The sequence below is a fragment of the Caretta caretta genome, chromosome 5 (genome assembly GCF_965140235.1).
Source record: "Caretta caretta isolate rCarCar2 chromosome 5, rCarCar1.hap1, whole genome shotgun sequence".
Taxonomy (NCBI): Eukaryota; Metazoa; Chordata; order Testudines; family Cheloniidae; genus Caretta; species Caretta caretta.
In genome coordinates, this window is record NC_134210.1 from 49,768,215 (window position 1) to 49,828,229 (window position 60,015).

The 60,015-nt window shown below is 43.3% G+C and overlaps 2 protein-coding genes and 1 long non-coding RNA gene across 3 annotated transcripts; 2 read left to right on the forward strand and 1 right to left on the reverse strand.

The window, feature by feature from the left end:
• Positions 1–15,583: 15,583 nt before the first annotated feature.
• On the reverse strand, positions 15,584–25,618 carry BTF3 (basic transcription factor 3). Its single transcript, XM_048849348.2, has 6 exons — positions 25,467–25,618; positions 24,896–24,964; positions 20,809–20,922; positions 20,397–20,598; positions 16,736–16,792; positions 15,584–15,975 (listed from the first exon to the last, which is right to left on the reverse strand). Exons 2-6 carry the CDS (start codon positions 24,962–24,964, stop codon positions 15,929–15,931), a joined length of 489 nt encoding a protein of 162 aa, XP_048705305.1. The 5' UTR covers positions 25,467–25,618; the 3' UTR covers positions 15,584–15,928.
• Positions 25,619–25,635: 17 nt separating this feature from the next.
• Positions 25,636–40,316, forward strand: LOC142072134 (uncharacterized). Its single transcript, XR_012668452.1, has 2 exons — positions 25,636–25,746; positions 39,145–40,316. It is a non-coding gene; the product is annotated as an uncharacterized LOC142072134 (long non-coding RNA).
• A 3,554-nt stretch (positions 40,317–43,870) lies between these two features.
• FOXD1 (forkhead box D1) lies at positions 43,871–46,210 on the forward strand. Its single transcript, XM_048849336.2, has one exon. It carries the CDS (start codon positions 44,735–44,737, stop codon positions 45,893–45,895), a length of 1,161 nt encoding a protein of 386 aa, XP_048705293.1. The 5' UTR covers positions 43,871–44,734; the 3' UTR covers positions 45,896–46,210.
• The last annotated feature ends 13,805 nt before the right edge of the window (positions 46,211–60,015 follow it).

Sequence of the window (60,015 nt, forward strand, 5' to 3'; positions counted from 1 at the left end):
GTCTTGCCAAGCTAGAACTTCAGTGTGGTGTGTAGGTGACAGCAATAAACACTCCTGCTTTAAACATACTTCTCACAAGGGCATCAAATCTAGCAACAGGAAATGTAAATATCATTATGTAAAGTGAAAAGGAGTACTTGTGGCACCTTAGAGACTAACGAATTTATTTGAGCATAAGCTTTCGTGAGCTACCGCTCACTTCATCGGATGCATGCAGTGGAAAATACAGTGGGGAGATTTATATACACAGAGTACATGAAACAATGGGTGTTACCATACACACTGTAATGAGAGTGATCACTTAAGGTGAGCTATTACCAGCAGGAGAGCGGGGGGGAGGGGGAACCTTTTGTAGTGATAATCAAGGTGGGCCATTTCCAACAGTTGACAAGAACGTCTGAGGAACAGTGGGGGGTGGGGGGTGTTTGTCTCTGTCTATTTCACATTTGGGGTCAATGTATACCTTCAAATCAGCGGCACTGCTATGGGTACCCGCATGGCACCACGGTATGCCAACATTTTTACGGCTGACTTAGAACAACGCTTCCTCAGCTCTCGTCCCCTAATGCCCCTACTCTACTTGCGCTACATTGATGACATCGTCATCATCTGGACCCATGGAAAAGAAGCCCTTGAGGAATTCCACCATGATTTCAACAATTTCCATCCCACCATCAATCTCAGCCTGGACCAGTCCACACAAGAGATCCACTTCCTGGACACTACGGTGCTAATAAGTGATGGTCACATAAACACACACATAAACACCTATACTGGAAACCTACTGACGGCTATTCCTACCTACATACCTCCAGCTTTCATCCAGACCACACCACACGATCCATTGTCTACAGCCAAGCTCTACGATACAACCTCATTTGCTCCAACCCCTCAGACAGAGACAAACACCTACAAGATCTCTATCAAACATTCTTACAACTACAATATCCACCTGCTGAAGTGAGGAAACAGATTGACAGAGCCAGAAGAGTACCCAGAAGTCACCTACTACAGGACAGGCCCAACAAAGAAAGTAACATAACGCCACTAGCCATCACCTTCAGCCCCCAACTAAAACCTCTCCAACGCATCATCAAGGATCTACAACCTATCCTGAAGGACGACCCATCACTCTCACAGATCTTGGGAGACAGGCCAGTCCTTGCTTGCAGACAGCCCCCCAACCTGAAGCAAATACTCACCAGCAACCACACACCACACAACAGAACCACTAACCCAGGAACCTATCCTTGCAACAAAGCCCGTTGCCAACTGTGCCCACATATCTATTCAGGGGACACCATCATAGGGCCTAATCACATCAGCTACACTATCAGAGGCTCGTTCACCTGCATATCTACCAATGTGATATATGCCATCATGTGCCAGCAATGCCCCTCTGCCATGTACACTGGCCAAACTGGACAGTCTCTACGTAAAAGAATAAATGGACGCAAATCAGACATCAAGAATTATAACATTCAAAAGCCAGTCGGAGAATACTTCAATCTCTTTGGTCACTCGATTACAGACCTAAAAGTTGCAATTCTTCAACAGAAACACTTCAAAAACAGACTCCAAGGAGAAACTGCTGAATTGGAATTAATTTGCAAACTGGATACAATTAACTTAGGCTTGAATAGAGACTGCAGCAGCTCTCCTGCTGGTAATAGCTCACCTTAAGTGATCACTCTCATTACAGTGTGTATGGTAACACCCATTGTTTCATGTTCTCTATGTATATAGGTTTCAGAGTAACAGCCGTGTTAGTCTGTATTCGCAAAAAGAAAAGGAGTACTTGTAGCACCTTAGAGACTAACCAATTCATTTGAGCATGAGCTTTCGTGAGCTACAGCTCACTTCATCAGATGTATACCGTGGAAACTGCAGCAGACTTTATATACACACAGAGATCATGAAACAATACCTCCTCCCACCCCACTGTCCTGCTGGTAATAGCTTATCTAAAGTGATCATCAGGTGGGCCATTTCCAGCACAAATCCAGGTTTTCTCACCCTCCACCCCCCCACACAAATTCACTCTCCTGCTGGTGCTAGCCCATCCAAAGTGTCACTTTGGATGGGCTAGCACCAGCAGGAGAGTGAATTTGTGTGGGGGGGTGGAGGGTGAGAAAACCTGGATTTGTGCTGGAAATGGCCCACCTGATGATCACTTTAGATAAGCTATTACCAGCAGGACAGTGGGGTGGGAGGAGGTATTGTTTCATGATCTCTGTGTGTATATAAAGTCTGCTGCAGTTTCCACGGTATACATCTGATGAAGTGAGCTGTAGCTCACGAAAGCTCATGCTCAAATGAATTGGTTAGTCTCTAAGGTGCTACAAGTACTCCTTTTCTATGTATATAAATCTCCCCACTGTATTTTCCACTGCATGCATCCGATGAAGTGAGCTGTAGCTCACAAAAGCTTATGCTCAAATAAATTTGTTAGTCTCTAAGATGCCACAAGTACTCCTTTCTTACCAAACTGTGCTATAACCCAGTAATATCTGAATTAAGTGGGCACTCTAATATATTAATTTTCACAGTGTAGAGGGCAACAAATTTATTTGAGCATAAGCTTTCGTGAGCTACAGCTCAAAGCTTATGCTCAAATAAATTTGTTAGTCTCTAAGGTGCCACAAATACTCCTTTTCTTTTTGCGAATACAGACTAACACGGCTGCTACTCTGAAACCTGTCATTATGTAAATGTTTTCTTTCTGCTGGGCACCATCATTCCCTAATGGTAAGCCATTTATGAAAAGTAATTACAGAAGAAGAGTGACTATTATGACAATAGAAAAGTCAAAAGGACCTGTTCTGCTCTGCTAAGTGCTTCAGCCTAAGGGCTCTTTAACCCATAAACTACTGCTTAAAATCAGATTTTAGTACACAAAAGAATCAGGGTAAATAAAGTCCTGTTCAGTACCACAGCTACAAAATTAGCTCCTTCTTTTCAGTTTCTCTAAAACTATCCAAGTTGATTCACAAAGATCAATATTTTTTCACTGTATGTACAGTATCACTCAGATTACATGGGTAGAGAGTTTTACTTTCAGTTCCTTCTCCATAGAAAGATTTCATTAGAACTTTCAAATCCCATTAAGTGCTTTAAGTACCTGATCTAATGCTCACTGACTTCCCTAAGTCAGGGATGTATAACAGGTATAAAGAACAGTCTAGAAAAGTAGACAACCCTGTTCCATGCATTTATGCAAACACAAGATGTGCGCAACATTTGCATCAATGAGAGTCTTTAAATTACAATAATATTGCACAGGTTTTAAAAAGCCCTCTCTCTTCCTTTGATGAGTTTTTCAGTATAAGTGAATGATCTAGCACGGGATTACTGAGACACATATTGCAACCACAATATATGCAATATTTAGGGACCACAGTGTATTAAGGTTTCAGAGGAACAGCCGTGTTAGTCTGTATTCGCAAAAAGAAAAGGAGTACTTGTGGCACCTTAGAGACTAACCAATTTATTTGAGCATGAGCTTTCGTGAGCTACAGCTCACTTCATCATCTGAGTGAGCTGTAGCTCACGAAAGCTCATGCTCAAATAAATTGGTTAGTCTCTAAGGTGCCACAAGTACTCCTTTTCTTTTAGTGTATTAAGGGTATGAATGGTTTATGTATCACTGTGAGCCAGAGACTGAATGCAGCTCCAGAGTGGGAGGGTTGCCACAGCTTTGCCAGGAACTAAAAACAGTGCAGGGTGTTGCAGAGCAGTGGCTCCCTGGCTCCTTCCCCAGCATACATTTCTGACATCCATCTATCCATCAGAATGTATACATACCTCATCACTGTAGCAGTAGGTATCTGTGCACCTCATTTTAAAATCTCAGGATACCCCAAATCCTCAGTTGGGACAGCTGCTTTGGTAGCTTTCCTCTCCCTTTTTACTTTAATTTCCTCCTCTCCTCACCATAAGTGGAAAAGGAGCCCAAAACCCACAGTCCCTTACTCAGGCAAAACTCCCACTAGCTTCCAGACCAGGCCCATAATAATGGGAGTATTTGGTTTTAAATGACAAACACAAATTCATGAATCATCAAATGATGGTGAGCAGTTGTGACATACAGTGAATTTTTTTGTTAGTTTTGTTTAAACTATGCGTGGACAACAGCCACATTTACTAATGGTGCCGATACACACCACAATAAAATACAGTAGCACAACTACCCAAGAAAGCGCTTTATTGTTGACCTGCAACCTCCTTCATTACAAGCCTCCCTCGCAATAGAAAATATTTCCAGTCTAACTTATATTGTTTCTTTGCTCACTGAACATGTAACTGGAAATCCTATTTTTTAAATCCACTACGCCTTTATTGTGTGAAAACATCTACATCATAAGCAGCAATTTAATTAGAAATCCTATCCTTTTCTACTTTTCATGCTAGATTAGAGGTCATGCTTCTATCTAGGAGATAGGTCCCTATTACCTGTTGTGACAAAGTCAGAGCGGATGGCTGCAGGAGGGTCTGTGAAAACAGGTATGTTAGCCCTAGAATGCTAAAGGCTCTTTTTTCTACAAGCTGGGAAGGGGTTACTTCGAATTTAGCAGCATTAAATTGATTTAACCCTGCACCTGTCCACACAATGAAGCCCTTTTTTTCAACTTAAAGGGCTCTTAAAATCGATTTCCTTACTCCATCCCCGACAAGGGGATTAGTGCTGAAATCGGCCTTGCTGGGTCGAATTTGGGTCACTGTGGATGCAATTAGACGGTATTGGCCTCCGGGAGCTATCCCAGAATGCTCCATTGTGACCGCTCTGGACTGCACTCTCAACTCAGATGCACTGGCCAGCTAGACAGGAAAAGGCCTGCGAACTTTTCAATTTCAATTTCCTGTTTGGCCAGTGTGGCAAGCTGCAGGTGACCATGCAGAGCTCATCAGCAGAGGTGACCATGATGGAGTCCCAGAATCGCAAAAGAGCTGCAGCATGGACCGAACAGGAGGTACGGGATCTGACCGCTGTATGGGGAGAGGAATCTGTGCTATCAGAACTCCGTTCCAGTTTTCGAAATGCCAAAACATTTGTCAAAATCTCCCAGGGCATGAAGGACAGAGGTCATAACAGAAACCCAAAGCAGTGCCGCGTGAAACTTAAGGAGCTGAGGCAAGCCTCCCAGAAAACCAGAGAGGCGAACGGCCGCTCCAGGTCAGAGCCCTAAACATGCCGCTTCTATGATGAGCTGCATGCCTTTTTAGGGGTTTCAGCCGCCACTACCCCAGCTGTGTTGTTTGACTCCTTCAATGGAGATGGTGGCAACACGGAATCAGGTTTTGGGGATGAGGAAGATGATGATGATGAAGAAGTTGTAGATAGCTCACAGCAAGCAAGTGGAGAAACCAGTTTTCCCAACAGCCAGGAACTGTTTCCCACCCTGGACCTGGAGCCAGTACCCCGCAAACCCACCCAAGGCTGCCTCCCGGACCCGCCAGGCAGAGAAGGGACCTCTGGTGAGTGTACCTTTTAAAATACTATACATGGTTTAAAAGCAAGCATGTTTAATGATTAATTTGCCCTGGCATTTTCAGCTCTCCTGGATGTACTCCCAAAGCCTTTGCAAAAGGTTTCTGGGGAGGGCAGCCTTATTCCGTCCACCATGGTAGGACACTTTACCACACCAGGCCAGTAGCACGTACTCGGGAATCATTGTAGAACAAAGCATTGCAGTGTATGTTTGCTGGCATTCGAACAACATCCGTTCTTTATCTCTCTGTGTTATCCTCAGGAGAGTGATATCATTCATAGTCACCTGGTTGAAATAGGGTGCTTTTCTTAAGCGGACATTCAGAGGTGCCTGTTCCTGCTGGGCTGTTTGCCTGTGGCTGAACAGAAATGTTCCCCGCTGTGAGCCACGGGGAGGGGGGAGGGGCTAGCCACATGGTGGGGGGAGGCAAAATGCGACCTTGGAACGAAAACACATGTGCTAGGTATGTAAAGTTAACAGCAAGGTTTACCCTGAAAGAGCGTACCCATTGTTCTATAAAATGTGTCTTTTTAAATACCACTGTCCTTTTTTTTTTTTCTCCACCAGCTGCATGTGTTTCAAGGATCACAGGATCTTCTCCTTCCCAGAGGCTAGTGAAGATTAGAAGGCGAAAAAAATGCACTCGTGATGAAATGTTCTCTGAGATCATGCTGTCCTCCCACACTGACAGAGCACAGACAAATGCGTGGAGGAAGACACTGTCAGAGTGCAGGAAAGCACAAAATGACCAGGAGGAGAGGTGGCGGGCTGAGGAGAGTAAGTGGCGCGCTGAAGAGAGGGCTGAAGCTGAAAGGTGGTGGCAGCGAGATGAGAGGAGGCAGGATTCAATGCTGAGGCTGCTGGAGGATCAAACTAATATGCTCCAGCATATGGATGAGCTGCAGAAAAAGCAGCAGGAGCACAGACTGCCGCTACAGCCCCTGGGTAACCAACCGCCCTCCTCCCCAAGTTCCATAGTCTCCTCACCAAGACGCCCAAGAATGCAGTGGGGGGGCCTCCGGCCACCCAGCCACTCCACCCCAGAGGATTGCCCAAGCAACAGAAGGCTGGCATTCAATAAATTCTAAAGTTTTAAACTTTTAAAGTGCTGTGTGGCCTTGTCCTTCCCTCCTCCACCACCACCCCTCCCAGTGCTTCTCTCCTCCACCACCCCTCCTGGGCTACCTTGGCAGTTATTCCCCTATTTGTGTGATGAATTAATAAAGAATGCATGAATGTGAAGCAACAATGACTTTATTGCCTCAGCAAGCGGTGATCGAAGGGAGGAGGGGAGGGTGGTTAGCTTATAGGGAAGCAGAGTGAACCAAGGGGCGGGGGGTTTAATCAAGGAGAAACAAACAGAACTTCCACACCGTAGCCTGGCCAGTCATGAAACTGGTTTTCAAAGCTTCTCTGATGCGCACTGCGCCCTCCTGTGCTCTTCTAACCGCCCTGGTGTCTGGCTCTGTGTAACCAGTGGCCAGGCAATTTGCCTCAACCTCCCACCCCGCCATAAACGTCTCCCCCTTACTCTCACACATATTGTGGAGCACACAGCAAGCAGCAATAAGAATTGGAATATTGGTTTCGCTAGGGTCTAACCGAGTCAGTAAACTGCACCAGCACGCTTTAAACATCCAAATGCAAATTCTACCACCATTCTGCACTTGCTCAGCCTGTAGTTAAACAGCTCCTGACTACTGTTCAGGCTGCCTGTGTCCGGCTTCATGAGCCATGGCATTAAGGGGTAGGCTGGGTCCCCAAGGATAACTGTAGGCATTTCAACATCCCCAATGGTTATTTTCTGGTCTGGAAATAAAGTCCCTTCCTGCCGCTTTTGAAACAGACCAGAGTTCCTGAAGATGTGAGTGTCATGTACCTTTCCTGGCCATCCCACGTTGATGTTGGTGAAACGTCCCTTGTGATCCACCAGTGCTTGCAGCACTATTGAAAAGTACCCCTTGCGGTTTATGTACTCTCCGGCTTGGTGCTCCGGTGCCAAGATAGTGATATGGGTTCCATCTATCGCCCCACCACAGTTAGGGAGTCTCATTGCAGCAAAGCCATCCACTATGACCTGCACATATCCCAGGGTCACCACCCTTGATATCAGCAGATTTTTGATTGCGTTGGCTACTTGCATCACAGCAGCCCCCACAGTAGATTTGCCCACTCCAAATTGATTCCCGACTGACCGGTAGCTGTCTGGTGATGCAAGCTTCCACAGGGCTATTGCCACTTGCTTCTCAACTGTGAGGGGTGCTCTCATCTTGGTATTCTTGCACTTCAGGGCAGGGGAAAGCAAGTCACAAAGTTCCATGAAAGTGCCCTTACGCATGCGAAAGTTTTGCAGCCACTGGGAATCGTCCCAGACCTGCAACACTATGTGGCCCCACCAGTCTGTACTTGTTTCCCGGGCCCAGAATCGGCATTCCACGGAACGAACCTGCCCCATTAGCACCATGATGCCCGCATTACCAGGACCCATGCTTTGAGAGAAGTCTGTGTCCATGTCCTCATCACTCTCGTCACCGTGCTGATGTCACCTATTCGCCTGGTTTCGCTTTGCCCGGTTCTGGTGCTGCATATACTGTTGGATAATGTGCGTGGTGTTTAATGTCCTACTAATTGCCAAAGTGATCTGAGCGGGCTCCATGCTTGCCATGGCATGGCATCTTCACAGAAAAAAGGCGCGGAACGATTGTCTGCCATTGCTCTGACGGAGGGAGGGGCGACTGACGACATGGCTTACAGGGAATTAAAATCAACAAAGGGGGTGGCTTTACATCAAGGAGAAACAAAAACACCTGTCACACAGAATGGCCCCCTCATGGATTGAACTCAAAACCCTGGGTTTAATGCTCAACCCACTAAGCTATCTCTCCCTCTGGTATTTCAGGCAGGACTTCACAGACGGAGGGAGGAGGAAGCAAATGAATACAAAACAAATCTGGTCTATTTCTTGTTTTGATCCACTCCATCTATCTTTTACATCTTTGGCTGGCAACAGACGGTGCAGAAGGACTGCTAGCCATCCTCATCTCCTGCCTGCCCGGCAGAAGATGGTACAATAGGACTGTGAGCATCCACATCTCCTGCCTGCTCACCATAAGATGGTGCAATAGGACTGCCTGCAGGACTAAAAAGAATGACCTGGTCGAGTCACTCTAGTCCCTGCACCCATATCTGCCCAGGCGCTCCTGACCGACCTTACCGAGGCAGCCAGGAGCACCTCGGACGAGATGAGGATGGTTTTCAGGCCTATTGTACCATCTGCTGCCACAAAGCAATGGGTTGCTGCTGTTGTGTAGCAATGCAGTACCGCGTCTGCCAGCACCCGGGAGACATATGGTGACAGTGAGCTGAGCGGGCTCCATGCTTGCCATGGTAAGGCGTCTGCACAGGTAACTCAGGAAAAAGGTGCGAAACGATTATCTGCCGTTGCTTTCACAGAGGGAGTGAGGGCCTGATGACATGTACCCAGAACCACCCGCGACAATGTTTTTTGCCCCATCAGGCATTGGGATCTCAACCCAGAATTCCAATGGGCAGCGGCAACTGCGCGATAGCTACCCACAGTGCGACACTCCAGAAGTCGACACTAGCCTCGGTACTGTGGAAGCACCCCGCCAAGTTAATGCACTTAAAGCATTTTGTGTGGGGACACACAAAATCGACTATATAAAACCGATTTCTAAAAAACCGACTTCTATAAATTCAACCTAATTTCATAGTGTAGACATACCCCCAAGTCAATTAGGACACCTGAGTCCAATTAAGGGCTGCCTGAAACCTGTCAAAATCTCTCTCCTGGTGAAGCAGGGAGAGACAAACTGCTGCAAGGCTGGAGGCAGCAGGGAGATTGGCTTTTCCAGTGTTAGAGACTGTGCTCCTCCCTATAGGCAAGATACCCAAAACCCAGTGCCTGTTTAGGGACAGGACTGACACCCTGGGCCAGCAACAGGACAACACCTGTCCCAGTGAGGAGGCCAGGGAAAGGTATTCCCTTTTTGTTTTGGTGCTTTATAGAGTTGTTCCCCTTTGTTTGGCAGAGGAGCACTCCTCAGGCCTGCCCACAGACCTACCGGGAAGGCTCTGAGAAAAAACCCCAGAGGGAACACAGACACATTCCAGAGTGGGGGCTGATTTACCCCTGTCCCTGCCAGAGGAGGGAGCGCTAAGCCCAGCAAGGCCGAAGGAGTGCCCTTGCCACACAGTATAATAGTTGCTGCTAGCAGCCTAGGAATTAATTTTGGAATACCAGGGCAACCATCAAGTACGCAGCTCGTCTGTGAACTCTTAACAGTCTGTATCTTACATGTGAAGTTATTGAAACAAGCAGCTATTACTATATTGAAATGTATCTAGAGAAGTATTGTGTGAGAGAAGAGGGAATTAATAATTCCTTTGTATACAGCCTTGGTAAGACTTGTACCATAAAACAACACTAAAAGGATTCACATATGACTCAGAACAATTAACGTGGCCGGGGGGGGGGGGGGGGGGAAGACGCAACTGAGGACAGATACATCTGTTTTATGAAGCAACAGTAATTGCTGGATAGTTACAGTTGCAACTGAGTTGTCATTCTAAGCACTATTTCGAGCCCTTCTCAAAAATCCACAAAGTAACATAATAGACTCAAAATTTTGATAATTAGATCTAAGGTAGAGACAATTGTTTTACAAAATTTGAAGAAAACTGGATAGGGTGTTTGTTCTTCATGACCACACCCTAACTACAGGGATGGTTCAAAGTTAAAGAAGTCTTGTAACATTTTATGCTACTTTGTCACAAAAGCTCCCAAAACAAAAATGCCCCCAGGAGAGAAATGTCTTAGTTTAGTAAACTCCCCCAGTGATCTAATGCCCATAGCCAACATGTCATTGATTAAACATAAGAATGGCCATACTGGTCAGACCCAAGGTCCATCCAGCCCAGTATACTGTCTGCTAACAGGGGCCAGTGCCAGGTGCCCCATAGGGAGTGAACCTAACAGGTAATGATCAAGTGATCTCTCTCCTGCCATCCATCTCCACCCTCTGACAAACAGAGGCTAGGGACACCATTCCTTACCCATCCTGGCTAATAGCCATTAATGGACTTAACCTCCATGAATTTATCTAGTTCGCTTTTAAACCCTGTTATAGTCCGAGCCTTCACAACCTCCTCAGGCAAGGAGTTCCACAGCTTGACTGTGTACTGAGTGAAGAAGAATTTCCTTTTATTTGTTTTAAACCTGCTGCCCATTAAAGTTTAATTTCAAAAAGGTTTTAACTTTTAAATCAGTAATATTGTTATGGAACATCAGTTCTCGGAAGCTTAGCATAATATGTAAAAAAGGTGATGGAAACCTAAAGTTTTAGCTTTTAAAAAGTAATAAAGCTAGTCCTTTTCCTTGCAGAGAAAGAGACCTCAAGATATACCTCAAATTCTAGTGAGTCATCTTGTGGGGTTGGGGAAGGAGAGAGGAATTTTCCCCCTGAAGTTCTTGCAGAGGGGCTGACTAGGACTCCCTTGTGGGTTTAGCCTATTGAACCTATGCTTTATTAGAGCAAAGGTGAGGTTGCCTTATCACCATGGCCAGCATTGATTGCCCATTTGTCGAGTTTTCCAACAACCACCTTCTTACTTTTTCCCATATCCTCTCTTTATGCATGGAAGGAGTTCCCTGGACAATACCACTACATTATCTTCCCTTAATAGTTCACTTAAACTGTGTGCATTTCAGCACATTTTTGTCAGAAATCGCAAGCAGAAATACTTCAATAAAAAAAAGCTACAGAGTATTTCTAGTCCAGATGAAACCAGGTCGGACTAGCAATCTTGGAAGAAACTGCTTTCTTGTAAGATCTCCACCTTAATGTCCAATAAAAGAGCTCTACCTATGCATGAAAGTGTTTGGATCTTCTCAAGTTGAACAGCTGAAATGTCTGAGGTGTCATAGCAATAAGCCTGATCCAAAGCCATTTGAAATCTGTAGAAAAACTCCACTGACTTCAATGGACTTTGAATCAGATCCAACATGCATGAAGATAAAGGCATGCTGTAGTGGTCTCAGCACAGGGCTGGGATCTAGGAACTCTTAAATACGGCCCCCTGGCTCTGCTACAAACTACTTCTTTGACCTTGGGCATGTCACATTGCAGCACAGAGAGGCTGTTTCCCCATCTGTAAAAAGGAGGTAATATTCCTACCTTGCAAGGGGAACTGGGAGAATGAAGTAATTTGTAAAGCCTTTTGAAGATGAAAGTCATTGTATATGAGTGGTAAATATCTATAGTAAGAAGTTATATTTTAATTCTCATCTGAACAGGTAATCTACTGAGCAGGCTTCCACAACACTTGATATTTAAGTGCCCTAACAAGACCACCTGGCTCTCCAAACAGTTTGAGACATAAAGAAAGGGCTGCAGAGACTGTCCAGGTAAGATCTCAGAGAAGCAAACTTCTGATGCTTGTTTTCCATAAATTCTTGTATAACATGGACTCTTACCACACATGGATTGCAGAGTTAAAAATGCTCTATCCAAACAAGATAAAAGATAGTCATTCAGCCAGCAGTTTACCTCAATCAGAACCACAACAGCATCTGGAAATAGCAGCTTTGGCAGCGAAGGTGTGGGCTCAGACAATAAGAGAGTCCCTATTTGAGAAGGGGAGTCACTTCAGTGATGGAGAGAGCTACAGTGGAAGGTTATATCTGGACCAGGGATAGAGGGGGAAAAAGCTGCCAAGGAAGGAGAAAACATTTTGGGACTGCTCAAAGAGAAGGCAGCAGATAGGAGCCATTAGTGGCTGGCTGAAGGGAGATAGCATCAACAGAAAGGTCAGAGGACCAATGAATAGCAGCAGAAAATGTTGAGACAGAAGGGCAAGAGGGTGTCTGGACATGGATCAGTGACTTGGGTCCATAGGCAATTTTTAAAATTACAGAGCGATAAATTTTCTCAAGGTCTTAGTGCCTTGAGTCCAGTTCAAGGTTTGTCATCAAAGCCTCTTGACAGAACGATGGTACCCAAATTCAAAGGTGCCTCATATTTCCTAGGTACCCTTGCTAAGTTTGTTAGATCTCAAGTATAAAATACAAATTCACTTGTACTCTTTGATAAGCCAAATTTCTTAAATGTCCATGTTTTTCAACCTCCCATCTTAGGAAAAGGATCAACAGCTTAGACCCTAAAAATAAATTATATCCCCCAAATGATCTAAACATTTTAAAAGAGAAATTAATAGGCAAAAGGTGAAAAGATGTTAGATTAAATACCCAGTGCCATGGAGATACAGGAAGCTATTCTAGCTGAAGCATGAATCTATAGGATTTTCTATAGAGGCTGTATTTAGGCAAGTAAAAGTTTTGTTTACCAAAAGGTACAGAGTACCTACAACCTCCACTGAAACATTTGTTTAGATTTTTAAGAATTGATTTTGGGGTATCTAATGTTAGGCACAAGCCTGAAAATTTTGGCACTCACATTCAAGTGATCTGTCCTAATGCCATTAGCAAAGTCACTGAAGCTAAAACTCCCATAAACTGGAAAGGCAACCTGAGGGCTCTCTCAACTTTGGAGCTTATGCCCCCTGTTCCACAATGGCCTGAAATGTTTTGATCCTTAGAATATGCTGCAAAGAGTAACTTTTGGCATATGTATTTAGGGACATGCTGAGGTCTGTGCATCAGGAGTATTGAGAAGGTTCTTTCAAGCAGTTGTGAAAAGGAGAGATTGTTTGGTAGTTTTGCTGACTTGCTGTTGTCCAGTGCAAGGGCTCTGCAGCTGCTTTGGTTTTTATTATGGACTTTATTTTTTAATTGACAGCAGGACAGCTACAGTTTGGGATAGGTAGCAAGTTTAAAAATAAACTAGGTTAGACCTCAAACTGTGACCCTAAAAACTGGTAAAGAATGCTCTTTCAGCACTGAACTACTATACTAGAATCCAGGTGTTATAAGGTTTAACATGTACAGGGAAGTTAGGTCAAAGGTTTAATGTTTTGCATAGGCCTTTGTTTTAAATGGAAATGTGAACATGTTTGCATTGTGTTGTCCAAGCTGTTCAGAGTAGAGACATGAAGTTTTCTTTGCTGACTGACTATACCTAGTCTTGTAATAGTTGTAATCAACATGGCACAGACTGGAGTGATGAAAGTACTTAAAAAAATCAGCTCATAACTTCCAGAAACTGGAAATATTTAGTGACAACCTCTAAATGTTTAGGGCAATCAATATGTTAACTTCAAGAGGTAGAGACAACAGAACATGGAATCAGACTGAGTACATACAGAAAAAATTAGAATCTGCTAGAGTCAATTACCATGAACCACAACAAGTGTGCCCCCTCTCACTTTTAGGATCTACTGTAGTCATGGTTTGATAGATATTTGGATAGTCAGTTGACTAATTTAGGACTATCTTATGAAATGTAAGTATTTCCTGACAAATGCCGTGTGCCCTGAACTCCAGTAGACTCAGTTAAGAGTATTAAATCTGCCCAGTAAATTTACAAAATGGACACTTTTACAAGAAAGTTTCTGGCTAGTTCTATAGGCGGGCAGAAATGGTGCTATTCTGCGATGTTCAAGTAAAGTCTTGTGAAAATGGTTCTCCGCTTTGTACCACCTCTTGGAAGTCTCTGCTGAGGAACAGTTCTTCACCAGCATCCTATATCAAATCTTGATTTTGTGCAACACATTCCATCAACCATCTTTATCCCACTGCTCTTCTGATAAGTGTTTTGAGACACTACAGCAGTCCATTATTATTGAAATACCCCATATTTTACTATTGAGAAACTAAATTAGTTGAAGCATGGAAGTGGGATATTCCAGTTTAATGGTATGTAATTGTGCACTGTGAAACAGAATTCCTCCTACATAAAGTAGGAATCTAAATTGCAACAATTATTTGAATTCTCAGACCAGACACACACAACTTCTACACTGACTCAAATTGTGGCAGTTGGAAATAGTGGAGAAACTTGTTACAAGTTGCACAATAAAGTCATGGCATGACTTACATGCTTGGCAAGTTACAGAGCCCCATCCTTTCTTGGTTATGAGGAAACAAGACTGGTTTGCTAACAGTTTTCAAAGTCATATTTGGGATCACTGCTGAAGTGTGGTTTTACTCAAAGTTATTCTAAACATGACACTGTACACAGCTTATTTTAGAAAAATAATTGCACCGTAGAAATCCACAAGGGGGGAGGAGGGGGGTCTTTTTAGCTGCCAGGACTACATTCTCAACCTCAAAGACAAACTAAAGTTCTCTCTCATCCATCACCAAAATAGGCTCACCAATCCGAAGTTTGGCTTTCAATTCCACTCCCTACAGAAGTTTAGCACAAGTCAGACAGTAACTTAGTAAACAGCCCTTTTCATATAATCCATTTTAGTCTTAGCCCATAACAAATGCTACTCAAAAAAACACAAACTTGCCATTAAAGCAAGCAGAGGTGACCAGACAGTTAACAGATCTGTGTTTAAAAACAAAATTTACAAACTCACTTTTCAGAGAACAGCCATTAACTCTGCTGAATCTTTCTCAAACTCCACAGTACAGCCTAGCTTCCCTACAGTAATTATAGTGCTTGGTTAAGTGAAAATTGATATTGGGACAATTTTAGTGATAAAATAATTTTGCTATAATCCACTGGATGGGGTTGCTCCATGTATCTAATTTCTGAACACAAGACTTGACCTTAATACCTAGTTTCCCCAAGTTATCTGCAAACCTTAGTTTTATTACAGACCAATAATATGGATTTCTATCAATCTGAGCCCAAAGCAATACCAGAGTGCAGAAGAAATTTTGATCAAACTCAGCTGGGTCAAGAGAAAAAAAAAAACACCTGAAACTCAACAGGTATTGTACTGGGCTACAACTATCAGGAAGCTTCACTGCTTAATCACGAGCATTTCAAACGTATGACAATCAACTCTAGAACTAAAACTTTAAGCAGCATTGTTCTGTGACATGGCAATTGGAAGATGCTTTGCAGAGAAGCAAAATCTTCTAGGAATATGATTATTCAACATTTAGGCCAGACTATTTCCCAATTAATATTTTTTTTCTAATAAAAGCCACACTAAACAAGTTTTCAATTTTACATCTTTTATTATATGCCAAAATTCACTAACGCCAGGTTTTTGCTTGTATACAAGTTACTCAGAAAATTAACTGTATAGGCAAAGATTTTGTTAGCAATTTGATTTTATACTAATTTTTAGGTTTGTTCAGTTAAACCAGGCTGCAAAGATAATGTGTACGAGCAATAACAGAAAAGAGCTGCAATGTTCAAGGAGTTTCCAAATATTAGATTTTAGACTATCAGATCAGTAAACATAATACAAAAAATTACAAATAAAAAGTCACAATATAAAATAGCAGCTCATGTAGCTTTTTTCAAGTTTTTAATTTTATTCAGAAAGTGACATTTAGTTCAGTTTGCCTCATTCTTTGAAGCTTCATCAAAATTTTCAACAAGATCTAGAAAGAAAGAAAAGTACACATTGAAACCAAAGCCTCAGTACCTTTTTCACCTTACCAAATATATCAATTCGGACATGATTTTCTTAAAGTCAACATAAATATTTTAATTATGAGATGTAATAGCTTTAGCATTTACAAACAATTTCTACATAAAAATATAAATGCCACATTAAGACAGGTGTAGATGAACTACTAGTATCTTATGAATCCTGTCTTCAACAACAACGAATGCCAGATAGCACAGTTAAGTGTTCTATAACACACTTGTATGGTGGGAAGTGGAGAGGGAAGGGGAGGGGAGGTTTCTTCCGTACCCCCGTGATATGTATTAGGCCAATTCCTTGATGGACACACATTGATAGCATCATCATTTTTAGCCTAGCAACATTAAAAACTGCAGATACTATTATTCCTACAAAATAGCTAAAATACTGGATGAAGCTATAGGCCCATCTAGTCTCATACCCTGACAGCAGCCAGTACCAGATACTTCAGAGGAAGATGTAAAAAATTTCATAGTTGTCCACCATGGAATAACTTGCCCATAGGGAAGTTTAACAGTTAGTGGCTGACTAATCCCCTTACTATTTCTCCATCTCCCCCCCGCCCAATTCTATTTCATGTGTGTGATGTTCATTGTCAAACACCTAATCCTTTTTTTAATCCTACTAAATTCTTGGTCTCAATTCTACATTATGTATGTATTTTGTTGAACAGTAGATCCTTTCATCTGTTTCTATTTTATGTTTGTTCTTACCTGGAACTTCATCATCATCATCCTCTCCAGTAGCAAGTGGTGCTTTTCCATCCACAGCTGTAATCACAAATAATGTACTGTTCATTTTAAATGCTAAGTTTATTTGTAAAAATCTCAAGTTACAAAATTAATTTTTTTTTTTAATAAAGCCAAAACTGAAGTTTGATGTTAACTTGAAATACATTTTCAGCAGGGGAAGTGGCTGTGATGCAAGTTTATTACATAATTGTGAAATAAGATCCAGCTAGGAGTATATATATTCTTTTGGCTATTTCATTATGTCTCATCAGAAGACAACCAGCACATCAAGGAAACAAGAGGACACATGCTACAACTATTTTACTGGTCAACTTATTACAGCAATGTAAGCTTATTTCAATCAACACTGCAAATTAAGTGCCTTGTATGAATAATCATTTTCATCTGCAAATTCAGATGCTGGGATTTTACTCAGATTAAAATAGCATCTTGATCTACTGATAATTCATTTGTTCTTGGTCTATCCCAGACTCTAAACAATAAGCTACAGAATGCCTAATTGCGCTTACCCTAGAGATCATAAAAGAAGGGAGAGTGTTTAAGGTATTCAGTCTTCCCAATTCAAATTTTTAGTAATGACCCCACCAATCAATCCTTCCCATGAAAAGTCTGGGACAGTGTGACTTTGCAGCAGATCTCTAAAGTCACTAAATCCTGGCTCTGGGGAACCAAAACAGTAGGTGGGAAGTAAATTCAAGCCCCTGCCTCCCAACCAAATACCAAGAACATCCTGCACCACAAGCCTTCTGCTATTTAAACCAGAAAGGAGGTTGTTCACTCGAGTACTCCACCCCAAGATGAGGGGAAAAACCCATTTGGGGCTTGATAGGTCAGAAAAATCAATCTTAAATCAGTATTAAAAACAGGCTACTAAGGAGTCAAACTTTGTAGCTTACATCAGCTGAGCTTATTCACACACAGAGAGGCTCCTTGCATCCACCCATTTCCAATCACAAGTTCCCTCTGTACCACACTCCCCCACCCTCTTATTTTTCAGTGACTCCTTGCAACTCACCCTAATCTCCCCCCTGCTCAGGTCTCTATGCCCCCTATTACCCACCCCACTCATCCCACACCAGAGTCCCATATTCTGGCAGCTCCGTGCCCCTCACTCCTCCCCATTCTCCCCCTACGGCAGGGGCTCTTGTGTACACTTCTATTTCTCCCTTCCCCACCTCCACTTATTCCAGCATCCCCCATTCTGCCCCCTTCCCCTCCACATACCAAGTCCCCCATTCTGATCAGATGCAGCACTCAAAAAAGCTAGCACTCTACAGAGAGACTCCAACTATAAGGCCTCCAAAAGCTTAGCCAATGAATTGGAGGAAATCAGCTATTTCAGTCATAAATTGAGCAGTTTTAATAAAACAGCATGAGCAATTCACTTTTCAACAATTACAGATTCCCAAATCCAATAAGCAATATTGCATGGTGGATTTTAAGTAACTGTTTATCAATTCAAAGTTGAAGTGTTTTACTGACTCAAAGTAACATTTTAAACAAACTTTTTTAATATTAAAGATCTTTAAAGTTTTGGTGTATCCAAGATTAGCACTGGGTCATAAAACAGTCAGGGTCCATTATAGTGTCAAGGGATCCTTTTATTTTTGAGGATTTAGGAGTTCAAGGAATCTTGCTGCTGCTGTCCTGAGGAAACCTAAAAGGATGACAGGAGGGACCTGAACTCCTGGCGAGACAGAAACAGGCTGCCCAGCTGCTGAAGATGTTCTGCAGATTCCTCTGGGCTATGGGGAAGCCTAAAGAACCCTCTAGACCAGTGTTTCCCAAACCGCTTGTTCAGGAAAAGCCCCTGGTGGGCCAGGACGGTTTGTTTACCTGCCACATCCGCAGATTCAGCTGATCACAGCTCCCACTGGCCGCGGTTCGCCACTGCGGGCCAACGGGGGCTGCGGGAAGCAGTGCGGGCCGAGGATCGGCCGAACCTGCAGACACAGCAGGTAAACAAACTGGCCCAGCCCATCAGGGGCTTTCCCTGAACAAGCAGCGGCCCAAGTTTAGGGAACACTGCTCTAGACTATCAGAGGGGATTGAGCAACCTCCTCATCCACATCTGAACTAACAGCAGAAAACAGCAGGAGACCCGCCACCCTCCCCTGTCCATAGGATAGACAATTACACCTCCCCTACCCAGAAAAGGGCCATGCTGGAGGAGACTCGATATGTCTACACTGCAATTAGACACTCATGGCTGGCCTGTGCCAGCTGACCCAGGCTCATAGGGCTCGGGCTAAGGGGCTGTTTAACTGCAATGTAGACGTTCAGTGTCAGGCTGCAGCCTGAACTCTAGGACCCTCCCACCTTGCAGGGTCCCAGAGCCTGGGTTCTAGCCAGAGCACCTACACTGCAACTGAATAGCCCCTTAATCTGAACCCCTTAGCACAAGTCAGTTGGCACGGGCCAGCCACAGGTTTTTAATTGCAGCGTACACAACACTCAAGCCATTCACTACCTGACCACAGATATAAAAGCAGCAGGTGGGGCCAGAGAACTGTACAAGCAACGTTCTCACCCCGCCCCCAAACAAATGCCTTAGATTCTGAGGAGCATGAACTGGAACAGGGAAAGCTTCAGCCAGGCTCACTATTGCTGGAAACTGGCTATCGTCCCAACTGCTTGCAAAGGCTTCATCCTTTGAAGGGGCAAGGATAAGCTTGGGCAGACAGTTTGCAATTTCCCTCCAAGGTATTTCAAAAGTTCAGCCTGGAAGAGAAGAGCAAGACCAGGAAACCCCTATCTGTGGGCAGTGGGAGATGCCCAGTGACAGTAAAACTAGCCATATTCCGCCAATTCCCTCTCCTCCAAACCCTGCTCCGTAGCAGAAGCACCTTTCTGGGATGAGAGGACCCACCCTCATCTCTACTTACCTCCTCTTTACAATTCAGGCATATGGCATTGATGGTACCGATCTCAACCCCTACCTGTGTTAATCCAAGACTACAGGGTGATGACTGCTTTTGCTGCTGGTGGGAGCTGTCTTGCTCCCCTTTTCTCACTTACCTAGGAATTTGGACGTGGAAGCCTTGATAATCTCTCTCCTTCCCCACACCTACTCTAGGAACTCCCTGATACTGCTTCATTGTCTCCTGGTTACTGAGAAGTCTTGCCAGGCAGACTTACCTTTGCGAAACCAGAGGGGGAGCATGACATCAGAGCTCCTTAGTGCCTCTAAATCCCCTCCTGAAATTCTGTGCAAGTGAACAGGGCCAGTTCAAGAGGAAAAACAAAGCCCAGGCTACTTTAAGAGATAAATGTAAATTAATAGGTTTTCCAGATAAAAATGTGCTAACCTATTTTAATAGATGTGTGCTCAGATTAAGCAAGCTGCCCTAGATCTGTAAAATACACACTAATTACTTTGCTTCCAATTCTTGGTATTTGAGAAACTAAATGCAGGTTAAGGGATATATGCCAGTTTCTTATATTTCCCTATATATCATGTTGGAAACAGATCTGAGAACAGGATCTGAGAATTAAGTTTCTCTTTAGATTACATTTATTAGCATATGGGTGGAACATTTAATTTTTACTTCTGGAGTTCACTGCTGAGATACAAATAAACTGTACAAATCTGCTGAAAAAGTATGTTGAGGTTACAACTTACGTTGCTTGGGTAGAGCCTCTGCCAATCTCCTCAAGCTAGTCAGACTGTCCGCTCCAAGCTGGTTTAAGATGCTGGGAAGCATTTCCGTCAGCTGCTTTGTCTCAGCATGGCCTGTGATAGTGAAAGTGTTAGCAGCCAGAGATGCCTGAACTTTAGGGTTGTTGAAGTGGATGACTGTTCCCTGGTTGGTAAACATATTTACCTGCAAGAAAAAGTAAAATCATATTAAGACAGTCACATTTTGGACTACGACTTCATTTAAATAGAAAGCTTGAACAACTAAGCCTTGTTCAAGCTCAGGGCTTACTTGCAACATTTCTAACAGTTCAAGAGTATACTCAGAAGTAAATATAAACAAACTTCACAAAACTAGGGGTTTTTAGGGTTTTGGTTTTTTTAATAAAGCAGTTACCTCTTCAATACCAGAAATGTTGTTGACTCCTAGTTTCTTTAAGGAGAACTGAAGTTTCTTGTCATCTGCTGTAGCTGTTCTGTGGACAACCTTCTTCTTTCTGCGGGCAGTTCCCTTTGTGGAAGGAACATATGTTATATTACAGCAGTCTCAAATTAAAGAACTCTTATTTCACACATCACTCACAGGGGATGATAGTGTCAAGAAGGAAGAACTGGTAAATATGACATCTGTCAACATCAAGGACTAAAGATTTCAAACAAACATCCCATCTTAGCACACTTTAAAGATTTGCCAAGTATACTTTATGGAGAGAGTGTATCAAATCTGCTTTCCAAGCAAACCATTTCTGGAAAGGAGAATGGAAACCTTTCTAGGTTTCTTAAATTATATCCAAATTGATACTTTTATAAACTTAAAATTAAAGGAAATTCTCCATAATAAGATTTTAAATAAAAGAGGGAACAAGAATGATTTCCTCAAGTTATCAGGAATCAAAGACTACTCATCAAAAAGAAATGAGGAAATACTGTACAGAATCCCAAGAATAAGACACGCTACAGCATTACATAGGAATTTGTCACTCAAACAGAGAAACTTTGCCCCAAGCAGATGTTACCTATGTCTGACAGAGATTGGGATCAGTCTTTTCTGATTTGGCAACTCATATTTTGCACCTCATTAAAGGTACTACTGAACTGAGTTCTAGGTCGTACCCATTTACAAAGCAGAAGTCACCAAGAGATGAGTTCTCCCCTTGTTGAGGGCCAACTCCCCACAACCAAACAGCCCTAGATTTGTGATTTGGTGCAGTTATTTGGTAGGGAAGACTGCTCTTCTCCATGTCAAAGAGCAGCATTGCTACTTAATGGCTTCTATTATTTACAAGATTTCAGCATCCCCTGAACTAAAGAGTGCAAAAGCTCATGGCTCTATTAACCTCATTCCTTTTCCTCCCTGAGTCTGCTGTCCCAAACCCTGCTACTCCAGCTTCAGGCCAACCAGGTCGAAACAATAAGAAATGGTTTCACATCCATTTAGACATAGTTCCCTCAGACAGTACCGATCAGTGGGAATTGCTGTAAAGAAAAGTTTGGGTGGACATTATGGGCTTTAATCCAATTGAAGCAAAAACCCCAGCCCCTTTTAAAGCTGTGTGTGGAGAAAGGCCCTCCAGGATAGGTAGGCTAGTATAGGAAGAACAGTAGTAGCCCCAATTAAGGAGAAACTCTACCACCAAACTGGAAAGGAATCTCAGCCTGAAATGCTTTGCCTGCCTAGAGCCTGAACCCACTTCACTCAGCAATTTGAAAGTCACTGCAACCAGAACAGTGACCTTTCATGTAAGGAGTGATCCAAAAGGAGCTTTCATCAGCCTGTCAGGACTACATTAATATTTCAGAACAAAGGGTTTTTTAATAGGTCTAGAAAGTCATGCCTTGCATGAAACTGACTAAGTTTTTTTTGCAGGTGTCTGCAGAGACACCTGCCAACCTACCAATTCACAATAGGTTAGAATAGGTGTCAAATGCATTTGGAGTGATTTAGGTCTTTATGCTAGAGTTGTCTACCATCTGAAACTCAGTTAATTTCCATTAAGTGGATAACAGCTGCTTTCATCTTTACAGAATTGAAGCCTGTAAAGATTACAGGTCTCGGACACTAAATCCACCTTGATCTTGCTGAGACATGCACAATTCCTGGGGTTCCACCTATGTACTAAAGATGAGTGGCTGCTGCAGACTATGTATGGAATACTGAGAAATACATCTGGCCAACCCTGCCCTAAAATTAAAAAAAAAAAAAAAAAGGTGAAGTGTCCTTGCTAAATAGCAAGGACTACGTTTTAGGCAAAAACTGCAAATTATAATAGTATCAGGATTATTATGCCACTTGACGAAACTCCACCCAAATGAATAGAAAGAAATTTTGCTAAAGCTAGATATGGAGCAATTCACTAACAAAGAAGTCTTACAAAACAGCCTTGAAAATTTTCTATACTAGGCACATTCTATTCTTTGCATGATTAGCAAAACGAAGTATCAGAGGGGTAGCCATGTTAGTCTGGATCTGTACAAGCAGCAAACATCCGACGAAGCAGGTATTCACCCACGAAAGCTTATGCTCCAATACGTCCGTTAGTCTGTAAGGTGCCACAGGACTCTTTGTAGCAAAACTAAGTTTTCCCCATGAATAAAATAGTACTTATACCTAATGAGTGGACGAGTATTATTTCGCAATGCTGCAATAAAGTACTTCTGATAGTATTAGATACCATCAAATCCAGTGTATTTTAAAAATAGCAGATTCAGGTACTACCTCTGCTCCAATTCTCCCATGCCAATTTGAGACTAAACTATAGCATCTCTAACATATTAAACTCCACTAGTCTCAGTTATATTCACAAAGCAGCTAGTATGCCTACAAACACACCCAGTTTTGTTGCTTATCAACACTACAATGAGCAAGTTATAATCTGGAACAAACTAGGTGTGCACATGTACGTGACTAGAATAAAAATGTCTATAGCCAGCATTGCCATAGCAGGTTTATCTAGACTAGGTATGTAACCACACACAAGCCTCATTAACATGACACAGCAATTTGTGGCTGAAAGCATTTCTACATGCTTTATAAACCAGATTTATGTAATGACTGTGCTACTTAAATGCTTTCATGCAGAAAAATCATGTTTAGTTCACTATAATCTGCATTTAGAGAGACCACAATCTGAATTTTTTTATTTCTTGGTTCTGCAGCAATTTTATAACCCCCTTCCTTCAAAACAAAAAACCACAAGACTAAGTTTGCCTTTAAAGAAAACTCTACAGATTTGTTCCCTCAAGGGTGGGTACAGCAGATAGTCTTCAACAGGTTCCCTCCACCACTTCTAGTTTTCATATTATGTGCGCACAACTGCATATCTCAGCAAAGATAATATGCAGTAGTTTTTTCTTGAAAAATTCCCTTAACATTAATGAAATGATTTAAAATAAACCCAGCTTAAATAGTTAACAGCTATAGATATAAAGTTACATAAAGACTAATTGAAAGGTTTTCATCCAGTCAACACATGAATTCAGAAACGATTTCCCCTGCAAGAGTTGATGACATCACTAACATCTAAACAAGGCACTAGTGGTATCAGTTCTTGCAGTAAGACACAGAACCTTTAATCCCTCTTTGCAAACAAAGGACTGACTGGTTTTAAAATGTTGTTTTTAAAATGACATATTTTGTGCCTACAGATTTGTTAATGATTTGGATCTTGTTTTAAAGTCATGGAACTGATACTTCAGGAAGTATGTCATAGAATAGGTCATAGAATATCAGGGTTGGAAGGGACCTCAGGAGGTCATCTAGTCCAACCCCCTGCTCAAAGCAGGACCAAGCCCCAATTTTTGCCCCAGATCCCTAAATGGCCCCCTCAAGGATTGAACTCACAACCCTGGGTTTAGCAGGCCGATGCTCAAACCACCGAGCTATGGGATAGCTTATTAAGTAGCTTACCTATTCAATACAACGGATACGGGACACATATTATGCTCAAATAAATTGGTTAGTCTCTAAGGTGTCACAAGTACTCCTTTTCTTTTTGCGGATACAGAAAAACCTAGTCAGAAAACTCGACCCTACATATGGGCAATTAATCTTGTTGGGAACGAAATATGGTATCTAGTTTCATAAATGTAATTTTGGTTTATTTTTATGAAAACCCCAATGCCTAAACTGAATGTATATTTTGCTTTTGAAAATCCAAAAGTTTCTTAATATAAGTTATGAACTACACATTTAATGAGAGGCTTGATCAGCCTTACTTTTCCCAGATTTCTCTGAAAAACCAATTAGAAGAATTTCCATTCTATTTTTACTACTGACCTAGAAGAACATAAATACACAGGTAATATGGAGACATAAGGAAAGTAAATTGGATTTGAGAGGCAAGAGACTGTGGGAAAACATATTACTAGTAGAAACAGTACATTAGATCACATCCATACCTCGCCAAGATAAAACAGTAAGTTTAGATAGATTTAAAGTTCCATGTACGCTTTGGGCCCATCTGCATGGAGCAGCTGTGCCTTACCTTTCCCCCAATGCGCACTTGAGCCTGGAGTTTGGCTAGTTTTTCTTGATTCATGATTGTTTCTTTCATCTAAAAAGGAAGGATAGTAGACACTATGGACACGGCTCTGCTCGCTGGGGAGGTCAGCCCCGCGGCGGGCAGCGTCTGCAATGCAGCAGAGGCGCCGGCTGTCTCCGGGGCAAGGGGAGGCCTCCCTTGCCCCCCACCCCAGGTTTCGTACCGGGGCGAGCAGTCAGGGAGCAAGGCCGCTCGGCGGACACCAGCCGCATCCCGGCGACGGGATGGGGAAGCAGGAGGCGAAACCAGGCAGCGGATTCAGGGGCTCGAGGCCTCTCTCTGGAGAGGGGGGAGAATTTACTCAGCCCCAAGTAACTCCCACAGCCGCATCCCGGCCCTTCCCCAGCAGCAGGGCCGCGCCCACGCCGAGGCTTATCGCCCCGCAACTACAGGGCCCCGCGCGGCCTAACCCACCGGTGTCTCCCCCGACTCACAGGCCCGGGCCTGGCGGCGCTCCGCCGAGTACCCTCCCCAGGAACCCCGCTCCCCGAGCCAGCCCCGGGCCCCTTTGTACCTTCCCGGGCGGAAGCGGCACTGTCCTGACAGGGCAGGGAGCGCGGATCGCAGCGCACACACGCGGAGGGGCGCAAGATGGTGACCGGAAGGAAGGAGCTGGGGGTGGGCGGGGCGACGCGACGCGTCGACTACACCCAACGTCGCGCGCGCGCTCCTCCTATCTCAGCCGTCAGCCCAGGAGCTCGGCGCGCGCTCCCCACGCCAGGGGAGGGTGACGGCGCCGGTGTGAGCCCCTCCAATGGGGCCTCGGGCCAGCCAGCGCGGAGACCGTCACACAGGTGGGGCGGGTGGGGCCTGGGCCTCTTGCAGGGGGCCCGAGAGCAGCTGGGGTTGGGGCCTAGAGAGCGTCCCCCTCACAGCCCTAGAGAGGGCGCGGGGTGCTGGACTGAGCGTCCTGAGAAACCCTTTCTCTGCTGGGCACCTTTGTCAGGTGCCTGCCGCCGCCGCCGCGGCGCGAAACTAGGGCGCCTTTGGTCTGAGTTTTGCCTTCTCAGCTGCTGGAATCGGGATTGCAGGAGAACGGCGGCTCTGTCTCTGGGCACGCGCGTGGGCTTCCTTCTGCATCTCCTTAAACCCTGTTCTCCTCTCTGCTAGAATACAGCTACACTCTGGCCATGCCTTCCTAGTTACATTGCTAAAACCTTGTTGTTGTCTTCATCACTTCTTCCCTGTATTACTGTAAGCTCTATTCCTCTGAAAGAAAAGGAGTACTTGTGGCACCTTAGAGACTAACCAATTTATTTGAGCATGAGCTTTCGTGAGCTACAGCTCACTTCATCGGACCTTCACTATTCCTCTGGCCTCTGTGCGTGTTATTTTCTGATCTCTTTCATTTTATCCCCAGATACCACTGCTAAAATCATTCTCCTCCTCCAACCTTCCTTCTAACAAATCATCCTTCCCTTCACTCTCTTAATTGCCTGCCTGTATTTCACAGTATATAATTCATGCTCCTTGGATTTTCTTTCGAGGCCCTATATAATCTCAATCCTGCCTACATCTCTGTTCTTATCTTCTGTTACTCTTCCCCTTTCTATCTTACTCCTCTCACATCAAGACTTACTTTGGCTTCACACCTTCTTTCATGTTATACCCTACACTTAGAACAGTTTCCCATTTCTTGTCTAACAAACCCTCTGTGGTCATCTCCAATAATCTTCCCTACATTAGTGTTTTCATCAATGATTCTTCACACCCTCCTTTACCTGGACTGTTGCCCTGTATTTTGGTATTGTCTGAACTGGATCTTGATCCTGCAAATGATTATACACATAACTCCACACTGAGAACACTTATGTGTGGAATGGGACACCCAAATACCCCAAAAATCTGTTTCAATACAGGAAAGAGCAAACACATTGCACACTTTAGTTGTCACCTACCACCCCATACTAGAACCCATACAGATATCATCAAACAAATACAACCCATGCCTGATGGGGACCACATCCTGAAAGAAATCTTTCCCAAACCACCTCTTCTGTCCTTCAAACAACCCCACGGCCTTTCTAAACTCATCATCAGAAGCAAGCTCCCTACAGGCTGGGACACACCAACTCAAATCAACACCAGAACACCAACTCAACATAACTGCCAGAACAACAGATGCAAAACCTGAAAATATATCTCCACTGCTACATTGATCATTACTTCAAAATACCACCTTTTAAGGTTCATGGGTCCTACACATGCCTATTACAAAATGTGGTGTAGCTCATCCAGTTCATCAAATGCCTCAGCATCAACTATATGGGTGAAACCAGACAAGCACTATGGTCTTGAATGAACTCACACAGAAAAATTATAAAGACTTTTACACCTTGTCACCTGTGGGCAAACACTTTTCACAAAGTGATCACTGTATATCTGACCTCTCTGTCCTCATCCTCAAAGGAAACCTGCACAACGCCTTTGAAAGGTGAGCCTGGAAACTTAAATTCATAACTCTGCTGGACGCTAAACACCATGGACTTAGCAGAGACACTGGTTTTATGGCTCATTACAACAACTTGTAATACACCTTGCTGCCTACTAACCCTTCGTTGTCCTATTACTTCAAAGGTATTAATTGACCACTTGATTCTAAGTGGTCTCCTACAACATGTATGAATTTAAGGTTAACAATCTGTTCTACCTTGTAACTAGCTTGGACACTCTAGTTTCCTTCTCCGGACCTGAAGAAGAGCTCAGTGAATCATCTCGAAAGCTTATCCCTTCCTCCAAAAAACATTGGTTCAATAAAATATATGACCTCATCCACCCTGTCTCTCTCCTATGCACAGTTATTCAGGTGTGTAAATGTTTGCAGGATCAGGGCCTTAGGTTGTAAATTCTTCATGGCAGGGACCATTTCTTAGTCTAAGGCCCAATCCTGCAAAGACTTAGACCAGGTCTACATTATAAACTTACATCAGCGAAATGTCACTCAGGGGTGTGAAAAATCCACACCCCCTGAGCAAAGCAGTTATACCAGCCTAACCCCCTGTGTTGACAGTGCTATGTCCACAAAAGTGCTTCTTCCGTCAACATAGCTACCAGCTCTCATGGAAGTGGATTAACTATGCCAACAGAAGAAGCTTTCCAGTCAGCGTAGTACTGTCTTCACTAAAGCACTACAGAGGCACTAGTGCTGCTTCGCAGCTGCAGCTTTTTAAGTGTAGACCTGGCCTTAGCAATGAGCTTGACTTTGCTCACTGTGAGGAAGCAAGTGGGACAACTCACATGATTAACTGGGACTCACATGATTGACTTCAATGGGACTAATCACCATGCATAAAAGTAAGCACATACATAAGCCTTTGCAGAATCTGGGCCTACGTTTTGTAAAGTTCAGTGTATGTTTTTGGCGCTATATACATTAATAGTATTACAACATTAACTTGTCCTGTAACTTTGATACCTTTTTGGTGACTTATTCACTAGGAATTTCATGAATAAATTACAGTTTTTATTTGTTGTTATAACAAGACATGTTTTAAAAGGACACTGTCAAAAAACTTAGCCCCAAAATGTAGATTTTTGTTTTAACAAATCTACAGAAAAGTAATATGAATATAAAATTATGGAATCAATTTTAAAAAATGAGAATTTTTTTTGTTTTACACTTAAGTATTTCCCTCCAGTACTCAGGACCAATCAGAGGGAGGGCCATTTGGCCTGGGCCTCAAGCTCAAAGGGGGCCTCAAATTTAGACACTTGTTAATTTTTTGGCATTTGATAAGTTTCGCAACTTGTTTTTATGCGCATCCCAGTCAGACCAAAATGTGACACACTCTCTCAGCTTAGAGCTGAAAATTTAAGCAAATAAGAGATGCGATTTGGTAAAACACATAATTTTTTTGTTAACTGACATAGATTTTGTCTATTAAAGAGTTTAAAATGTTCATAAATATTAATAAAAATATGTTGGTTCTGATGGCATAAGATTAGACCATGATGAACGTGTCCTCAGATCAGATGATTATATAAACAAACCACTACTAGTAGCTGGTGCTGGATCAAGTTCATGTTGAAAGGTGGAGAATTGTTACATTTTAGTGTCTTTATAGTTTTACATCTAGTTGACTAAGGGATTATTTATGTGTGAGAATTCCTCATTATTATCTTCATATGATAGCTAAAATTGGTGATTGGTTGGTTGGTTGAGCCCTAGCTTGGTAGCTCGGCCATCATCATAGGCTTTCGTAGTCTATAGGCCCAGATTCAAGGTGAAAATCTGTGAGGACAATTTTGTACAGTGAGTTTCATGAGGACACATGTTTGAAATGTTTGGACATTATCCCTCTATCTGTGTCTGTGTTTACTATATATATGTCATTCTTTTGTCTTCAGCTCAGCCTGTTATATTATACCTTGCGTGCTTGAGTTTTAATTCAGTGATAAGGATAATAACCTGTCTGTTTAATTTTGTGTTCTTAATTAATATTCCTTCATTTTAAGTCTTTTCAGCATTCGTGTACCATTCAGCATTTGCGTACATGTTTACAGTAGAAGATTTCAAGTGTAGATAAGCTACTTATTTACAGCAGAATATTTCAAGTGTGGATAGGTTTCAAATTGACCAGATAGATCACTATGAAGAGGAGACTTGAAAGTGGTGCAAGCAAGAGATGGTGAAAACAACTGAGTGAAGCAGCAGCTAAGAGCACAAAGCCAATAACTTAATTTCTCAAACCACTGGAAAACACACCTTACCCAACAAACAATGCTACAGATAATAAAAACTATGCAGCTGCAACAGGTGATATTTCAATGCTAATACCTGGACTTGAGGACAGTAGCCAAGAAGGAGATGTGCCAACAGTAACAAATGCAGCAGAAGATCCTGTGTACGATCAAGCAACTCAACAGCAACAAGAAGATGTAGATCTTACGCAGCAAGAGCAATTCATGAGTACTACAGATTTGACTGTGACACACATTGGAATTATTGACCAGAGCAATGCTGCCCAAATGCAATCTTTTCTTCAAATTACTTGTTTTGAAATTCCAAGTAACATTCCACGAGATGCTGATAATCATGCTTTCCCTGCTCGTCTGCTGACAAAAACTCTTCCAAATGGAGACCTGCACAAGAGACTGGTTATGCTGGAGTACGGAAAGACAATCTCTGTACTGTGCACCCTGCTTCATTTTCAACAAAAGTGCTGCAAATGCATCAGTTCTCTCTGATCAGTCAGGATGGAGCATCAACAAAGGTTGGAGGAAGTTGAAAGATCGAATACCATCACATGAGAGTTCAACGTCACACAAATAAAACTATGTTGCATGGAAATCAGTAGGGCAGCATCAGCTGAAAGTTCAGTTGAGAATTTACTCTTGACTGAACTCTCTACAGAAACTAATAACTGGAAAAAACTTCTTGAGCGCATCCTGAATGTCATCCTTTTTCTTTCTGAGCAGGGATTGGCTTTCTTTGGTTCCAGTCAACGTATTGGTAATCGTGCAAATGGAAACTTTCTAGGCATAGTTGAGCTCCTTAGCAAATATGACCCACTTTTATCAGAGCATGTTAAACGTGTTTGAGAATTGCAAGAGAGACAAAAGCACATGCAAGTCCATTGTCTCTCCACATGCATACAAAAGAAGTTTATTGAGCTATGTGGGTCATTCATACAAACAACAATTCTTGATGAGATTCGGAATGCCAAGTATTTTTCAATCATTGTTGATGCCACTCCAGATTGTTCTCACAAGGAACAGATTACTATGGTTATTTGATGTGTTAAGATTGTAGATAGCTCAAAATTTTCAATTGAAGAAAAGGTTTATTTTGTTTGATAATTTCACGAGAAAAACTGGAAAAGAAATTGCTGCTTGAGTCTTAGCAATTCTAGAAGGTTTTAAGTGAGATTTTTAAGTCTGCATTTGTTAAGCCTAAAACAATGGATCTAATATGGCTGGGAAGTACAAAGGTGTACAAGCAGTTCTGCTTGAGCATAATTCAAACTATATTTTCTCCAGCTGTGGAAACCAGACACTAAACCTTGTAGGTGTTGACTGTGCTGAATCATGTAAGGAGGCAATTACTTACTTTGGAACTGTTTAGCAAATGTACAATCTCTTCAGTAGCAGTCCACAAAGATGGGAAATTCTGAAGCAATATCTTCCTGTTTCACTGCATGGGATGTCCAAAACTAGATGGTCTGCACAGATTGATGGTGTTCAACCAGTTGCACAGCATTTGAATTCAGTGAGAAAGGCTTTAAATGAGCTTGAATCTCTCAATCTCACTGCACAGGCTCGAAATGAATTTCAGTCTATTCAGAAGCACATGTCCAAATTTGAATGCATTCTGATATCCTTTTTGTGGATGAAGCTACTTACAATGATCCACCAAACGAATCTGGTAATTGAAGCACGCAATGCTGCACTTGATGTTGAGGGGGATAACACTGAAAGTCGTATCAATGACATTCAACAGATTTGTGAACAATGGGATGCGATCCTGACTGAGTCCAAATTAGTAGCACAGAATATTGGCATTTCATCTGAGTTCTTCACCAATCGCAATTTACCTATTTGCGGAGCAGCATTAAAGGGTCAATGTCTTCCTTGTCACTATTGAATCTATTCAATCAGGTCTTACACGTCAGTTTGAGTCACTGCAACTAATTTGTACTCTTTTTGGGTTTTTTTGGCAGTTCAACAGACTGAGTAATGAAGATCTGCTTTCTGCAGGTGAACAATTTCAGCAACAGAACAACAAAGAAATTTCAAAAGGTCTCAGTGATGAGATCATCTTCCTCAAACGAATATATTCTGCGAACTTTAAATTGGATTGCAAGCCAAAGAAATTGTTTCAAAAAATACTCGAACTTGGACTCTCTGGGGATTTCCTGATATCACAATTGCATTGTGTATTTTTGTCAGTTTGCCTGTATCAGTGGCTTCAGGTGAACGCACATTCAATGTGTTAAAGCAGGTAAAGAACTATCACCATTCAACTATGGGACAAGAGCATTTGAATGGGATCACCACGCTTAATATCAACTGTGACATTGCACGAAAGCTAGATTTTTCCTCAATAATTAGTGCATTTGCACAGAAAAAGGCTAGAAAAGCATTTGTTAAATAAAAAAAATATTCAAATTATGTCTCACTCTTTTTTTTGGTGCCTTATCTTGTTTTCATGTGTCGTCATTTTTTATTTTTATTATGGGTAGGGGCCTCAAAAGCTGGAAGTGGCCTGGACCTCTCTGGACCTCTAAGAGGGCCTGCCAGAACTTCAACAACAACATTGTTGCTCAGGGCAGGTCTACACTGTTGCTGTCTTGCTCAGCACTTTCAAGCTTGTGTGTTTATATGTTCAGCACTCTACCTCAGACTCTGGCCCTGTCTACACTGGCAAGTTTCTGCGCAGTAAAGCAGCTTTCTGTGCTGTAACTCCCGAGGTGTACACACTGCCAAGCCACCTAGTGCACAGAAACTGCACAGTTGTAGCACTCTGAAAAAACCACCCCGATGAGAGTCATAGAGCTTTCTGCACTGGGGCTAAAGCGCTGCTGTGCCAGTGTACACACCGTGGCAATTACAGCACTGCCATTGGCTTCCTGGAGGTGTCCTACAATGCCTGTTCTTACCTCTCTGGTCATCGGTTTGAACTCTACTGCCCTGCCCTCAGGTGACCAACCGTCATCCCCACCCCATACATTCCTTTGCAAATTTGAAAGTCCCCTTCCTGTTTGCTCGGTGATACGTGCAGTGGTCTCAGTGCATCTTTACAGGTGGCCATGCCTGCTCCACGTACCAGGTGATCTCCCACTTGGAGCAATGCCAAGCTGCTGGATCTCATAGGCATTTCGGAAGAGGAGGCTGTCCAGTCCCAGCTGCACTCCAGCCATCAGAATCATGATACCTACGGACAGATTTCACGATGCATGATTGAAAGGGGCCATGACTGGGAAACATTGCCGTGTAGGGTAAAAGTGAAGAAGCTGCGGAACACCTACTACAAGGTGCGGGAGGCAAACTGCTGCTCTGGTGCTGTGCCCACAAACTGCCGGTTCTACAAAGAGCTGGATGCAATATTCGATGGTGACCCCACCTCCACTGCAAAGGCCCCTGGATACTTTGTTGGCTCACATACCAGTCAAGATTGGACCGAGCCAAGAGGAGGAAAACTTGGATGAAGAGGGGGAGGGGATCCAGAGGCAGAAGATGACTTGGAGGCCAAAGATTCATGCAGTCAGGAGCTCTTCTCTACCCTGGAGGAGGCTAGCCAGTCACAGCTATCAGATCTTGGCGAAACGCAAACAGGAGAGGAGGCCCCTGGTAAGTGGATCTGATTTTGGGAATTGCTGTAGCGAGTTGTTGGGGGCAGGAGGGTTGCAGAAAGCAGGCTTGTCTCCCACTGCATACCTAGTCTGAGCGGCGGGAACAGGCTGTTGATAGACTCCCTCACTTTACAGGCATCTCCCTCAGAGATCTCCAGGAAACTCTCATGGAGATACTGGGCAATCCATTGCCGTAGGTTCCTCGGCAGAGCTGCTTTGTTTCTTGCCCCATTAACGGTAACTTTCCCATGCCACTTTGGCAGGGGACCATTGCTGCACAAAGGTGAGCCACACAGGGACCAGGGCAGAAGCCGCAGGCTTGGAGAAGACCCTCCCTTGATTCCCTGCTCACCCTCAGCAGCGAGATATCTTCCATAATGAACACCTCCTGTGGAAAGTGTGGGGACAGGAATGATTATCAGGCCCCCGCTACAGTGCTGGCTCTCCCCAAGTGCCACGTGCCCAGTGTACAGCAGGGTCTGGGAACAGAGATTTACCCTGCCCCTGTGGCTACTCACAATTTTGGGGGTCTTGTGGCTCATGTGTGCTTGCCTGGGGTCAAACAGTTGACAGGTGTGTGAGTACTGGCTGTGTTTTAAAACACTGAATCAGTGTTGTCTGTGTTGCAAACAATACTGCTTCTGTAAAATTTAAACTCCACAGAGATGACCTTGGGAGCCCAGCCTCCCTCTTTGTTATCAGCGGCAGAACGGCTGTGCAGAATTAGAAAGCAGCCAAGAAGAACTACGGAGGACTTTCTCCGTGAGGTTATGATGCACTCTGCCGTCAAGAAATAGGAATTGAAGGAGTGGTGGGACAGTGAGAAGAGGGACCTAAAGGAGAACGCAGCACACCAGAAAGAAGCCACGGAGCACCTCTTAAATGTTATGGAGCGCCAAGTGGACACGCTCCAGGCGATACTAGCTCTTCAAACTGAACAGCACTGTGCCCGCCCTCCCCTGCAACTGCTGTCACGAAACTCTTTCCCATGTGCCCGCCCACCACAGCGCCAACACACTGTTACCAACCTCCTGGCTCCGCTCTCTACCCGCAGCATTCCACTCCTCCCTCCTCACAGTCCAGCACTGTGGACTCCCACTACCCACTGCACTCAACACCCATCCCTCTGCAGTTTGGCCCTGCTGAAGTACAGCACCCGTTGAATTGTACTCCAAAGGAGAAGGTTGGGTATGATCCCTGGACATACACAAATCTGTAGCCATCCCGGGACCCCTCCACCTCTTGAGAACTTTCCATTGCCCATCCTCCTCCCTGCTGATGAATTTTTTCATTTGACTCTCTCCTCCGGTTGTTGTCTTTTAATAAAATAGTTGTGTTTGTTTGAAAGCAATCTTTATTCTATTAAGTGAAAGCAAAAAGAGCACTGCAAAGCAACATACAATTATGTTAAGGCCCCTTCTTGCATCATGTGCAGTCACCTCCTAGCATTCCAAGCACTGCAATCTCAAGCATAGCAACAAATATTAGTGGCTTTCAGCTTCAAATGGCTGCCTCGAGGCATCCCGGATCCTTATGACCAAGCGCTGTGCCCCTCTAGTAGCCAACCAACACTTTTTCCAGGATGGCTTGCTCACAGTTCAAACTCACTATCACTAAACCAGAACTCCTTATTTTTCCTCCTAAATTGTCTTTTATGCTCTATTACTGTTGAAAACACCACCATCCTCCTTACCTTTTGTCCTCAAAAGCTTGATTCCTTCAGAGTTTGCTTCCTGTTTGTCTGTTTGTCCAGGTTTTTGTAATGTCACCCTCTGTGGTCATCTCTGAATACCTCCTGAAGAGTTGCACACCATATTTACAGCCCTCCCATAGCTTAAATTTTCTCTCAACTTCCCCCAGTGCAGCAGGGGAATTTTTTTGTTTGAGATTTTATTTCCTCCCTTCCCCCTTCTTTTACTCCTCTCTTTCTTTTCACAACTTTTTATTCCCCTTCCACCTCCTCTCTACTCCTTTGCTGGTTTTAGTTAGGAATTTGGGAAAGCCAAGTCAAAGAAGTGAGTTTTACACTTCATTCTGAAATTTTTGAAATTAGTAGTTATTAAAAAAGCTCTGGTGCCAAGCAAGTACTGTTGCCTGCTCTCATGAGTTTCATCCTTGAGGATGATAGTTTATGAGGTATATAGCTGCTAAGGGAGAATGTTATCTGAGAAAGTGAGAGGCTCTCTGTGAGATACCTAATCTCAGTTTCATGGAAAGCCTTGAAAATGGACCACGGCTTTAACCTTGACTAGGTATTCTATGGTGAGCAGTGTAGTGAGTTAAGCATCGTTATTTATGCTCTCAGTGACTGATATTACTGAGGAGACTGGATGCTGCATTCTGAACTAACTGAACCTTTTCAGATGCAGAGTACTCATGTCCAGATATACCAGATTGCAGTGATCTAGCCTGTAGGACAGGAAGGTGTAACTGACCATGGCCAAGTCATCATCTGATAACATGGGCACAGTTTTATAGGACTCTGTTGCAAGAAGGTGTATTTTGTAGCTGTAGGTATTTGAGAAGCCAGAAGTATTAAAGAGTGCAAAAGAATCCCAGTGATGTGGACTAATTTGACATTCTGGGAGCATATTTCTTGGAGAAAATATTATCTTTCAGAAATGGATGTTTGGTTTCTAAATTTCTCAAGTGATGTAAAACCATATCTGGGTCATATTTCTACTCCCCCCCCCCATCATGGTTGGAACCTACTTGTTCTTTTAATGATGTAACTGCTGGCCCATACTGGGGTGTCAACAAGGGATCAAACTTGGGACCTAAATGCATCAGCCTCTACTATCTGTGCTAGAAGATGTTTTACTCTTAGCGAAGACTATAGTAGGCTCATCAAGCACTAGCTGGCCTAGCCACCACCAGAAGGGGACAGAGGGCTACTCTGAGCAGGCAGGGGTTACAATGAAACCATCTTTCCAAATCACCCATTGGTCTGAACTGAGCTTCAATGAAGACTAAACATACATACCATAATTGTGTGAAGCTCAGCAGTGTTTCTGTTCCACAGCAATTACATCCAGCATGTCAATGTTGTAATTCATGAACATGCTTTGAATGTTCTGTGTGAAAGACCACTTGTACTTTGTGTCATCCTTAATAAATAATGTGTTTTAATGGGGCGTGTATTGTTTTGAGAGAGGTAAATCCGGGCACACACAGAAAGAACCATTTTATTAGCAGTGGCTCAAACAACTGGCTGCACACACTCATGTGCTGCTCCAGTCCACTCTGAGAATCCCAGCGGAATTTGGTTTGGTTTTTAATAGTGATTGAATTAAAGCAGTGGTTCTCAAACTTATTTGATCAGGCCCCCCCTTCTTTGTGTCTGTAGTTATTTTTGCCCCCTCCACCTGCAAGTACATATACCATCACCCAGCTCTGAAGGCAGAACAGAGAGCAGCAGCTGCAGACTGGGTGCCCAGCTCTGAAAGCAGCAGCACAGAAGTAAGGGTGGCAAAGCGAAAAGTGATATTTGTCAATATCACTTTTCACAGCAGACTTAGTGTCCCTATTGCCACCCTTACTTCTGCATTGGTGCTGACAGCTGTTGCCCTGCCGCCTCCAGGTGATTGAATGTGGTCGGGGGAGAGCTCGGGCTCCAGGTAACCGCTTTATCCCCACTTCTGGGATGTGCACGGCCCTTCTGCACAAGCCCCAGCCACCCAAAGCTGACAGTCAGAACTCTTTAAAAAAAAACAAAGAAAAAGCACACAGGTTGCACCTCCTTTGACACATTCCTGTGTCCCATAGTTTGAGAACCGCTGCATTAAAGGATACCATACCATTCCAAAACGTATGTTGTATATCCATTTTTATCACATTAATTGTATTATTTTATTGTATTTTATTTGCAATATGCTACATTTTGCATACCTTCCCATGACCCCCTTGCGTCATTTCTGAAACCTCCCTCAGGGTCACAACCTGTACTTTGGGAATTGTCCTCAAAGTGAAGGAAAGCCACAAGTTTGTGTGACTAACTTAGCTGTGAACTGGTCATGCACATCTCTGAAGGTGCAGAGAGCACTATCTCATTCACTGTATTATAAAGTACACACTGAATAAGGCATGGCTCCCTTCCTTCCAATATTCCCTGCATAGGGCATATTCCATTCACTTGCCTTACCTCAGAAAAGTAGCCCCAAAACTTAGGATACGTTCTGCCTCCTTCTTCACCATCATCTACTGCTTTCAGAGTAACAGCCGTGTTAGTCTGTCTTTGCAAAAAGAAAAGGAGTACTTGTGGCACCTTAGAGACTAACCAATTTATTTGAGCATGAGCTTTCGTGAGCTACAGCTCACTTCATCGGATGCATACCGTGGAAACTGCAGTAGACATTATATACACACAGAGACCATGAAACAATACCCCCTCCCCCCACTGTCCTGCTGGTAATAGCTTATCTAAAGTGATCATCAAGTTGGGCCATTTCCAGCACAAATCCAGGTTTTCTCACCCTCCGCCCCCCCCCCCACACAAACTCACTCTCCTGCTGGTAATAGCCCATCCAAAGTGACCACTCTCTTCACAATGTGTATGATAATCAAGGTGGGTAGATAATCATCTACTGCATCCACAACATCCTTTCCACTCCTGCTCTCCTTTTATTTCTTCTTCCTTCAGAGTCAATAGCTATAGATAGTTCAACCCTCCCACACTCAGCCAGTTTTTGAGCAGTGAATAGGAAGTTTTACAAACATGTGCAGGCATATGTGAACTGTGTTTGAGAATATGTGAATCTAATTCTATGTTGAGCAGCCTTCTCATGAATTTACAGGTGCAATTCCCAACTTTTACGAATTCAGATAATATGCATTATTTTGAGAAAATCATCCTTAATGAATAAAAATATGCATGTTCCTGACTTCTTGAGAAAAGGAGGAAGAGGCATCCTAATTCTTCCAAATCAGAAGTAAAGAATTCCTGCAGATTTTTCCAATTTTCCCCTAAAATAGTGTATTTGTTAGTACTGCTGAGCAAAACTCTGACCTCATCCTAAATGTCTGGCAAAGTGTGCTCACATTCCCTGACTCCAGTGCCAACCCAAACATAAGGTTCAAAGGGTGCCTAGCTATGTGTTGAACTAAAAATCACATCGGGACGGTTACAGTGTAGATCATTAGTTCTGAGCTTTTATGTTATAAGGTTCACCATCAACATAGCGGTGAAGTCACCCAGAACAGCCTAGGTGACTGAGATACCAGGTCAGATGGGAATTTACTCATCTCTTACAAGACGTATATCTGATTTAGCAGGTGCTACATCTGTTTCCATACGCAATTCAAGGTATTGGTTTTAACCTAGAATGCTTTCAGATGCTCTGGGTCGTGACTAGCTAAGAGGCTGCTTCTCTGCTTAGTCATCCTTCCCAGCAGCTGAGATCAGCTAAAGAATTCTTGTTCCATCCCCAGATTTGAATCCTGGGGACTGGATACAGGGGAACATCCTTGGCTTTGGAACTCGCTCATCCCCAGCCTTCTGGAGACTGTGAACTTCTAGGGAACAGCACGGGGCTGATCTATTGGTTCGAATATGTGCTTGAAGGTGGTTTGGATGTACGGGGATTTTAAAAGATGGGTTAGAATGAATAATAGTTAAAGGGACTACTTGCATTAGTAAACTAAGCAGGATTTGATTTTATGTATGTAGGTAAGGTATGAGTTATGGAGTATATGACATAAGCATTTTAGCCAGTGAAAAGACGTAGTGTGTTGTATGCGTGTGGATACTTAAAAAAATACATCCCGCCATTATTCTAATCACGTTGTCCTCCCAAGGGTAACAGAGCTGCACACTTTTAATCCAAACTTCCCTTCCTTTCCAGTTCTGGTATTTTAAACATTCATGTTGTTTGACAGTTCTAAAAAGGCTCTGTTTCTTTTTAGGAAGTGTCTCATGTGTCTGCCAGTGAACCCAGGATAGAATACCTGCCGTGGTAATCATTCGTGCCCAGCGATATTCCTGCTAATGACGCTGGCAATCTTACGCTGCATAAACAGAAGGACAAAGGATGATCCGAGTCTGAGTTATTGTGGATCATTACGACGATTATTTTGCAAGTATAACTGTAGGCTGGGTGTGGGAGGGGAACTATTGGGAGATTTTGTCATTTTTATTCTTTTGTGCTGCATTTTGTAATTGTTGTAGCAGTGCCCAGGCCTTAGGAGAGGTGCCCTAAAAGAAATACAAATGCATACAGTACATTTACTATTTTGCTGCGTCTCTAGGGCCTCACAGACTTTTTACACGCTACGATTTTCATGTTGTTTTGCTTTTGCAGGTTAAATCGTGCTTTTGCCCGTGCCCCATTCTCATCTCTCCCACTTTATGTCTGTATTGTCCCCTCCCTTTCACTTATGCAGCCTACTTTATTTGTGCACCCTCGTTGAAGTCAGTGGCAAAACTCCCATTCAGCTAAAGGCCCTATAAGCGAACTAAATGGGGACTGGATAAAATTGAATGATAGAAACAAGAAAACAAGCCTCACTCCAGATAGTAATCCCCACCGACTAAAATGGGACTATTTCTAGGAGTAAGGCTTTACAGGTTTAGGTCTACAGTTTCTCTCCTTCTGCTCTCAGTCATACCCTTGAAACCATGATCATTGAAGTCAGTGAGGATCAAGGAACATAGGGCAGAATTTGGCCCAATTTTGGACTGGGGACGGTGTCTAAGTGGAAATCCTAATAGTTTCCTCTTGTCTAGAAGGTGGGTATAAAAATGATTAACTTGTCCACAATGCGACTGCTTCGGTTTGTTAGACAATATCAGGGTTAGCAAATACTGGAGAGATTCTTTCCTCAGAAATGGCCTGTTCATTGCAGAGGATGTTCAGTGTTATCAGAAGTCATGAAAATTCCTTAGTCGGGGCAAATAATTGTCCTTTTTTGCATTGTCGGTTAAACCTTTGCTGACACCAACTCTTCCCGATTTCGAAACCTGCTTAGAAAACAAGTTTCCTACTCAGTGTATGTTGTGTATGGCAATCTCCTATTCACATTCCTGTATCAGTTGAAATATCCATATCGAATAAATGGCTGGAGTTGTTTGCCGTGGACGCTGAAGGCTGCATCTTTTCTTTTCTTTTCTTTTCTTTTCTTTTCTTTTCTTTTCTTTTCTTTTCTTTTCTTTTCTTGACTGTGGGTTTTCCAGAGGAGTGCTTCCATTTAAATAAATGTACACAATAAATAATTGGGGACATATTTTACATGAATATAGGCTAGAAAGCAAGAATGTAATGAGTAAATGTATTTTCTATGGGCCTTATTGTGCCATCAAATTGAGGCAGAATTTGGGGAAATTCTGGTTACAAATCGATCGCATGATATGGCCCTATATGGTTTTAGCGAAGACGTTTATGTTTACACACTGTGCTGTCGAGAATGAAGTATACAAATCGGTAGAATCATTGCCGTTAACAGTTAATATCCAGATCTCTCCTGTTCACGTTAAATAACAATACACCATAACTGTTTGTAGGAATTATATTAACATGCTGCATATTACTAATGTACTCAGTTTCTAAAACCCTCTCCGATATTATGAACTTATACAAAGAGCATTCTCAATAGAAGAATGAGGTGGTGCGAGCCCTTCCACACCTTGAAATTAGCATTTGACGAGTGTACAATGAATAGACACTTAAAAGTCAATCAGAATTAACCCCAGAAAAAAGCTCAGGGGTATAAACAATGTCGTCTGGTAGTTTGTTTCCATAACAGCCCTACATATTTTCTCCAGTGGATTGCTATTATTTGCAGATACTTAGAATCATATAAATTTCTGTGTTCTTCCTTTTAGTCTTTGCTTGTAAGCATTCTCATCAAACTTTTTAATGCAAACTGCCAGTAAGGACAAAGGGCAAGATCTGCGCCATGGATCTGGAAGCAGGACTCCCTATTGATTTCAAAATGGATAGCACAATATGGCCCAAAGAATTCTATTTAGCTGCCTGGGCACCGGCGGTGTCTTTTCCTCTTGGCGCTGGAGCCAGTCACCCCTCGGCAATGCTCGGCTTTCTGGGGTTGGGGACTAGGGCTGTCATCCTAGCACACTGTACTGAACAAACTCCAAAGCAAACTTGACCGACCGGGATGGAGAGCTCACGAATACCCGTTTTCGGGCATGCCAGTATCTTTGCCGGTAGGTGGCATCCCTTGTCCGCGGAGAATCTCCGCCAAAGAGAGCTCCCTGAAGGGAGATCTGCAGAGAAGCAGCGCGATTTCGGCTCCGATGAGGTAACTCAACTTTGAGTTTCGCTGTCTTGTCTGTAAAAAGAGCAAAACATCAAATCGCTGGGCTGCCGGTTGTTTAGCAAAGAGCTTCTGTCTGGGCCCTACAGTTCTTCACGCCGAGTACTGCCGTTCATTTGACACATGCAAGGAGATGGACTTTGCTTTCTCCTTCTTTACCTGCTGTTTGATTTCCTGCACGAGCGAAACACAGCAGAGCTGTCCAGAGAACTGCAGCCAGGGCCTGCTTCCGAGGTTATTGCCCTGTTGAGCAATGTCCGGCGTTGTTTGTTTCATTGTCTTTTGTCACACATTTTTAGCTCAGCCTTTTTAAGTTTGGAAGGAAAGAAGTCAAATATTCTTTTGGTGAGAAAAAAGTCACCATCACTCTGAGGGATTGCAATAAAACCTTATCTTAATTGTCTGTAGTCAGAGCTGACTCACTGCCCTTCAGTAAACCCCACCTCTCTTTTCTCGAGTGACAGAAGATGACTTACAACATTTTCTAAGTGTGTAGGGAAGATACGTTTTAACCACCTGAGACAAAGGGGCTCAGTTTATTTGAATATTTGAGTTTTTCATCGGCCTGTGCATCAAAATCATGGAAATAAAATGTCGCGATACCGGTCAATATTAGAACACTGTTTTCTGCATGTGTTACACATATAAAATGTACACAGATGAATCATGCACGGGTTTTGGCAGACAAGATAAAGGCAGGTATGATTATTTTTGCATTCTTATTTCTGTGAAGCTGGTGCCTGTCCACGAAAGTTAAACTCCATTCTTCTTATTTCGCTCTTTTTGGACGACTATAAACAGTCTGGAATGTAATAAAAAACACAGTGAGAGGTACTAGAAGACAAAGAGAATTGAAAAAACCCCACAAACTAACTAACTAACAAGAAACTAGAACAAACAAAAATCCCCAACTGTAAACACTTTTCAAGTAAAGAAACTTTATATAACTTGCCTTGGTACCTCAGACGGAAAACTATTTCCCCGCATAAACGATATTTCACTCACTAATTTTTAATACAACTAGAGTTACTTTGTCATTTCTACAGAGGTACAAAACGCTATTAGCCAAAACATAGCTATTGATTGAATTATTCTTTTGCTTTTGTAATTTTTTGTGGTATGCTCCTTTGGCTTCTCCGTAATGAACACTATGTAAATAGGATTATTTGGAAATACTAACAAGGATTATGTTCACAAATCCATGAACCTGAGTTTGAAACAGTGTTGCTTGTAACTTCTGATTTAGAAAAGATATTGAAAATTCATTTAAATAAAATGTTATATTTTATCGCCTTTGAAATATGCGTTATAGCACGTAGTTATATTTTCTTTCCAAAATAATTGTAATCAGAATAAAATGACAACTTTTATATACCGTCCTACTTTAAAACAGATTATAATTTAGAGTTAATTCGGCAGAACTATGTATAATATGTATATTCAAGATGGTTCTTTTTCATGTCAGAGTGCTTAGAAGTGCGTTTATCATAATCTTTCCCATCTAACGTCAGAAGTGATCCATTAAATGTGCGCGCCCTCTAATTGAGAGGAGTATGATTTTTTGTTATCATAAAATGTGTAGGCTGACATTGAAAAAATATCATGATTTTATTTGGAAATATAATTGTGTTTCACTTTCTTATTACTTTTGCTCCACAGCTCAAAGGCGAAGAGATTCTTAAAATATGTTATTTTGTTTCTCCTTGCACGAGAAGGGGACTTCTCTCTTTCTGTGTTTCATACAACAGAAAGGGCTACACTTCTTCCTTTAAAAGAAGTCCTTAAAATCAAATATGAAAATAGTGGGGATATTTTTGATTCGGTTGACAGCTAGAGATATACGGTATGTGTGATACCACTCCTAAATGAGAGGAAAAAAGAGTTTTCTAAAAGTTTCTGCCCGAAGAAGCATTTTCACTGGAGGTTTAGAGCACTACCCCCATCCTGATGGTTAGGAAATGTTCCTTCTACCAAAAGTTCCGTTCAGATCCTGAAAATGCTCCTACCCTTGACTCGAAGACCGACTTTAATTATTATATATAAAAATGTCTATATTTTTATCAGGCGTGTTCTCCTTTTCCCTCGTCTTCAATTGCAGTTATTGAATTAAAATCAAATGGTCTTCAGAAGAAATTCATCTGCAAAAACGACTATATTCCACTAACATTCCGGTAAAAACAGATGGTTTTGCATTTTCTCCTCCTGTGTAGTAAAACCGCGGGGAAAAAAAAGAAACCGTGTGCGCTGGGGGGTGTGTGTGTGTGTCTCAAAATATTAATGAATGAAACAATAAAATGCAGATTTCCCTACCACCCGTGGAATATTTGCATGGACAGTTCCTGTATTTGGGATTGCCTCGCTCCCTTTTTGGTGAGATTTCCTCTTCTCTTGGGAAGGTTCGAGCAACAAAGGACACCAAGGGCGTTCTGTTGCTGAAAAGCCTTGCGATTTGGGCAGTGATTTGGGTAGCAAATGTGTTCTCCAGCGACTACTCAGAATAACCCCAGCAACAGAAGTGCAGTTTGGTGTTGCGGCACATGGAGGGCGGAGGGCGGGGGAGGAACTGCAACGGGATGGCACACTGTATATTGGGAGAGGCAGCAGGAAGGACTGCGTATTTCATTTTCCCAACCCTGACCTTTAGCAATGCGGGCAGTCGAGTTTCTTGGAAACATCAGGACTGCCGGGGGCGGCGATTTTGTCGTGCCTCCCCCCCGCACCCCCACCCGCCGGACTTTGCCTGCTCAGTGCTGTTTTGATTTCTCCGAGGAGGAACGCGCTGAGATGTTTCCCCAGTTGTGGCGCTGACGTTTGGAGCCATGTGATGGGCCCCCTTTCGCTATAAGGAGAGAAGAAAGGCCGCCCTCTTTTGGACTCAGCCCCAGCCTTTTCAAGATCTTTCCCAAGACTCTTCCCCCTCACCACCCCCCAATACTAATCGCTCTCCCTCCTTCCCTGGATCCATTAATGTCCGAGGGCTTTTGCGAGGAGGAGAAAGAGAGGAACCAACTCCGGGGCGCAGCCGAGGGGGAGAGATTTCCCGCTGCCTGCTCGCCGGAGGCTGCTGCTGGTTGTTGTGTGTGTTGCTTGGTCGCACAGGGGCTGCGGATCCTGGCTCTGGCTGGGCGGATTAGCCGCCGGGAGCAAAGCAAGAGGACTCCAGCGTGCCCGGCAGCCGCGGCTCCCCGGCCCAGCCGCCCCGGATGAGCCGCTCCGCCAAGCCATGACTCTGAGCTCGGAGATGTCCGATGCCTCGGGACTGGCTGAGGAGACCGACATCGATGTGGTGGGCGAGGGCGAGGAGGAGGACGAGGAGCTCCGGCGCGGCGGGCGCCCCTATGCGCAGGAGGAGGAAGAGGAGGAGGAGGAAGACGAGGAGGTGGGGGAGCTCCCCGATGACATCTCGCTGCCCCGGTCCCCGGCGTGCGTCGGCGCAGGCAGCTCCCCCACCTGCTCCCAGCGCCCCTTCAAGGCGGCGGCGGGCGGCGGCGGGGCCGGCAAGAACAGCCTGGTGAAGCCGCCCTACTCCTACATCGCGCTCATCACCATGGCCATCCTGCAGAGCCCCAAGAAGCGCCTGACGCTCAGCGAGATCTGCGAGTTCATCAGCGGCCGCTTCCCCTACTACCGGGAGAAGTTCCCCGCCTGGCAGAACAGCATCCGCCACAACCTCTCGCTCAACGACTGCTTCGTCAAGATCCCCCGCGAGCCCGGCAACCCGGGCAAGGGCAACTACTGGACCCTGGACCCCGAGTCCGCCGACATGTTCGACAACGGCAGCTTCCTGCGCCGGAGGAAGCGCTTCAAGCGGCAGCCGCTGCCGGCGCCCGAGCTGCTGCTGCGCGGGGTGGATCCCGGCACCTTCCTGCAGCAGCCGCCGCCGCCCCAGCAGCCGGCGCCCTACGGCTACGGACCCTACAGCTGTGGATATGGCATTCAGCTCCAGCCTTACCACCCCCACTCCGCCGCCCTCTTTGCCTTTCACCACCACTCCCCGCCGGCCCGGCAGCCCCCCGCGAGCGCCGCCGGCAGCGTCCTGCCTCCTGCGGCTGCTCCTGCAGCGCCACCAGCCTCCTTACTGCCGGCGGCGGAGCTGGCCAGGACCTTCCGCTACCCGCCCCAGCTTAGCCCGTCGCTGACTTCTTCTCTGCACGCTGCCAAATCCAGCAGCTCGGCTCTGGCCCGCTCCCCCTTCTCCATTGAGAGCATCATCGGGGGTGCTGGCAGCAGCTGTGTGTCGCAGTCGGCGGTGGTTCCAGTCTTAGCCCGGTCTCTGGTTTCTTCTTCCTCCGTTTCTTCCGCCGCCGCGGCCTTAGGGGCACTGCACCAAGGGACAGCCTTGTCCAATGTCGAAAACTTTACTGCTAGGATTTCAAATTGTTAACGATTTAAAGTCTTTCAGAAGGTAGGATTCGGGGTATATCCTTTTTTCACCTTCACGAATTGAAACAGACATTCTATACAGCCGATTTGTGTCCTGCCACTTTGTTGTTCGATACCTATATTTATGCAAAGCCAATTCTATATGCTGCATAGGCAGAAACTTTTGTTGTTGGAAAGTTATATCGTATTCCTTTAAAAAAAATCTCTAAACCATTGAAGTTCAGAGATTCTCAGGTCCAGGAATTCAAAAACAATAATGTACAAGAGAAATGAAAGGTCGTGAGGGTGGACAATAAAGCAATACTTTTTCATTTTAGTACACTTGTCTCATGTACTTTTATAAAAGGAAATTAACATGTTTACACAGAAGAAAGTCAAGATTATCCTTTCTTATTTTAACCTGTGTTTTGTATTATAATAGACATACGGAGTTTTTATTTTGTACTTTATGCGTATTCTTTACAAGGAATGTTGTTAAAATTACTGGCAAGTATTATTGTACCATTCTAATGTACATTTTTTACACATTTTCAAAAATAAATTTTTTAATTTTCAAAAAAGTCCCACCCATACAATTGGCATTGGACATTCCCCTCCTTAGCACACCTCCGCTCCCCCCACCAGCTAGAGTGAGAGTTCTGATTTGCGATTAGTAGAAAAACAGAGAAGTTAATACAACAGTATCCCCAATATTTTACAGCAAATATTTATTAAAGGATTTGACCAAGAAGAAAATGAGAACATGATCTTCACAGTCTAGCCATTGTCAACAATAACAGGTAATAGAAAGTAAAAATATAAATGGGGGGAGTAAGTAAATCTATTTGTTGTTGGAAGATATCCACTTCCTGCAAATTACAGTGCTCTAAAACTAAAACTATTTGCTTTTGGGTCAATAAATGTCGACAATTTTAATACTTTTGGGTTTGTTTTAAATCATAACTACATCAATTTAGTTTTCAAAGAGTATGAAGGAAAAGAAAAATAAATTCTATATAAACAGCTATTATGGGGAATTTTCACCTTATACTTTTAGGTTGGTGTAAAGATAATACGAGTACTTTCAGCTACTTTATATATGTATATATATATATAATATAGTACAAAGGGTACATTTAAATATATAATACATTTCTGCCGAAGCCATTTATTAAATATTCAAGTAATTTAAATAGGAATATATACATATACGCAGTTATTATCATATCAGATTTAGACAAAAATTAGGACACAAAGTCAGAATTTGAAAAACACACTTTTAAAAAATGGACCTGTGACTGAATGGAATATTATGAATTACAAACACATAGATTCCAAATCAGAGAGTTCGGTTTAAAAGGTATCCCCTGTGATTTTATTTCAAGCATATCTTGGCAGATTAAAGAACAAAGTATCCTGATTTCCTGAAAAACTGAAGTTTTTTTTCAGTTATATGGTTTCACATTTCAAGGGTTTTTTCCTCAGTTTACAGAAGGATAGTGGTCTGTGCTCTCCTGGATAGCTAAATCATGATTTTGTATTTCGTTTGTAGGAATGCGGTGTTAAAATTGTTTTTAATAAGCGGAATGACTGAACGTCTGGTCTCTGCTGAGCTCCATTTGCAGCATATGGATGAAGGGCCCCTTTGGGTCGCCTGAGTTTCTTAGAGAACAAAAGTCACATTTAATCTTTAGTATAAGAGAAAAATCTCAAAGGCATCATATATTTGTCCTTGTAAGAAGACTGGGAAAATATTTTACTTCATTATTATTCACAAATGACCTACTAAATACAAGTTTATAAAAATTCCTGTAGAAGAAATAGGTCTACATTTTTCAGAATCATTTCAAGTCAACTATTGCAAGACATATTTGTTGCTGGAGTAATATATTGCACTTCGAGTAAATATGTGTTAAATCTCTCAAACATTGTCCTAATAGAGTTTAAATTATCTGGCCAGTACCCTTAAAATCGTAGTTTAACCATGAATTAAACTGTTCATAGCAGCCCTCTAAAATACAGGCCAACATTTTCAAACGTGGGTGACTAGTAAGCTCCCAATGGGAACTGCAAGTTCTCAGCACATTTGGAAATCATGCTACTTTTATGTAGGTGTCTAAAAATGGATTTAGTAGCCTAACAGTAGGTAACCAATTTTGAAAATATTATCCATAGGGGTTAAGATTTTAAATTAATCAGTGAAAGTTTGTAGTGGGGAAACAGGTCTATATTTATTCATACTAGGTAGAGTTCTCAAACACACAGAATATTATTCATGCTTTTATTCTTCTTATTAGCAAGACTGTGCTTTTAGATGACAGAACATGTAAATCTCCACCCTTTATCGGTGCAACGGGGAAAGTAGCTTCAGGCGGGCCCCTTCCCTTGACTTGTTTCTTTTAGCTTCATAACAACAAAACCCAGGAAGAGAGCTATGTTACATGTCCATAAGGCTGTCTCCACACACGCAGGTGTGTGTGCCTGCGTGTTATTTTCCCCTTGGGTACCGTACCTTTCATGAGAAAAGGTATATTAAAGGCTCCTTGCATATTTCATACCAGTGGTTTCCCTCGAATTTGAGCAGAGGCCTCCATTTGGAAATTGAAAGACACGATAATTGGTCGCTGGCAGCTAGAGTTCAAATGACTTTCCGTCACTAATTTGGGGACACATGTGGATGTTTGGTCTGTCTCCACCGGCAAGACCTAACTTCTTTAGCTGTTGTGTCTTGTGCTTGTCCAAACAGCCATGGGCTCTGCAGGGCCCTCAGGGCCCAGCGCCCCCTGTGCCCGCTGCACTGAGCAGCTAGTGTCCAGGCTGCTCCGCCAGAGCAGGTGCTGTAACAAAGGCCGGCCGTCCGGCCAGCCCTAAAGCCTTTGATGGGGCTAACAACATCTCTGAGCGAGGGCTCCCCATTCGCATGCAAATGTAGCGCAGTGTCCCCTTTTCTTTGAAGGCAAACAGAAGGACATTTGTAGTGTTTGCAGGGATGGAGCCCAGTGGAGCCATTCTTCCTAAATAGGCTGGCCTCTAATAAACAAACTGGTGGGGAGACAAACATGATGGTGTCGCCGCCTCCTCCTCCCCGCTACAAAGTGTGGGTTCATTAATCCGGCTCTTTTCCTCTTCATATCCCCTTAGGGCTGGGAGACGAATTACTGGAGCTGAACTGGGCGGGGATTGCTCTATATGGGGGCTAATGTTTCAAGCAGTTCCTCCAGAAGGACCACACAAAAAGAAACTTTTTAGTTTATGGTGCTATTATGCAGCGTTTTAATTTAGGGATAGATTTAGCCAAATGTTATCTATTGGGAATTTAATGCAGCCCTTATGTGTTCAATCGCTTTTTATACCACACGCGGTCTCTCTTTCCAGAAATGTTTCTTTCCACGTATTGCTTTGTTTCTATTGGATCATTTATTTATTTTTAATTATGTATTTTAATTCTTCTCGACCAGATAATATACCATTTCTCTCAGGCATAAAAAAAAATTGAGTCCTTCCCCACTCCTCCTTTAAGAAAAACCAAACTGTTCCCCAATTTCAAACCTGAGTAGTTAGCATATCTGCATATATCCTGCCTTACCAATAGTTCTATTACCTTCAAAGGTTCTGCTGATGTTACTGAAAGGTGCGATAGTTTTGCTGTTAGCTAGTGTCAACTAACCAAAAAGAAAGAAAAAGAAAGAAAGAAAGAAAGAAAGAAAGAAAGAAAGAAAGAAAGAAAGAAAGAAAGAAAAGCGAATGCCATTATACTCTTGGCTTTCTTTTTTATAGGTTGCCTCCTTTACAATATTTTCCAGAGGTAGGGTGTCTATTATTTTGAGTATGCACTTGTTTCTTGTCATTTTTAAAAAAGTCTTCCTGTGGAACAGCTGAATCTGTCTCTTCTTGGTCTCTCCCTCCTTAATCCCATATCTCTGAGTTCTCTGCTTGACTGAGGGTTGAGTTTGAGTCAGGAGCTGCTTCTGTTATTGCCTGGGGATGTAGATTTGCTGGTGAAGATAATTCAGGCCATTTCTATGTAGTATTATTTCAACTATTCAGTGTCAGAATTGTCCTCGCTGTCTGGACAGGAAAACTGTTTTCACCTGTTCCCAGATCTATTTCAGCCTGGTGTGGTTCGTTATTCCAAAGACTATTAAGCACAAGAAGTAGCTGGCAGTTATTCTCACTAAGACTGAGGCCTGTAGATCTGTTGGAAAATGTGTGCGCTTTAATGGCCTCAGGTATGGACGACAGAAGTACAGTGTGTGTAATATTTGCCTTCATTAGTCACAATAAGTACCTGAGTAGTCTCCAATAATATTGTGTTTGACAGAAATAATGGAAATTGTGATCATGACCCTGCTTTTCAGGGTTTATACTATCATAAGCAAATCAGTTTTTCAAGTATTCTTAACAGCATGTCTCTCCCAGCTCACACAACGTTTCGTCGGCATCCCTTTTAATTTCGAAAGAGGTTATGCCAATTATGTAGAGTTTTGTTTCCCGTATCGACGGAGTTTCATCGGCTCGGAGGCTTTCCAGATCTGCTGCAGGTAAGTGTAATCTTGGTACTATATTCTATAATAATACATGCTATTTTTTTCTTGAAAACTAACTAACTTTTAAACAATTGTTAATATCCCCTTCCCTGCCCCGGAATTGCGTGTTGCTGTTTACCTGCTTTTCTGTTCTACTCTGTAGTTCTTTCTGTTTGTGTGCAAATACAAATCACTTTCAGCGCCACAAACAGCTGCATTCTTCTCCTAACGTCCTGTTTCCCGGCTGATTGTCCTCCAATCACCTTAAATGTATATTTCACTGAAAACGTGTGACACTTACTCATTTTGAATCCGTGCCGCTGTGATAAAACCAGAGAGCCGTGTGCATGGGAGTCCTACTGATTACTATGTTCAGATTTATTTTATAAAACAGAGGCGTGCCCGCTGGGAGCCACAGATTTGCAAATCGTTTGTTGATATTGTTCTCCAGTACAATAGTACCATATTTCACAGTCATAGCTTTATTTAGCTGATTACTTTGCTCCATCTTTTGTTATGTGTTATATTTTCCCGAGCAGCTGTTACCTTCCTGCGGGAATTCCCTCACCTGTGCCCATCCCCAGCTCCAGATTATTTGAGGTGCACACTCCGGCAAGGCTTTCTCCTGCTAGAACATTTGACCAGCTGCATCAGGAAGCGCCCCCCCCCCCCCCCTTCGGCATTTCGAGGTGAGCAGGCAAATCGACTCTGAGAGCCGTGTGCCCAGGGCGCTGGGGAAGGCTGGCCCGGGCAGGGAGCGGAACTCTGCTGGCTGGGGAAGAGGGAGCCAGAGCGCGAGCCTGTTCTGTGGGTGCAAAGTGGGGGCCGTTAGTCCCTGCAGTTTCCCTGGAGAGTTTTTCTAGATATGCTTCTTGTAACGCACATTGCGCTCCTTAGCTGAAAAAGGAGAGGAGCTGTCCGTATTGCCTGTCTGGATCTGAAGTGGGGGGTAAGAGGGAGTATATATACTCCAGGGATTGCCCAACCGGTAAATTACCGGGGGGGGGGGGGGAGACCATGAAAGTGTCACGCACCTTAAACCCACTGTTCCCATTGTGAATACTCTCTAAGGAAGGCGCGCGGACGCTTTTCAATGCAATATATTTGGTTGACACTTGGATGAAAATTTGACCTGGTTTTCAGTGCCTTGAGGGCACTACGGGTCCTCAGCACCCCTGGAAATGAGGCCACGTGTTTACAAATATGGAAAGGTTCTAGCTCTCCACAAAGACGTTGGTGGAGTATTTCTTGCAGTTCACATGATCTTTTCTTCTGGACTTTGAAAAAAGGCATTTAATTTAGGCTAGGGAGTATAGTTTGTGGGTGCCAAGAAAGCAGCGTTAATTATGAACTGGATTACACAGAAGAATTGTTTTTAGATGCAGTGTCTAGTCAATTCCAGAAAATATATCAGGGAACTGAATTCAGAGGGAAAGTGTTTTTATCAAAACAATTAAACTTGTCCTTCCTCCAAATCAGGAAGGACACAGGGCATTGATTCTAATGTTTCCTTTCACTGATGGAGCAAAACAAAGGGCAGACCTCTGCGGGGCCTTGTACTTAAATGAGAAATCACACAATTTATATTGGAGGCGAACAGATAAATATATATTTCAGTTGCATTAATCCTCCGGCTGAAGCTGGGAAAGAATTGTCTACGATTGAGTCTGAAGGTATTTTTGCAAATATATGTGTGTATCTCAGAGAATTTTGTTGAATAAGATTGAGAAAGAAATGTCCACTCTTAAAGTATTTTTGTTATGAAAGAACAGTGGACGTTTCTTTTCCAGTTATGTTATGTATGTATGCGTTTCTAGGGGTTGATTATATGTGTATTATTTAATACACAGATAAACATAATCTTGTCTATAATCTTTTAAAAGTAAGACCCATAGGTTTGACTAATATATTTAGCAAGCACAAGAAGCTAATAGTTTTCTCATCCATATGTATACGAGGGAATTCCACCTGTCCAGACTACAATAAAATTACATGACATTCAAATCAGACCAATGATTCAAGCTTGTTCATAAAAAAGAAAATAATTGAAAAAAAATCTCTGAAAAGCAGAAGGGATCAGGTCCCCTAGATGATTTAACTGCTTCAGTACTATTTGGCAACAAGAACTATTGTCTATGTAAAATAATCCCATCGTTAAATCCAGCTTTATTCCTTCCTCTAACTTTACCATAGGGCACCGCTTTGGGCTTGTTAGAAGGCTTTCCGTGCACAGCTAATTTCAATATAACATACCTGTACATTGTGGAGTCTCCCCTGTACTGCTCCGTCTCTTCATTAGTGACTGGTTACAGTAAAACGACACAATGCCCCAAAGCTTTGTCCGCGAGGCCAAAGGGCGGCATTTTTCTAGAAATTAACTTCTTGAGATCACTTTCAGCACATGACTCACCTCAAAGTTCTGAGGCTGTTTTCTTGATTTAAAAAATGTGCTTGCCCGCGTCTGTGACAATGTGTGTAATAGGACAATACTTGCAATTCTTCCGGATCCCGACGTATTTCTCAGAGGAACGTTCTCACAGGCAGACAACAAACTAGACAAACTTTCCATCCCCAGCACAAGCAACCTAATCTGAATTATTCAAGAGCAAAAGTTTGCTCAACTCCTTTTAAAGAGTTACAAAAATAGAATTCCAATAACTTTTTCCTGTGTATGTCCCTTAGGAGATGCATTTTGCATATGTGTTTAAAACAACCGCGTCTGAATCGACAGCCCGGAAGAAATTGTAATTTAAAATAAAATCTAAGTATATTAAGAGCCCAACATCGCCCCCCCCCACCGCAGTCTGAAACAGTTTGCTGAGCTGTTCTCTGTCAGTAAGTACCACAAGTTGCGCTATAGAATTTAGACAGAATTGAGTAGGTGGTTTGGGGTGTTGGACTGGAAAATACCTTTGTGCATTGTGTTCAGGATACTGCAGTCTTATCTGCTTTCTTTATAAACAAACACCAAAGTACACGGATGTGTCTCAGGGGAACTCAAGCGAATGCCTTGTACCTGCATAGAAGCAGCTCCTAATAGTCTAGGGTGCTCAAAATTTGCTGACATTAGAAGTGAATGTTCTGGAGCTTCTTTTAATTAACAAACTGCTTTCATAACAATAATAGATTATTTTGCTTTCTTCAGATTTTGAATCCTAAAGATCTCTGGAACACAAAAGGAAGAAGGGAAGTGATTTAGATCACTTAAGTTTGGCCTAGAGCATTCTTCATTGCTACCAGAATTCTCCATTGAAATCAATGGGGTATTCTTCGTAAAAAACACTGGCAGGATATAACTCCTAGTTTTAGAGGTAGGTGTGTGTGTCTGTGAGTGAGAGAGAAATCTAAAATGTTAATAAAAAGCCTCAAACAGTTTTAAGAACAGTAATAAAAAACCCGGCTTGTTCTGACCGATAAGTATATCGAATTAGCGTTCTCTTATTCGATAGAGAGAGAAGTAGAAGTGTTTCAGTTAAATAACATAGTAAGGAAGGTAACAGAGATATTGACATTTTGCATGACTACAAGACTTTTAATCATGATACCTTTGTGGTGCTGTTGTAAATAATCCAGTGGTGCCAGAGCCACGTTTACGGCCCCTAATGGCCAGCGCTCCCCAACAGGAGACAAATGTACCGGACTCCCCCTTCATCCTTTGCAATACAGCAGTTGCTGATGTCCTGCGCTAGTCCTTGGATTCTGGACTGGACTAAGGAGGCGCTGGATTTATGGACCCGTTTACAGCCTCGTGCCTGTCTTTTACTTCTCTCATTTTCATTGAGAATCAGTAAAAAGAAAGTCAGTTTTGTGGGGGGATAATATGAATTGCGCAAAAGTGTTGCAGACCCTACTGGTCTGGGATCCTCACATACAGGGTGCAGAGGGGAAGCGTTTGGAGCTGCAGTATGATTCGTGTACTAAAAAGCTCATGCAAACCTAAATTCTTCACCAACTGAGTTCTGGACTGTTGATTTGAAAAATCGTATTCCTTGTGTGGAAGCAGTTGACAGGAACCTAAAAGGATTAGTTGCATTCCATTCCGGATCATTTTTACTGGTAACGTTTTGAAGCGATTGATCCCTTCCAGACCGTAAACAATGTCCAGAAAAATGATCTAACTAGACTTCTATTGTTTTCCTTTGTCTGCGAATCCCTTCACGGCTTTTGCCAACGGCTTGATGGAGGCTTGACAGGGTTTTGCTCCTGAGCAGAATATTTAATTTCAAATCGTTGGCAATTTTGTTTGTAATCTCAATCTGTCGGAGAATGAGTGGCGCTTCTAAAAATCAGCGCCGCTGAAAGGAAAAACTGGGTGTTTCCCTATGATTTGTTTCTTCTGCGGTCTTGTGCTGACATGATGCAGAAAAGGGGGAGCGTGATAACAGATCTTTTACACGCTTGGGCATTTTATAATCTGGTTCATGCGAAAGGAAACGGAAATTCCCCGCGCTCTCTCTCCCATAGGCAGGGAAGGGGTTTCCATCTGTTTGTGACCCTGGCATTGGGACCACTGCACTTAGTTACATTTCTATGCCGTAACCCTTCGAGGCGGTTTCAATGCAGCTGGAAGCTGGGCTGTGTATGGAGAGGAGTTCGGTGGAGGGGGGGATTCCCGACCCACTTTTGCATGCCGTTTGCAAAAGCCGAGCTACCCCACTCATTCAAACCGGCTCAAGTTTGCTGCTGTTTATGCGCAGGAAGTGTGCTGTGGAGACTGCGGCCTTCAGTGTCCCGAGTCCCTTCCTTTCTCTAATTCTCCAGTGTTTATTCTGCTGTCAGTTGAGTTATCAGGGTGACAGTTCGGAGGGAGTTGTGACTTGCCCTGATGCGTTTGCTGATCGGCAGACTTTCCCTCTGTTTTTACACCTGCACACGCTACCCCACACTCCTTGGTTGATTTATAGCCCAATTAAAGATTCAGTGTTCCCCAAACCACCCGCGCAGTTTCCCTTCGGTACCTTCTTCCTCCCTGCAGCAAGAATATGTGGTGGAATGCGCAGAACGTCAGACAGAGCCTCATCTTTCATTCTCCCAGCCTCTGGTAGGCTGCAGCAGTAGGAGATCATATCAATCAGCTCTTGTACAAATGCAGGATCGTCAGGCACGAAAAATGCCCTTATATATTACAGGGTATCGTGCTCTGTCCATAACAGAAGCGAACAAGGAACTGGAAACTAAATCCCGCTTTCGATCTCTCTTGCAAAGCCCAGGACACTTTCTTCTTGCATATAGTTCTACCTTTAGTTGGAAGGGAAGCTCCTCGTACACAGTGCAAAGTCCCAATTCATAGACACCGGACTATTTAACCATAAATTCTGACAACAGAGAGCATAAGTGTCGAAAAGGCCCGGAGGACCCGATCCTGCGGTCCTTGCTGAACCGGAGACGGCAGGATCGGGCCCCGTGACTTCTTCAAATTAAACGAACATCTTCGTTCTGGGACTCGGATTAGTTAGTAAAATACATAGACTTCCCGATTGTAAGCGGCAAGCTGCGGCACAGATCTAAACCTTTGCACCAGGGGCACTTAGCGCCAACTTTTTGTTTCTTGTAGTAGATATTTTAATAGTACAATGTCACTGCTTTGTCAATAACTGGGCGTCTCCGTCGGCACAGGGAGCATGTATTGAACAAATGCAGTGGTTAACACGAGTTCTCCAGTGTGTTTTGATCGCGCTTGACCTACGGGGAAGTTTATCATTTTGACTTCTCCTTTCAGGAGTTATTCGACAGAAAGAGGAGTTAGAGTTTCTTGGGGGTTTGATGGCTGAGTACTTTTCAAGGGAGGCGGTGTCTTGTAAGTAGATTCAGCTGCTCGCCCTAAAAAAATAATGCTGGAATTTACCCACCTCTCATGAAGGTAACACCTCGGGGAGGAGAGCTTAGCTTGGAAAACACACTCCTCTGGGGAAAGAAACAAGGGCAGTTTCTTCTAAGTTTTTTGCAACCCAAATAAAGTTCGGGAGAGTTTTTCTTCGCCAGTTCATTATCCAGCCCTGGGCACACCCTGAATCCCAGACTCTACGACCTTCTTTTCACAGAGAATAAACAGCTCCCAAGTACAGATTGGCATCTTCCTAACTCAATTCTGTCTTCCGTACATCGATCAATCCACCTTTCTAATTAGACTAATTAGAAGATCTGTGGAGCGCTGCTGGGCCCATAGACTAAACTGCTTGGGGGTAGTGAAAAGGACCCTGAATTCCCACCATGGGAGGCAGCTATTCAGTGGGACTGTAACAGTTGCTACGTTTATCCCTTGCCATTGAAAAGGGCCCTGCTTAGGGCTCGATTAAAATGTTTGGAAACTAATGCCCCCCCTAGATCCCTCTCTAATTAGAGGGCCTGGATAGATCACCGTGATCACTCAAAAGAAACTCCTTCCGTGCCGTCTTCTGCCTCTCCGGAGCGCTGGGATGAGTTGTTTAAAAAGGGAACGCAAGCCTAAAAACCCAGGAGAAAGATGTCGGCGGGCCGCAGCCTGGCTGGCTAACGACTTGCTGTCAGGCTCTCAGTCTACTGCACACGCAGGCAGGTTCCAGGAAGCCCCAGGCGGCTTTTCGCCCCTTCTTTGCGGCTGGCTAAAAGATTTCTCCGCAGGGCATCGGCCGCCCCCTGGGGCGCTTCGGTGGTCGCTGACGTGCTGGGCGCCACTTCAATTCCCTCCCCCCGCACAGGAGCTGGGGGCAGAGTGGCGGCTAATCGATGAGCTGCACGAAGCGCTGTCTTTGTGCCCCTTGCGCTTTCTGCGGCATGGGTTTCTGGGAGGGGGGGACAGCGGGAGAGCGGAGAAGGTGCGTCGTGCTAATGATCAAACCAGGCTTTCCCCCGCTTCAACGAGCACTGCGCTGGTTACTTTTATCCGAAGTGCTGAGCCCCACCTGGTTTATTTTCAAGAGCACAGTGGGCGGGTGGGTGGCGATCCCGCCGGCCTTTCTCTAGCCGGTAGAACCATGTATTTTAGTGGGATTACTCGCTTGAAAAGGGGGCTACAGTTTAAAGACTGGTTTGGGTGCGGAGGATGGGTGGTTGGTTGTGAGACTAATCAGGCGTTTCACGTGACAAGAGCTTTCCAAATCGGAGAGCAAGAGTTTAGATGCACCTGATCTCTCATCTGATCTTGGATTTAGGTTTGCATCCTCCGCAAAGATGGAGCAAGGCTTTCCAGCTGTAGAACAGAGGTTCCGCCGGGGTAAGGTTCCCACTGGTTCTGCTGCAGTAATCCCTTTTCATGGAAAGAAGCCAGATGTAAAAAGAAATACCATCAGGTCACTGGTCTTAATCTTGTTAGGTTAGAACATGGAACTCAGCAAAAGATATTAACTAAATGTCAGCCTATGCAGTCTGCAAAACTGTCTGGACCCAAACTGCACACAGAGCCGAAGAGATCTACTGTAGGGGAAACAAAAAGAAAAGGAGTACTTGTGGCACCTTAAAGACTAACCAATTTATTTGAGCATAAGCTTTCCTGAGCTACAGCTCACTTCAGGGGAAACGTGATCTCACAGCCTCGCCTCTGAAACTGGCCTTACTGATTCCAAGCGGCTTTGTTTAGAATGTTTTCGTGTCGTCCTGTACAGGACGATGAGATAATTTGTAGTAAGTTTTGTATGTAAAATTCACCATTACTAATAAAGTGGCTGGACTAAATGGCTGATGATTTCAATTGCACTTGGAAACAATACATTTTTCTGTACATGAAAGTGAAGTTTTTGAAACCTCAAGAAAGCAAAGCAGAAATAATGTTCTAGGTATGATCTAACAAAAGGGCTACCAGTCTAAGAAACTGAGGCATGATTATTTTGATAAATAATTGATAAAACTGTTAATATTTCTAACAGACGTGAAACACACGCTGCAGTTAAGTAAAATTAACATTGTGACTCAACTAGCCTGAAATGAAATGTTAAAAGGGGAACCCTGTCATCCGATGTCGCTCTTTTTCCGGCAAAGCATTGCAGCAAATACCGACCCAATCATCACATACTGGCCTTTGCAGGGGAGACGAGAGCTTTTAGAAGAAAAATAGAATCTTGCAGCTATTTTACTTTGTAGAGTGCTCTCAAAGCTCGCATGGATGGGGGGAGGGGAATACCTTAACAGCGTGAATCAGTGTCATGCTGTCCTATTGATGCGTGGTATCTACTCTTTAAAAACCATTCTGTCCAAGTATTAAACAGGGAAGTTCTTCCTCCTATGGATAAACCGGTATTGACCCAGGGGGGGCAATCATTTCCCGTTTCCGACACTGTTTTCCAGACTGGTTCTGAGAAATGGGTTTGTAATTAAGTCTTCAATTTAAAATACAACTTCCCTCTCCTGCCATGGTTACGTACTCTGGAGTAAAAAGATATGCACATTTTGTCTTTAGTTTTATTAGTTGACGTTTGTATATAAGAGGATATGTTCATTACCTCATGTTTTTACTGGGAGCTTTTTTTGAAGGATAAATCTCTTAATATAAGTACAGGAGAACTGATTGATTAGAGTTAGTGCACATTGACAGCCGCTATGACAGAAATGTCTTTATAAGCTTTTTTCCCCTGGGCTACGTTATGCATCATTTTCAGAGTTCTGAGTATCTCTCCCTCCCCTCTTTTTAGCCTCTCTATGGGAAACTTAAGTGTTTATTGCCCCTAACCTTCAGCCAGGGCAGGACTCCCATAACTACCTCTGGTTATTTTAACCATTAGTCTAGATATGGCTCTCCTCATGTAGAGTAAGTGGGAACTTTACAACTGTTCACGATGACCCAAGGAAATCCACTCACAACCAACTAGTGGATTTCAACCCATGGGGTTTTGGGTTAGTCCTGGTCTTTTCTTACTGCTCTTGAATGCCAACAGAGACAGATCATTTTATCTTCTGCTGCCATCACCCTTCCAAGCATGGAACAGGGACATTGAGATAATATAACACAAATATAAAATTAAAAAACCCTCCACCTTCTCTTCATTAACTCTAGCCTCCCGCTGTCTGCTGCGCACAGATGCTTTAACTTACTGGCTTGATATGACCAAAGTGCCTTGAAAAAAAGCTCTCACTTATTACTTGGCAAGAGATGACCTACCAAAAGCCAATCAACAAATTAGAACTCATTTGAAGAATTACATTCCCCTGCGTCTGACAGGTAGCTGAGACTCCAGTGTATTTGCGCAGCAAGGAAGTGGGCATGTACAACTGGTTTTGAATATTATCCTCATTTGGGAAATGGCGCCAAATAGCTGATATTTCTCCAGGCTGTTTAATTTGTCGGAGATTTACACTGGCAATTGGCACTTACTCCGCTGCAGTTAATCGCAGGACTGGAATTTCTATCCGTCCAGCCTTATCCCAGCACATTCAAAGCTGACAAAATAGGGCATCGTGTTTGCCTCCAAAATTAATACGTGGGCTCACTCTTTATACCCTCCTTTACCCCTTTGTTAACTTTACAACGCCAGAGAGCACTCCCAGCAAGAGACTGCACGGAGGTGAGGATTGAAGCTAGCAGGTCTACCAGGAGCGCAGCCCCCTATAGATTATATTTATAATGCACGTTAGGTTGGTAGACTTGGGGGCCAAGTTTTTCAAATATGCATTATTTGGTGGATTCACACCGATCATTCTTTAAACC

Coding starts and splice junctions, on each gene's coding strand:
- BTF3 (XM_048849348.2), bottom strand. CDS start 24,964: ATGAAAGAAACAATCATGAATCAAGAAAAACTAGCCAAACTCCAGGCT. Junction 20,923..24,895: donor AAGTGCGCATTGGGGGAAAG/GTAAGGCACAGC, acceptor CCTTCCACAAAG/GGAACTGCCCGCAGAAAGAA. Junction 16,793..20,396: donor AGAGGCTCTACCCAAGCAAC/GTAAGTTGTAAC, acceptor TTGTGATTACAG/CTGTGGATGGAAAAGCACCA.
- FOXD1 (XM_048849336.2), top strand. CDS start 44,735: ATGACTCTGAGCTCGGAGATGTCCGATGCCTCGGGACTGGCTGAGGAG.